Source organism: Narcine bancroftii, chromosome 2 (assembly GCF_036971445.1).
Source record: "Narcine bancroftii isolate sNarBan1 chromosome 2, sNarBan1.hap1, whole genome shotgun sequence".
Classification (NCBI taxonomy): domain Eukaryota; kingdom Metazoa; phylum Chordata; class Chondrichthyes; order Torpediniformes; family Narcinidae; genus Narcine; species Narcine bancroftii.
The window spans coordinates 176832942-176905030 of NC_091470.1; the positions used below are offsets into that span (position 1 = coordinate 176832942).

Consider the following 72089-nt stretch of genomic DNA (forward strand, 5'->3'; position numbering starts at 1 on the left):
TTAATTTTGCTCCTCTGTTTGTAATTTTGGTAGTTCAATTTTAGTTAGAAATTCATCTATTTTGTCTTCTTTCCCTTCGTTTTCAGTTTTGATATAGTTGCTCGTAGAATCCCCTGAAGTTTTCATTGATCTCCATATGTAATTTTTTTGTCTTTTTTCCTTCATGCCAATACCATTCTTTTAGTTTGTTCTGTCTTAAGCTGCCACGCTAGAATTTTGTGCGTTTTTTCTCCTAGCTCATAATATTTCTGTTTTGTCTTCCTTATGTTCTTCTCCACCTTGTATGTTTGTAGTGTTTCATACTTTTTTTTTGTTTGCCAATTCTCTTCTTTTAGTTGTATCTTCCTTTATTTCTAATTCTTTTTCTATATTTGTTATTTCCCTTTCCAACTGTTCTGTTTCCCGATTGTAGTCCTTCTTCATCTTAGTTACATAACTTATTATTTGCCCTCTGATGAACGCTTTCATTGCTTCCAATAGTATAAACTTATCTTTCACTGATTCCGTATTTATTTCAAAGTACATTTTAATTTGTCGTTCAAAGAATTCTCTAAAATCCTGTCTTTTAAGTATCATGAAGTTTAATCTCCATCTATATATTCTTGGTGGGATGTCCTCTAGCTCTATTGCCAATAACAGGGGTGAGTGGTCCGATAATAGTCTAGCTTTATATTCCATTTTCTTAACTCTCCCTTGAATATGGGTTGATAACAGGAATAGGTCTATCCTTGATTATGTTTTGTGTCTACCCGAATAATATGAATATTCCTTTTCCTTTGGGTGCAGTTTCCTCCATATATCCAAAAGTTGCATTTCTTGCATCAATTTAATATTTAATTTGGTTACTTTGTTCTTTCTGTTAGTTTTTTTTTCCAGTTTTATCCATGTTTGAGTCCAAATTAAGGTTAAAATCCCCTCCTATTAGTATGTTCCCTTGCGTATCTGCTATCTTCAAAAATATATCTTGCATAAATTCTTGATCTTCTTCATTAGGTGAGTATACATTGAGTAAATTCCAAAATTCTGAATATATCTGACATTTTATCATTACATATCTCCCTGCTGGATCTATTATTTCCTCTTCTATTTTAATTGGTACATTTTTATTGATTAATGTAGCTACTCCTCTGGATTTTGAATTATATGATACTGCTGTTACATATCCTATCCAATCTCTCTTTAATTTCTTGTGTTCCACTTCACTTAGATGTGTTTCTTGTACAAAAGCTATATCAATTTTTTTCTTTTTTCAGTAAATATAACAGTTTCCTCCTTTTGATTTGGTTATGTATTCCATTAATATTTAAAGTCATATAGTTCAACATAGTCATTTCATACTTTGTTTACCTTTCCTTTCCATTTCTTTATCACCACCTTCCCTTCTTATTTATTTCTGCTTTCTTTTTTTGAACACATTATAAGACAACATATCTAAAACATAAAATATTTCCACTATTCTCATTTCTAAAATTCCTTTAATCCCAATAGTCCCTCCCCTTTCTGAGTTGCCCTTTGTCCCTTGTCAGGCAACCACATCTTCCCTCTCCATTTGGATTTGCGAATCCGCTCGCAAGCGTCAACTGATTTCGCAGTCACTGTTATTCTTCCCCACCCAGCACCCCCAGAAAAGATTTTAATCTTCATATATAACAAAGGTCACACTCTTAATTCCCTCCTTACTTCCTTTCTTTCCCTTCTTAGTTCTTACTTATACTCTATTTTTTTATATATATACATATATAGTTTGTTGTCATTTTTGTTCTTGTTACATCTCTTCATCTCTTTGTCTGTTTTATAGTTGTTCTGCAAATTTTTATGCTTTTTCCGGATCCGAGAATAGTTTGCCTTGCTGCCCCGGATAACTATTTTAAGTTCCGCTGGGTATTTTAACATAAATTTATAACCTTTTTTCCATAGGGTTGTTTTTGCTGCATTAAACTCCTTCCTCTTCTTCAGGAGTTCAAAACTTATATCTGGATAGAAAAAAACTTCTTGACCCTTGATTTCCAGTGGTTTTTTTTGTCTTCTCTTATTTTTTTCATTGCCTTCTCCAATATATTTTCTCTTGTTGTATATCTTAGGAATTTTACTAGAATGGATCTTGGTTTTTGTTGTGGTTCTGGTTTAGGGGCTAATGTTCTGTGTGCCCTTTCTATTTCCATTTCTTCCTGTAGTTCTGGTCTTCCTAGGACCCTGGGGATCCATTCTTTTATAAATTCTTTCATAATTTTGCCTTCTTCATCTTCCTTAAGGCCCACTATCTTTATATTGTTTCTTCTATTATAATTTTCCATTATATCTATCTTCTGAGCTAACAGCTCCTGTGTTTCTTTAACTTTTTTTATCAGATTCTTCTAATTTCTTTTTTAAGTCGTCTACCTCCATTTCTATGGCTGTTTCTCGTTCTTCCACCTTGTCTACTCTTTTTCCTATATCTGTCATGATCATCTCTAATCTATTCACTTTTTCTTCTCTACTTTTTACTCTTTATTTCACTGAATTTTTGTGATTGCCATTCTTTTACTGATTCCATATATTCTTTAAAAAAAATGTATCCAAGTACTTGCCCTTCCCTTCATCTTCCATTTCTCTGTGTTCTTCCTCCTCTTCTTCTGAGTCCACTCCAGGATCTGTGTCCTTTACCTCTGTCTCTTCTGGTTTTCTTGTTAGGTTGTTTGTTTTATTTTGTTGGGTATTTTTGTTCTTCTTATTTTTATGAAAAGTGTCTTGGTGTTGGTCTTCTTCCTCTGGGTTGGTCATCTGTTGTTTCTTTGATTTCCTATTTTTATTCTCTTCCTTCTTGTTCTCGTTATTTTCTATGTTTTCCTGTTGAGAGTCTTGCTGTTGTGTTATACTTGTCTGTTTCAGCTGTGGAGATTTACTCCTCAGCTGGTCCCCCCTCCCGTCAGTGTTGTTTTTGTCTTGTGCATCGCGCATGCGCGAATCCTCGTGCAAGCACGGTTGCGCACTTTTGTTTGGCTCCGTGAGCCATTTTTGTAGTCCTGAGTTCGGGGTTTCCACTGACCTCAGGGAGTGGGCTTCTCTCTCCACAGCGGGCCTCCTCGTACCACCTTCCTCCTCCGACGTCCTTCCTTCTTCTTTTCTTCCCGTTGTTTTTGGTCTTTCTTTCTTTGCTGCCATTTTCTCCACACTTTCACTTTCAATTTGTTATGGTTTCTGTGTTAGTGCCTTTGTTTTTTCTCTACCTCTTTTTAAATTTTCTGGAGAGGGCTGGAGTTCCCCTACCGGCCACTACTCCATCACGTCAATAAACGTCTTTTCTGATGAACTTTTACCGTTGCATTGATTTAGTAGTGCTGTTGCAGCAGACCCCACACTTAATCCATAATTGATTGGAAACTAATGGCATTATGGTCATTGGACCCAAAATCTTCACATACATGTTTTACCTATATAACCATTACAGCACAGAAACAGGCCAACTTGGCCCTTCTAGTCCATGCCGAACACTTTGTCCCACCTAACCCCATTGACCTACACTTGACCCATGACTTCCATTCCTTTCCTGTCCACATACATATCCAACTTCTCCTTAAGTGTTAATATTGAGCCTGCTTCCACCACTTCATCTGGAAGGTTGTTCCACACACCCACCACTGAGTGAAAGTCCCCCTTCACATTTCCTAGTGACCTCTTGCATTTATCTCCCCACATCAATTCTATCTATACCCCAATAATTCTAAATACCTCAACCGAATCCAACTTCAACCTTTTATGCTCCATGGAATGAAAACCTTGCTTAACATTTCCCTGTAACTTTGACCAGTGGTTTTCAAACTGCCAGCAAACTCAAATTCCACCTGAAGCAATCCCTACAACAAAAGTGCTCTGTGAATTAATAAAGGATTGATTCAGGTGGCAAGAAAGGAACCATTTAAATCCTATGGGATGGAGCATCAGAATAGCGTGCATAGTTGAAGAAACTAAATTCCAAGACTTTGCTCTGCCAAGTATTTTAACTTCAAAAGTCCAGCCCCTTTTCCACTCACAGCCTGTCCTGGGAATTTACTGGGACAGGGTACAGTGGAAAAGGGACACTGTCTGAACGCCAGCGTCAAATTATGTCATTTCACACCACATCTACCCCTACTCTTATCCCTGGTGTTTGCTGATGTCGGCCTGCTGGTAAAACCAGTAGAACAGAGACAGCAGAGAATCACCTGTTTCCTGTTGAAGGCAGAACACTTCGATCCCTGGGAATGAGTTGTGTTCGGTGGAAAAGCAATCTTGTGGCCCAGTGGAAGTGGCACAAAGGGCCTCCTGACCTGGGACGCTGCATGGCCAATTAACTGGGATTCCTGTGGAAGAGGGGCTTCAGACTGCTTTGTAAAATCTGCATGCAGTGCTTAAACCGCAATACAGCAACACGAATATCAGGCTGCTTTGTGCTGTACTTGGCCAAATACAGGCGCAAAATTTTAAAACAGTGCACAGAAAGGCTACTTCTGAAATGTGAACGCAAATCAAAAACAAGCCGCTTTGTAATATGTGTGTGAAGTTTACAAAATAAAATCCAAGCTGACACTTGGCAAAATAAGTTTTTGAAAAATGAATAATAAAACATTTTTGTTTCACAAAAATGTGCTGCAGAGTTTCAAACATAAAACATTAACTGTCTGTTTTACAGATAGGATACATGAGTTTTTTTGAATTTTTTAAATGTAAATATACATCAAAATTTTCCATTTTTGAAATTATACCTTTTTTTAAACAGCAACTCCTTCCCAGTACAAACCCGTACATTGTCAGGCTTACAATTACAATTTTCATTGGCGAAGTCACTTATTTTATAATAATAGATATGGTCACCATATTTTTGTTATATTTTTTCTTTAGATTGTGATTTTTTTTCCATGGGTAAAAACTGTTCATCTGTCTAGTGTTTATGGCGTGCCTCGGTGCCACCCGGGGGCACGGCGTTGTAGTGTTGATGAGGTGCCGGCCAATGGCTGGTGCCGCGGGCCATCCGTGAGTATTGGGGTTTGACCCAGGCTACGACGGCACTACCTTAATGCAGACCCCGGGGCTGAAGTGAAACGCCAAAGCTGCACCAAGTTCCCTTCATAGCAGGAAGATTCCCCAACGTTTCGGGCCTGAACATGGCCAGAATGTCGGGTGGATGTGGAACAGGCAGAGTGCGGCCTAGGAGGCCCCGGTCCAGTCTGGCCTGGTCCAACCCATCAAGGTTCAGCCTAGAAGAGCTTGGCCCGGTCCAGTCTATGCCCTTCAGCCCTAAATGTTATACTGACCCATCTATTCTTACAAACGTACCAAACCCTCCCTACCCCATAACCCTCTATTTTTTTATGCCATCCATGGGCCTGTCTAAGAGCCTCTTAAATACCCCCAATGTTCCAGCCTCCACCACCATCCCTGGCAAGGCACTTGCAGGCACCCACCATTCTCTGACGTCTCCCCTTCATTGTGCTCATATGCACTACTGTACTCTGGTCCTGCCTTGGAAACAGGCGCTGGCTTGTCCATCCTGTCTATTATGGATTTTAGACTGAAGGCACATAACGGCACAATCAAGGAACTTTGCCACTACATGGGCAGTCTAAAACGGAAGGTGCAGGAATTTGGAGTTATTTCTGCACCGCAATTTATCCTGCAGGATCCCCTACAACTTTTTAGAGGAAGCCTGCAGTGTCAATTGTACCAGAAAAATTAATTGACTCTACTGCACATCCAACCTCCAGGACTGTTGCACTCACATACTTGCAGTCTAAAAAGGCACCCAGTGTGAATGACCACACAGGCAGCAATTGCGTTAATGTTTTCCGCAATTCTCCCAGCATTGCAGTCATACACCTCTCATAATCTTGTAGACCTCTAAGTCTCATTTCATCCTCCTTTTCTCCAAAGAGAAAAGACCCAGCTCTGCTAACCTTGGCTTCATAAGACATGTTCTCCAATCCAGGCAACATCCTGGTGAATCTCCTCTGCCCCCTCTCCACCGCTTCCACATCCTTTATATAATGAGGTGACCAGAACTGAACACAATCCTCTGAGTGCGATCTCACCCAAGATTAGTGGAGTTGCAACACGACCTCTCTACCCCTGAACTCCATCCCCCGACTAATGAGGCCCAGTGTCCCATAGGCCTGAGCTATCCTATCAACTTAAGTGACGTCCTGGAGGAATTTTCTTCAAAGATTGGAGAGAGAAAGGGGGAAGTCTGGCATGGGGAGGAGTCCAGACCAACAAAAAGTGTTAATTGGATACAATAAGATTGAAGGCTCCAATGAAAGGAGACAGAGAGGAGAGAAAGAGGCAGAGCTGGGGAAAGGCAACAGGGGGAAGAAGTGCGGGAGTGGGGGTTGAATGGAAACCCAAGTCAAGATTATAGCCATCTGCTTGGAGGGTGCCCAGAAGAAAGATGAGGTGTTTCTCCAATTTGCAGGTGGTCTTAGACTAGTAGTGCATGAGACTGTGGACAGTCATGCCAGCAAATCAGAGGGATGGGGTATTGAAATGGGTGGCCACTGGGAGATCCACACTATTGCAGTAGACAGAGCTGAGGTCTGCACCTGGTCACTCTGATGTAGAGGAGACCACAATGGGAGCACCGGATTCAGTAGATGACCCCTTCAGATTCTTGTGAAAGGTTGCTTCACTTGGAAGGACTTTGGGGCCCCAAATGGTAGAGGGAGGAGGTGTGGTGCAAGTGGAGCATCTCCTGCAGCCACAGGGATAGGTGCCAAGGGAGTCATGGAAGGACCAACCCTGCAGAAGGTAGAGAAGAGGGGAATATGTGTCTAGTGGTGGGATCACGTCGTAGGTGCCTGAAATGGCTGAGGAGGATGTGTTGGATGTGGAGGTTGGTGAGTGGTTGGTGAGGACAAGGGGAATCCAGTCCTTGTTGCATAATGGGGCCAGGGTAGATGTGTGGGTAATGGAGGATATGCAGGTGAGGGCCGAGTTGATGGTGGTAGAGTAAAAGCCACATTGTTTGAAGAAGGACATTTCTAATGAGCTGACATGGGAGCAGATGCGACCCACAAATTGGAGAAATAACTCCTTATCTTCCATCTGGGCACCCTCCAACCGGAGGGCATCAACATTGACCTCTCGTTTCTGTTCGACCATTCACCCACCCCATATTTCCCCACATTTCCTGCCCTCTCACTCTTCCCTTTTCCCTCTCTCTCAGAGACGCAATACTCAGTCCTCAGTCGAGGACTCACCTTCTGTCCCCTTTGCCCACACCTTAACGAATTCCATACATGCTAAATGCTGAACTCATCATTATTTGTTTATGTCTTCAATGGCAACTTCCACAACCAGGATTCTCCACCCACTTCCGCTTTAAGCCTTCTTTACCCCCAAACATTTGGGCACCTGTCTACATTTTGCTCCTAATTTGACGAAGGGCTCAACCCCAAAATGTTGGTTCTGTACCTTTATTTATGGTAAACTGTTTGACCTGCTGAGCTTCTCCACCCTCATATCCTTCCATCCGACCCTGAGTGAACTTCACAGTAGGTGGTGGGTCCACCATCAATGGAACTCACTGCACTCACCACCACCCCTCCCCACCAGGCCAATGCCAACCACTGGCCAAACCCACACCCATCACTGAAAAACCATCAGGCATAGGATCAGAGGGGACATTCAACCCATGAGGTCCGCCCCACCTTTCTATCATTCTCCCACTTAGCCCCAATCCTTGATACTCTGACCATTACTATATATATCAATCTGCCTTACATACACCCAATGACCTGGCCTCCACAGCCACCCATGGTAGGAAATTCTAAAAGTTCATCCTCTCATTTTAATTCATGAAGTTGTGCCCTCTTGTCCTGGACTCCCTACCATGGGAAACAACTTCCCACATCTACTTTTCCAGGCCTTTCAACATTCCAAATGCTTCAATGTCCCTTCTTATTTTTCTGAATTCCAAGGAATGCAGTCCAAGAGCCATCAAATGTTCCTCATCTGCTAATCCCTTTATTCCAGGAATCATTCTTGTGATTTTCTCTGAACCTGGTCCAATGCCAGCTCATCCTTTCTTAAATCATTTTTTATTTTTCTTTGACTTGGCTTCGCAGACGAAGATTTATGGAGGGGTAATGTCAACGTCAGCTGCAGGCTCGTTTGTGGCTGACAAGTCCGATGCGGGACAGGCAGACATGGTTGCAGCGGTTGCAAGGGAAAATTGGTTCCTTCTTCAAAGGAGGTTGCTGCCCGCCGAACTGTGAGACGCCAAGATGCACGGTTTGAGGCGATATCAGCCCACTGGCAGTGGTCAATGTGGCAGGCACCAAGAGATTTCTTTAGGCAGTCCTTGTACCTCTTCTTTGGTACACCTCTGGAGCCCAAAATTGTACCATGTACTCCAAGTGAGCTTCACCAGTGCCTTATAAAGCCTGAGCATCACATCCCTGCGCTTCTATCCTATTCCTCCAAGATATGTATGTCAACATTGCGTTCACCTTCTTCACCACTGACTCAAACTGGAAGCTAACCTTCAGAGTATCCTGCATGAGGATTCTCAAAACCCTTTGCATCAAAGTATATGTCCGTACACTTTCCAACATTATCTTTGTCCATTCTCCTCATCCAAGTCTCTGTGGCCTCTTCATTTCCTCATCAATACCTACCAACCATCTTTGCACCATCCACAAACTTTGCCTCAAAATTATCCAAATCATTTGCATACAACGTCGAAAGAAGTGGACCCCACACAGACCCCTGTGGAACATTATTGGTAACCAGTCACCAACCAGAATAGGATCCCTTTATTCCTACTCTGTTCATGGCTGAACAGCCAATACTAACATTTTCCCTGTCCTTCATGGGCCATCATCTTGATAAGTAGCCTTATGTGACACCTTATCAAAGGCCTTTTGTCAGTCCAAATACTCAACATCCACTGAACCCCTCCACCCTCTTGCCCCCAACTAAACTCTCTCCTGGAATCCTGCAACAGCCAACGCAAAGGTTTTTCAGGGAAGGACCACACTCCAGGAAATTCAGTGATCAGGGAGGAGGGGCTGAGACCAGAGAAACCCCTGAAACAACTGAAGCTAGGGAAATCTCAGTGTGACATCAATGACCATGGTGCCTCATAGTAAAATAAGTCATTAATACAGCAGAGTAAGACAAAATGCATATGTAAATACAACCCTACAAATGTGAAAAGACTTCGGACTGTTTTGCTTTGTACATATTTTTATTTGAATAATGTGTATTTTGGAAAACAAACTCTGAACTTTAGACCCTTTCAGCCCACAAGCCTATGCCACCCAATTAACATACAATACTGGTTTAAGTGTGGGAGGAAACCGGAGCCTTCAGGGAAAACCCACACAGACATGAGGACAACGTACCAATCCTTACAGACAGAGCAGAATTCGAACCCTAGTCCCCTGGCACTAGTGCTGTAAAAGCATTGCACTAACTGCAATGTTAAGCATGCTGCCAGCACACTGGGACCACCCTTACCAGAAGCACTGTCGTGTTTCACTCCACCCTCCCCCAACATCTTCTCAGGTGCAACTGGAGAGGGGCAATAAATGTTGGCTCTGCCACTACCCCATATCTTGATAAAGTTCACATCTGCCTGACACAGTCTAAATCAGTGGTTCTCAACCTTTTTCTTTCCATTCACAGATCACCTTAAGTAATCTGTGCCAGTGCTCTGTGATTAGTAAGAGATTGTTGAAGGTGGGATGTGGGTGAAAAAGGTTGAAAACCACTGTTTCAATCGTCCCTCATTGACTCGTTATGTGCACGGTTTCAGAACTCCAAAGGAAATGGGCCAATGACAATTTTTTCTCAAGCAAAATATTTTGGTAACAATTGGGCAGTGATTCTCAACCTTCCCTTCCCACTCACATCCCACCTGAAGTAACCCTTACTAATCACAGAGCCCCGATGGCATAAGGAGTACTTAAAGAAGGATGTGAGTGGAAAGAAAAAGGTTGAGAACCCCTGGTTTCAGCAGAGCTTCTTTTGCCTGACCCTTCCCACAACAAATGTCACCTCTAATCAAGAGGACAAAGTCCATACTGCAAGAGGTAACACAGGTCAGCAATCGACTTCACAAAGGGAAGAGGAGCATTGACACACTAAAGGAACACTGTCTCTGATGTGGGTGAAGAGGCTGAGGCTCTCCAGTTTAGCCTCAGTGGATTTCAGGGCAGATTTTCAGAGAGGCCACTTCCCCTGAGGAACAACTTGAGACCCCCAACAGTTCTGAAGAGAACATGACCTTTCCTGGTGGCTGCAGCCCAGCCCAAATTCTCAGCTCAGTTCCCTGGAGCAGGTTTTAATTTGAATCCCAGCAATTGACCAAGTCCCCCAGATTTACTAAAAGGGCGTTTCCTCTCTCCGTTCTGTGTCAACAAGAGATCATTGGGTTGGGGGGCTGGGGAGGGTAGAGAGAGAGAGAGAGAGAGAGATTGTGCTTCCTTGTGTTCCAGGGGATTCAAGGTGTCAAAAATCAAGCTACTTCAGCTGTCAGCTTGTTCCACACTCCCACCGCCCTCTGTGGAAAAAACCCAATTTGTCCCCTTAACTTTTCACCCTTAACCCATGTCCTCTACTTCTTGTCTCACCCAACCTCAGTGAAAAAAGCCTGATTACACTTACTGTCTGTCCCCCTCATCAAATCTCCAATGGTCCAGAAAATAAAGCTCTAACCTATTTAAAATCCGATGCCATCTGGTGGGAAATGGGCAACTGAGTCAGAATTGACGAAGGTACGGGTTAACGATGCCTCCATGCAGTCATAGGACCAAAGAGCAGTGCTCATCACTGACTGCAGCGCAGAAATATAAAGTCTGGGTGGGAAGGGATGGGTGACCTGAGGAGGGAGATTCCAAACTCCAATGGTGTTGTGAGTGAGGAAACAGGTTTGATAGGTCTGAAAGGCAAGGACTCTATACACAGTTTTGGTAGTGAAGGATTTAATTACAGAAGGCAAAACATGGGAGAATGGCAACATGCACACACACACACACACACACACACACACTTTACAGCAGCTGTGAGAAAATAACAGCAGCCATAGAACAGGGCACACAGTTTAATAGCAGTTGTGGGGAAAAATAATAGCGACACGGAAACACAAGCGTACAATTATTAACAAACATGGGAAAATTACACGGGTACAAAGCACACACACACGATGAACTGGGTACATACAATGATCAGGGGAAAATCACTACGATGTGCCACCACCCCTCGACTCAGTGCAGGCATGGCTCAATGCTACAAGGGACACTAATTAAACACTTCCAACCATTTTAAACAGCACCCTTCCACATTTCTAAGACTGGAATGAGCAGGGTGGTCCCAAACTGGTTAAAAGGAAAAATAAAGAACACGTGATGCCTTTTTCGTGCTGTGGGGCTGAGGGGTCTTGCCCAGGTCATTAGCAGGGACAATGGCTTGGTGCCAGGAGAGTTCATCCAATTTTAACAGCCAATGGCCCAAGGCCAAGTACAGGCAGGCTGGAGAGTCTCTACCAACCAGAAACGACCCAGCCAGTCAATGGATGATGCAGAAACCGACCAGAGAAGAAACGAGGCCAGCAGAGGCCAGAAACAGACACAGTGTAATGCCAGCAAAAAGTAGCAGTTCAGAGTGACACAGAACCCCAGAGAGGGAAAACAGGTGAACACAAGGGGGATGATTATCTCACTGCCTGCATATTGACAACCTAACCCTAACCCTAAAATAACCCCAAAATTAATCTCACAGGGGATCTAAGACCTTGCAACAAACTCCACCAGGCACTGCTTGAGGCAGACTCTGCATGCCAGGACACAATCACATATCACAGAGGAACCCTTACCCAGACTTAACCTTATAATAAACCCCACCAAATAACCCAAAATTAACACCTCACATGGGCCCTAAGGCCATGCGGCTTACTTTGCCAGACACAATATAAGGAAGACCCTCCATACCAGGACACAATCAGAGATCATAGAGGCACCCTTACCAGATTTAACCTTACAATAACCACCCCCCCCCCAAACAACCCAAATAGAAGCCCCACAACAATCCCAATCCCCACAATAGACTCGCTGGGCCAGAAACAGGCAAATAACCCAAACAAGAACCCCACACAAGCCCTTAAACCCCACCAAAGCAAACCCAGACACTGGGCAATGCAGTCTCCCCAGCCAGCACCCACAAGGGGGACCACAGGGACTCCCTAACCCAGACCCAACCTTACCCTAAACCCCCCCAATAACCCAAAAAGAAATCCCACACAAACTGTAAAACCCCACAGCGGACGCAGCCAGTCAATGGATGATGCAAAAGCCCACTGGAGAAGAAACGAGGCCAACAGTGGCTAGAAACAGACATTATACTGAAAACATGGGCCAGCATAAAGTGGCAGTTCAGAGTGACACAGAACCCCAGAGAGGGGAAAAAGTGAACACAAAGGGGATGATTATCCTGCTGCCCGCATATTGACACCCTAATCCTAACCTCAGCAAATCGAATCACAAAGTCAAAGCGCAAAGTGAACAAGTCAAAACCCAAAGTCGAATCGCAAAGTCGAAAACTCAAAGCGCAACATTTAATAGCTACGTTGAAAAGTCTAAATGCAAATTTGAATCGCAAAGTCGAATTGAAAACTCAAAATGCAAAGTCAACACGTCGAATCGCAAAATCAAAAAATAGAACAGCAAAGTCCAATCGAAAAGCTGAAAGGCAAAGATGAAAAGTCACAGGGTCACGTTGCATCGCAGAGCCAAAAGGCCAAGTCCCTGTACCCCAAGTCCCAATAACACATTACGTATGAAAGTCAAGTCGCAACAACCCAAGTCTGAACAAATTCTTGACAACCCAAGTCTCAACCCTTGAGTGTTAGAGGAGCAGGAAAGGAACAAGGACTGTCCCACACAACAGACATGGGCAGTGAAATCTGGGTCCCACATGCACCCTGGATTAGACATCTCTGCCTTGGAGGTCAGAAGGCAGCTCTAAGACACCTCAACTATCAGGTTGGAGGTTGGGAAATCACATAAAGTGATGAGATCTACAATTGAATGGGAGATAACCTCGTGGGATCCCCATCTGTGGGGGTGGGTGGGGGTGGAAAGCAAGATGTGTCAGAGAGCTTAGTTTTGTCCTCCAAGGATGAAATCAAAAACAGAGTGGACATTTTCCCCAGCTTTGCCCAATGCTTGTCCATCATGTGGGACAGTCACTGATCCAATTTGACTCCTGTGGCACTCCTAAACTCTTCCTCTGATGCATCCATTGTATCTGAACCCATAGTTAGTCAGAACAAGCACTGAGTCGGAACAAGTGCTGAGTCAAATCATTTATTGATCATCTCTATCTACGGACACTGCCTTACCTGCCGGGTTCCTCCAGCTTCATTCTTTATTCCTCATTCTGGTAATCCGTCACCTAAAGACAAAATGGGCTCACAGGACAAAAAACAGTCTCCTGCTCCCAATTTGTTCTGCGTTGGGGAAAACCTGTTCTAAAACACCACCCACCCCCCACAAGTCAATGCTTGATACCAGGAAGGCCGCCTCCAACTTTCAGGAACAATAAAAAAAATTAACCCCAAATTTCACATCAAATGGAAACTTAGCAGGAGGAAGAGTCACTGTCAATCAAACACTATTCGATAAAGTCAACAGTCGTGCCAAGGGCAGTACCAATACATGTCAATGCTCATCAAGTGAACAGGTGACTGTACTTCCAGTGAATTGATCCAAACACATTAACTGTAAGCAGCTGGAACATTGGACAACAACCCCAAATCCAAGTGGCCTCCCTCCCTGTCACTATAGATACTCACAGAAATTGGAGTCTGTGACAAACCTGAAGGAATTTCTGTACTGCTCCCACTATGTGTGTCGAGGTATGAAGATGGTGTATGGGCTGGCCCACCCCCCGAACCTTTGACTCCTCTCTCTCAGATATCCCCATCAAGGCTGTTACACCCAAACCCCTCCCTCAGTCTATGCCTTGGTACTGGGTTGGCAACATGCAAGCTGTGCTGACACTTTACGGTGATTAAAGCCTCTTAGTGACGATTCTCCATCTGATTAAGGTTGATCGGTCACACAATTTGATGGACTGAAGCATCACCATCCTCCAGACAATAGTTCCACACATGGAGGGAACTGCTTCCTGGACATTTTCACCTGGGACCGAGCATTGCCTTCAAAACCACACACCTCCTCTTGAATCCTACACATGACTTGTGCATCAGCACCAATGACACTTTTAAAATGAGGTCTTTTAAACCTTCACGTGGAACAAGGACTTATTGAGATCCAGCACAGGAAGAGGCCATTCTGTCCCTGAAAATGTGGAAGGAGATGGAGTTGTATTCTGGCCAGATTCATGGCTAAATGATGGACGTCATTGAAAGCTGAATGTCCAAGGATGTACATGATCAAAAGGATAGGCTGGTGTGGCTCCCCATTGGCAGGAATAACATGGAAATCATGAGAAAGAAGGGACTTGGCATTAGACAGGACATGCAATTATTGAGGGTTGAGACAGGAGATGTGAAATATAAAAGGACACAGTGTTAGGAGTTAGATACAAGCCTCCAAACCCGTAACTGGGATGTGCGCAACAAATTACATTGAAAGAGCACATGTCAGAAAGGCAATGTTTAGGCCAACACGGGGGATTTTAACATGGAAATAGAGAGAGATAAACCAAGTTTGAACATCGCATCAAGAGAGACAAGATGTTTCATGCCCACAGGATATACCTTCTTCGAGCAACTTGATGAATCATGATAATTCTTTTGTCCTGGATTGGACGTTGTGGCATGCATCCAAGGTGTTTAAAAAGGTGACGGGAAATGGAGACTTTTCATCCAGCAAGTCTTGTGCCAGTGGTTGGGCAACTATTGGAGAGGATTCTTTCTTACAGACACGATTTAGGAGCACTTTGTGAGGCCCTGCCCTCCTCTGAGATCGTCAGGGCGGCTTTGAGTCGTCGATCCTGCCTCGTCATGACATTAATGGTGTTATTTAGGGAAGGAAAAAAGATAATGATGAAGGATGGGCAGGAGGTGTGTGTATGATTTGACGAACACATTTGTCAAGTTTGACCAACAAAATGATTCAGGACAAGATGCCGATTTGAGTGCCAGATGGAGCTCATGGTGTGAGAGGGATGCATTTTGGAAATTCAAATTGGAACGTGGATTTCATACTTAATGGCAGGATTTTTAACAGTGGGGAGAAAGGGTGCGAGGCAAAAAAGGATGAGATTGACATTATAATTACTAAGGAGCGGACTGAAGGGAAGGACATCAATGTGAGCAACAGAGAACAAGCCAACTTAAACAACGACATTCCCAAGTGGATGTTGAGGTCCATGTGGTGACCCATGACATGGCTAGGAATGGTGCTGAGGTCCTGCTGAGATTTCGTGGAGCTCGGAGTGAAGTGGAAGTTCAGAACCCCACCCTCCCCCAGGGTTGCGACCTTGAGTTCGCTTCCTGTTGAACTGGAGAGGTTAGAAATAAGGACAATGCAGCTTAACTTGTGACTTCAGAGACTGGGCAGGAGGAAGGACCAGATTTCTGGATCATTGGGTTCATCCAGGGAAGATGGGACCTTGACCAGGATTTTTGATTTTTTTTACATAAATATACAGACCAAAGTTTTCCATTTTTAAAATTTTAATTTTTTAAACAAAACAGCAACTCCTTCCCGGTACAATCCCGTGTACTGTCAGGGGCTACAACTGGGTTTCTAACGAAAACTTTCATTGGCAAGGTCATTTTTTTTATAATAGTGGCACCTTTTTTATATTTGGGCCCATACATAGTCCAGATATGGTCACCATATTTTTATAAATTCGTTATATTTGTTCTTTAGATTGTGATTTTTTTTTCCATGGGTAAAAACTGTTCATCGGTCTTCCATCGTGCTAGCCGTCAAATGGAGTCCGACTTCCAACACATTACTTAGCAACAGCTAAAGCTATTTTAACAAATGAAATTTGGATTTAGTTTGTTTGTTACTTAATAAAGTTGCGCAAAAGATAAAGCTCCAGGTCGTCTGCAAAGGCCACCCCATTATCCTTGTTAATATTTCAGTAATATCCTGCCAGAAAAGTCTCACCTTCACACACGACCATGTAGCATGTAAGAACCTTTCTATTTCTGTCCCACATCTCAAACACATATCAGATATTTAAGATTTTGATTTAGGTAATTTCTGTGGTGTGAGGTATAATTGGTGTAGAAAATTATTACACTAATCTGTATTTTGCATTTATAATTGACGTCCTGCTGCCCAGTCACCAATCAGACCAGCATCTTTCTGTTATTGTAGCCGCTTTCAGGTAGCCAGAATACCTGACTGTAAAGCCACCTATTTTACCCCCAATGTGGCTGTCAGGTGGCCACCTGAAAGTGGAGAACCCGGCTCCGAGGAGCACTTACCTAACCCTCCTTGGGTAGGTATATTCTCTGGCTCAGAGCATCCCCCAGTGCACCTGGATACAGCATCGTGAATGTAGCCCAAGACTCAATCCTTCTAAGATATTCAATATAAGATTTAATATCCTATTAAATATTGTTTCTCTCACCATCAGGTAGGTAACAATTTAACAGCCCCCTTATGTTTAGTTAGTGACTTTAACATCGCAAAGTGTTTATTTGGTTAAAAAAAATTTGGGGGCATTAGATTGCATAACCAAATACTCGGTTTTAAAAAATAGTACATTGCTTCCAAAACTCAGAACCTTGACAACTGAAGGCAGGGCTGCCAAAGTTGGCACAATTAAATGCTGACATAAATAATAGGTCAAAAACAAAGGTCTGAAGAGATCTCAAGATAGGGGAAGGGAACACAGCAGTGACTATGGCCACAGTCCACAGGAGCCGCGTTCGCTCAGACCCAGCTCTCCTTCAGTCGGCACGTTGAGGTGAAAAAGGCATCTTCTCTGTGCCCACCTGAATGTCCCAGCTGCACTCCCCCAGCCGCGTCTGCCGGCACATTATCTGCGTCGGAGCACCTGAAAGTGGCTTGAGACTCCTAGATCTGACTCCCATCTCTCTCTCGATCTCTGTAAACCTGGCTTTGCACTTTAATTTTAGATATAAATTTAGGTGTGTTCTCTAAAATGTGGATACATGTTTAAAATGTAGAAGCCCTAATGACACCAGGTTGTGGTTTAAAAAGATTGCCTGCAGTGTTTCAAACCTGAAAAAGGCAGGGTTTTGCATAATGGTTTGAAGTCTTGGAGGTGTGATTCACAGCAAGAGACACCTGTCAGTCATTGTTTTCCAAAGATGGCCATGGCTGTGACTTCCAAATAAGTGTCTTGGCTATTTAAAAAAAATAAAACATGAGTGTTCTTTGTGAGTGGTCTGTTTGTAATAAACATCCTAAAATTATGGAAGAATTCAGATGGTCTTTACAGCATCTAGAGGAAATGCCTTTCTTCCACAAAAAACCTCAATTATTGGAAGCGCAAAAGAATGAGTCAATGTGCAGACAAATAAACGTGAACAAACTGGAATACCGAGAAAAAAAATCAATAAAGTCCAGTGGTAAAAGTCCTTAAATGAGTCCCAAGCCACTTTTACACAGCTGCAGTGTGACCATGTCGAGACAAGATTTTTTAATGTGAATTCCATCCCGTAATTTATCCATTGGGACCCCGACACATTTTTACAGAGCAGCTGCAGTGTGAAATAACCACAGCCACCCTGAAAGAAACAGGCCTAATGAATATGACGTTCCACCCTCTGACAAACTCTGCAACACTGGAAGGCTGTGTAAAAGTGCCCCTGTGTAAACAACCACAATGGGACACACCGGAGTTACGTATCCTAATTTCTTTCAGAATAATTCCAGTTTCTGTGTAAAAATGCCTTCTGATTAAGTTTGTCATTGAGGAGTCTGATGGTGGAGGGGTACCAGCTGTTCCTGATCTGGGGGGGTGTGAATCTTGTGGCCCCGAAACCTATTCCCTGATGGCAGCAGTGAGAAGAGAATGGGTGCTGGGTGATGTGGGTCTTTGACGATCGCTGCTGCTCTGACAGTAGCATTCCCTGTAGATGTTCTCCATGGTCCTGGGCTGTGTCCACTATATTTTGCAGGGATTTTTGTTCAGGGTATTAAACCAGGCCAGATGTCCAGTTTTAAGCCGGACAGTCCACTTTGGAGCCCTCTGTCCTCCATCTGGTGCCACCTCAAGACAGACATTAATTTTTACCTCCATTTGGGGGCATTGGCCCTACTAAGTTGTGCAGGCATCCAGGTGTCAGCTCGACACCCCCAAATGGAGGACAAATTAAGGGGCAAAAAGGGCACTTACCTGTGCACAGCCACGTTTCTTCTCACGTGCGAGAGTGATGAATGGGAAGTGTTACAGCAGCACCCCCTCCCCCGAGAGTTTCCTACGCTGACCCTGCATATCTTCTGTTTTGGTAAGTTGGAAATGGCTACCTGACCTCAAACCTACCCCACAAATTGAATCTTCCCCACCTCACAATTCATAACCCTCTATCTTCCTTGCATCCATAAACCAGAGGGTTGTTAACTCAGCCTGTGACATCATGGGCATTAGACTTTACTCCATCGAGGACGTTAACATGAGGTGATCTCTTAAAAAAACAGCCCAGCCTCTATCCTCAAAGACCCCACCACCAGGGCAAAACCCTCTTCACTCTGCTACCATCGGGGAAAAAGTACAGGAGCCTGAAGTTGAGCACTCAGCGGCACAAGGACAGCTTCTCCACCCCCCCCTCCCCTCCGCCATCAGATTCCTGAATGATCAGCAAACCCCAGACATGGCCTCACTTTTCATGCACTGTTATTTCACAGTAATGTAAGAAGGTTAGAATATGAATATTTACATTATGATGCCACCGCAAAACTCAGAATTTCATGACTTGAAACAGAGGTGTTGAAACAGAGGAGGTGGAAAGGGGGTTCTCTATGCATTTAGTCAGGGCCAACCCCTCCATTTTGTTAACTTTATCAAATATCCCCTCAACCTTCAACACCTCAGCAATTGACAGGTCAGTCCCTGAACAACATCGTTTCGTCTTCCAACACCAGGTGGCGGTATTGTACATCTATAAGCTCATGCAGTTTGCCAAGGTCGACACCAGATGACAGTAATGAACCTCCAACATGTGGGCACTTATACTTCACCGAAGCCGACACCAGGTGGCGGTAATGACCCCCAACATGTGCGTCCTTGTAGTTTGTCCAGGTCGACAGCAGGTGGCGGTAATGACCCCAACATGTGGGTCCTTGTAGTTTGCCCAGACCGACAGCAGGTGGCGGTAATGGCCCCAACATGTGGGTCCTTGTAGTTTGCCCAGATCGTCAGCAGGTGGCGGTATTGAACCAAAGAGGGTGGTTTGTGCAGCCTCCAATGAGCAGGGATGAGTTCGAGCGGGGAACAATCGCCAAATTCGGGGCGGAGCGGCTGACGTATGACATGTTGGACGTTCCCCTGGCAACGGGATGACGGAGCCTGACTGAGCACCATGTGGGCGGCGGCCATTCTCACACTCACTCTCATCGGTCAGGGATTTGGGGAGGGCATCCGGGGGTGGGAAGGGGTCCCAGGCTTTTGGGAGTGTCCCTGTTTGGGGAGTGGACCTGGAGGTGGGGAGGGGTCCCTGGGTTTGGGGAGGGACCCAGGGGTGGGGAGGGGTCCCGGGGGTTTGGGGAGGGGCTCTGTGGGTTTGGGGAGGGGTCCCGGGGGTTTTGGGGAGGGGACCCTGGGGTGGGGAAGGGTCCTGGGGTTTGGGCAGGGGTCCTGGGATTTGGGGAGGGGTCCCTGTGTTTGGGGAGGGGTCCCTGTGTTTGGGGAGGGGTCCCAGGGGTGGGTAGGGGTCCCGGGGGTGGGGAGATTTCTTGAACATTTCCTCAACTCTGATCAATTTCTGTTTTGCAGCTTGTGCCCAAACTATGGCTAATACAGCAAAATCAAGAAAATACATTTATGCAACTGTATTTGACTCAATTTTATTAACTGGAAATATCCAAGTTCAAAACAGGCAAATAATCCAGTGGTCATTTATTGACCGATTACATAAGTCATTGATATTATTTCATTCTGTTGGTGTCGATCTTCCGTCTTTTTCTCCTTATTATGAACACCGGTGCAAGTACAATGCTGCAAGTGGAAGCCTGGAGCTGCAACACTTGGAGCTAACTGACAGTGGAATTTATCAGCTCAGTGTGGAACGATATTACACAGATTCACCAGACAAGATGTTCATTTACTCCATATTCCTGACTGTTGAAGGTAAGTGGTCCAGTTTGGCTGGGTTGTGTTAAATCAGGAATTCACAGGGCAACAAGCAACCTGCCAGTGATGTTTGTCATTCAGAGCCATACCCCGACTGACACTAAAAGAAACTTGCACACACCCTCACTAATTCACATATACAATGCCACTCACATTCATAGAAATAGAAAGAAGCAGATGACAGAACCAAAAAATGGAGGACGCCAAACAGTAGAATAAATCAGAGTACTACGGCATGGAAAGAAGCCCTTCAGCCCAGCCCAACCTGTCTACACCAGTTCAGCCCATATCTCTCAAACCTTTCCTATCAATGTACCTGCCTCAATGGGTTAAAGTGAACCTGAGCTGTAATAAACAAAACAGCAGAACCAATTAAGCTGACAACAGTTTCTTTATTTAACCTTGATAACTCTTGCAGAAGTGAGGGGCGATAAAAGAAAGTTTACTAACTCGTTCTCTTCACTGAATCCCACTCAAAACATCAGAGTGTTCATCGTATTTTTATACACCTTTGGGCAGGTGGGACCCTTACAAGTTTCACTCACCTGGCAATTCTTTGTTTACTATAAGGATCCTTAAGAAGACCGTAGAGCCCACCTCACTGACAAAAGACAAAGAAGGAAAAACCCAACACCCAACCCCAACCAACCAATTTTCCCTTGCAACCGCTGCAACCGTACCTGCCTGTCCCGCATCGGACTTGTCAGTCACCATCGAGCCTGCAGCAGACGTGGACATACTCTTGCGGAAGTGAGGGGCGATAAAAGAAAGTTTACTAACTCGTTCTCTTCACTGAATCCCACTCAAAACATCAGAGTGTTCATCGTATTTTTATACACCTTCGGGCAGGTGGGACCCTTACAAGTTTCACACATCTGGCAATTCTTTGTTTACTATAAGGATCCTTAAGAAACCGTAGAGCCCACCTCACTGACAAAAGACAAAGGAGGAAAAACCCAACACCCAACCCCAACCAACCAATTTTCCCTTGCAATCGCTGCAACTGTGCCTGCCTGTCCCGCATCGGACTTGTCAGTCACCAACGAGCCTGCAGCAGACGTGGACATACCCCTCCATAAATCTTCGTCCGCGAAGCCAAGCCAAAGAAAGAAAAGAAGAATAAGGATCCCCTGTGGTGTCTGTAAACACTTTGGAACTGTCAGGGAGTCCTTCACTCAAGGTGAATGGACATTCTTGTGGACTTACATCTCACTCTTCTTCTCTTTGGCTTGGCTTCACGGACGAAGATTTATGGAGGGGTAATGTCCACGTCAGCTGCAGGCTCGTTTGTGGCTGACAAATCCGATGTGGGACAGGCAGACACGGTTGAAGCGGTTGCAGGGGAAAATTGGTTGGTTGGGGTTGGGTGTTGGGTATTTCCTCCTTTGTCTTTTGTCAGTGAGGTGGGCTCTGCGGTCTTCTTCAAAGGAGGTTGCTGCCCACCGAACTGTGAGGCGCCAAGATGCACGGTTTGAGGCAATATCAGCCCACTGCCGGTGGTCAATGTGGCAGGCACCAAGAGATTTCTTTAGGCAGTCCTTGTACCTCTTCTTTGGTGCACCTCTGTCACGGTGGCCAGTGGAGAGCTCGCCATATAACATGATCTTGGGAAGGCAATGGTCCTCCATTCTGGAGACATGACCTACCCAGCGCAGTTGGATCTTCAGCAGCGTGGATTCGATGCTGTCGGCCTCTGCCATCTCGAGTACTTCGATGTTAGGGATGAAGTCGCTCCAATGAATGTTGAGGATGGAGCGGAGATAACGCTGGTGGAAGCGTTCTCGGAGCCGTAGGTGATGCCGGTAGAGGACCCATGATTTGGAGCCGAACAGGAGTGTGGGTATGACAACGGCTCTGTTTACGCCAATCTTTGTGAGGTTTTTCAGTTGGTTGTTTTTCCAGACTCTTTTGTGTAGTCTTCCAAAGGCGCTATTTGCCTTGGCGAGTCTGTTGTCTCTCTCGTTGTCGATCCTTGCATCCGATGAAATGGTGCAGCCGAGATAGGTAAACTGGATGACCGTTTTGAGTTTTGTGTGCCCGATGGAGATGTGGGGGGGCGGGGGGGGGGGCCTGGTAGTCATGGTGGGGAGCTGGCTGATGGAGGACCTCAGTTTTCTTCAGGCTGACTTCCAGGCCAAACATTTTGGCAGTTTCCACAAAAGAGGATGTCAAGCGCTGAAGATCTGGCTCTAAATGGGCAACTAAAGCGGCATCATCTGCAAAGAGTAGTTCACGGACAAGTTGCTCTTGTGTCTTGGTGTGAGCTTGCAGGCACCTCAGATTGAAGAGACTGCCATCCGTGCGGTACCGGATGTAAACACCGTCTTCATTGTTGAGGTCTTTATTGGCTTGTTTCAGCATCATGCTGAAGAAGATAGTAAAGAGGGTTGGTCCGAGAACGCAGCTTGCTTCACGCCATTGTTAATGGAGAAGGGTTCGGAGAGCTCATTGCTGTATCTGACCTGACCTTGTTGGTTTTCGTGCAGTTGGATAACCATGTTGAAGAACTTTGGGGGGCATCTGAGGCGCTCTAGTATTTGCCAAAGCCCTTTCCTGCTCACGCTGTCGAAGGCTTTGGTGAGGTCAACAAAGATGATGTAGAGTCCTTTGTTTTGTTCTCTGCACTTTTCTTGGAGCTGTCTGAGGGCAAAGACCATGTCAGTAGTTCCTCTGTTTGCACGAAAGCCGCACTGTGATTCTGGGAGAACATTCTCGGCGACACTAGGTATTATTCTATTTAGGAGAATCCTAGCAAAGATTTTGCCTGCAATGGAGAGCTGCGTGATTCCCCTGTAGTTTGAGCAGTCTGATTTCTCGCCTTTGTTTTTGTACAGGGTGATGATGATGGCATCACGAAGGTCCTGAGGCAACTTTCCTTGGTCCCAGCAGAGCTTCAAAAACTCATGCAGTTTGGCATGTAGAGTTTTGCCGCCAGCTCTGGGGGCATTCCATCCATACCTGCTGCTTTGCCACTTTTCAGTTGTTCAGTTGCCTTATATGTCTCTTCCCAGGTGAGGACCTCGTCCAGCTCTAGCCTTAGGGGCTGTTGAGGGAGCTGGTGCAGGGCGGATTCTTGGGCTGAGCGGTTGGCACTGAAAAGAGATTGGAAGTGTTCTGACCATCGGTTGAGGATGGAGATCTTGTCGCTGAGGAGGACTTTGCCGTCCGAGCTGCGCAGCGGGCTTTGGACTTGGGGTGAGGGGCCGTACACAGCCTTTAGAGCCTCGTAAAAACCCCTGAAGTCGCCAATGTCCGCGCTGAGCTGGGTTCGTTTGGCAAGGCAGAGGGACAGCCTGAAGACTACCTGGATGCATCCCCGATCCAAACACGGACACCTCCTGGACTACGTCCTGGTGTGAGAAAGAGACAAACGAGATGTGCTCCACACCAGGGTCATGCCCAGCGCGGAATGCCACACTGACCACCGGCTGGTTCGCTGCAAGCTCAACCTTCACTTCAAGCCAAAGTCCAGGAACAGTAAAGCCCCCATAAAGTGGTTTAATATTGGAAACCTGCAGTCAGACGAAGTGAGAGGAAACTTCCAGGCAAACCTCAAAGCAAACCTCGAGGATGCAATCCACCTCACGGACTTGTCCCCTGAAACCCTCTGGGATCAGCTGAAGACTACCATACTGCAATCCACTGAAGAGGTACTGGGCTTCTCCTCCAGGAAAAACAAGGACTGGTTTCACGAAAACAACCAGGAAATCCAGCAGCTGCTGGCAAAGATGCGAGCTGCCCACCAGGCTCACCTTGCAAAGCCATTCTGGCCAGAAAAGAAACACATCTCACTACAGCAGTTATATTCCCATCATCTTACAGGGAGCTACCTACTGTATTTTCGCACCTAATTCATTAACCCTTTGTTAAGCATATTCATTCAACGTTTTCTTTCACAAACGTCTTTTGAAAGTTAGCTTTGATCCCACTTCTATCATTTCCTCTAGTAGATCGGTCCATACACCCACTACTCTCTGAATGAAACGAGGCCCCTCAGGTCCATTTTAAATCTTGCCAATCTCACTGTAACTCTATGCGCTCTAGATTTAGAAAGCCCTACTCTTCCTATTCTCTGCCCATCAGGATTTTACAACTTTCTGTAAGGGCCCTCCTTAACACCCAAAGCTGCAGGGAGAAAAATACCAACCGATCCCATCTCTCCTTGTAATTCAAGCCTTCCGATTCCAGTAACGTTCTCATGGATTTTTTTTGCACCCTTTTCGACCTCATAATATCCTTCCCGTAGTTGTGTGCCCGAAATTCCACACAATACACCATGCAGTTTCATCCGTCTTTTACAGTTTTAACATAACATCAGTTGAGTAAGCGAAGAATAAATTTAATGTGCCTAATAATAATTTCTTTTGCTATTATCAAGTTAATATTTGATTGATAAAATAGGTCGGAGTCTAATAATACTGAGCAAGTCAATTTATCTCTGTAATGTATAGTTTACTTCAACAGAAAGCCCCCAAAATAGGGTTGCATAAATCAAGATTAAGATGAGTAGTGGATCTAAACAGACAAATATATCAGAAAGATTGGATGGAACTATGTAAGGATAATATGACAAAAATTATAGACATTAGGTGTAGGTTAGTTTAATATAATTTTTGCATCAGTTTGACACCACAAATATTAAACAGACCGAATCCCACTCTATCAGATTTATGTTTAAGATGTGGACGTGAGATTGGAACTTTTTTTTGCATTCTACTTGGCAGTGTCCTAATATTGAATATTTCTGGTTGGAAGTTTGTAACTTTATGGGACTAATTACAGCGGTCAAGTTCCCACAGGATCCAATGTTATTTTTATTGAATAATATTGAGGTTTAAAGACCTAAATTGAAATTAACTCTGTATCAAATCGAATTTGTACAAATTGCTTTAGCAGTTTCTAGGAAATGTATAGCAGATACAGATTTATGTATGGAAAGATGGTGTGTTGAACTTTGTAGCTGAAAAACACTTGAGAAGATTACTTACAGTTTACAAAACAAATATCATGTATTTTGGAAAATCTGGTGCCCATATTTACAAAATGTTTAATAGACTCTGAAGATCTCACTTCTTGGTAACCTCCAATATTAGACTTTATGATATAAGTGCTCTATTCCCTCTGCATTCTCTAGTCCTTCTCTCTCTATTTTCTATTTTCTTTTTTGGGGTGTTGTGGGAAGGGGAGGTGGGGGGTTCATATACCACATGTATAACTTTTTGAAATAATTTTGGAATTGAATGTAATGTAATTATTGTAAATAATATATTTAAAAAAACATAGCATCACTTTCTGTACTCAGTGTCCTGGCTGGCGAAGGCAAGCATGCCAGATGTCTTCTTCACTACCTACCTATCTGCTTTGCCCCTTTCATGAAACCATGCATTTCATCCCCGACTGTTTGTTGTACAATATTCCCTGAGGGCCCAACATTTTCGATGAAAATCCTGCCTTAATTTAACTGCAACTCGGGGGTCTCCACCTTTTCACGGCAGTTCAGAATGGGCAACAAATGGTGGCATTGTAGCAACCGCCAGATCCTAAAAATGAATTTTAAAAAAATTAATAACTACTATTGAACTAAACTTCTGAACTAAAGCTGTAGCATAAAATAGAGGCCACCACTCATTTGATGTGTTTTAGCTCTTGCACATAATGTTGGAGACCAGCAAGATCCTGAATAACCATAAGTTTGCAGCTTGAAGTCGTTGGCTCCAAATCAATAAACGAGATTCTGAGCCTCGGGAATTGTAAACCATGCTTGGCCAGTCTCTTTTCTCTAATCATATGAATTAAGGTTTTTTTTTTAATCTTGGTAAATCCTGATTTTAGGCATTGAATACTGTTAATGAGGGCAATGCCTTTATAAAGATCATTGGTTACCGCTCAGGAAAGTTCTTATTGGTTTCAGAGAGAGAGATTTGTTGCTCATTGGACACAAACTGATTCCCTCCAATTAGCCACTTCAGTGTCCTGCTGAAGAAACTTGCCCCATCAGGGTTTTCCAAATGATGAAGAGGTTTTGCAAACGAGACTCTTGGAGTTTGCCAAGGTGGAATAATGGAAGCCACTGAAGTTGGAATTCGAGGGCCAAACCCATCGGGACCATTGCCTGAAGAGGGCGCACAAAATCAGTGAACCGGTGCGGACTTGAAAGGACAGCATGGCCTGTTTCCGTTCCGTAAATGGTTATATGGTTATAGCGTCAACGATTGGGTGTGGACCAGGTTTTGAATCCCTCGGTGTCTGTAAGAAGTTTGTATGTTCTCCCAGTATCTGTGTGGGTTTTCTCTGGGGGCTCTGGTTTCCTCCCACTGTTCAAAACGTAGTTGGGGTGTAAATTGGCCTGTTAGAGTGCTGTATGTCTAAAATCTTTTTAAATTTAAAATGTATTTGAGGGAACTATGATATATTGTGAATCAAAGTTCACATCACAATTTGACATCGTTTGAGTGGACATGGAGATTTCAATTGAAAGAACCTGGCAAGAAAATAATTGAAATGATGGAGAAAGTTTAGGAATAGTAAGGGATAAGGCAGAAAGACGTGTTGATTTTGGAGAAACTCAGCAGGTCAGGCAACATCTGTGGAGGTATGTTTCAGATGACCAAGTCTGTCCCGATGAAAGGTTTCAGCCTGGTTCCTACGGCAGTTTGTTTCTTGCTCCTGATACCACCATTTGCTTTCCCTTAAGTCTGCATGTGAATTTTGATCAAGGGATGAATGGCTTTATTAATCTGTATTTAATAATCAGTTGGCAGCAAATTTGGATGCTTGTTTTGCTTAGGTTAGGATGGAAATTTTTGGAGAAATGTAATGGTAGTTAGAATGTTATGCCATCAATAAGAACTCATGGTATATGGAGGAGGCAGCACTCAAGAGAGAAGGAATATTCATATTATTCGAGTAGGCACAAAACTTACTCAAGGATTGATATGTTTTTGTTGTCAGCCCATATGCAAGGGAGAGTGAGGAAAACTGAGTATAAAGCTAGATTACTATCTGATCATTCACTCATGTTATTAGCAATAGAACTGGAGGACATCCCACCAAGAACATATAGATGGAAGTTAAACTCCATGCTACTTAAAAGGCAGGAATTTAGGGAGTTTATTGAACACCAAATTAAAACATTTTGGAATAAACACAGGATTAGTGAAAGATAAATTTATATTATGGGATGCAATGAAAGCCTTCGTTAGAGGGCAGATAATAAGTTATGTGACTAAGATGATGTGACTAAGATGAAAAAGGATTACATTCGGGAAATAGAGCAGTTGGAAAGGGAGATAGTAAGTACAGAAAAGGAACTAGTAAAAAGGGACGATGTAACGAAAAGGAGAGAATTGGCAGACAAAAAAAAATACGAAACATTACAAACGTACAAGGTGGAGAAGAACATAATGAAAACAAAGCAAAAGTATTACAAACTGGGAGAAAAAAAACACAAAATATGAGCCTGGCAACTTAAAACAGAACAAGCTAAAAGAACTGTATTGGCATCAAGGAAAAAGGACAAACAAATTACAAATAACCCAAAAGATTAATGAAAATTTTAAGGAATTTTATGAACAATTATACCAAATAGAACAAGGGAAAAGATGACAAAATAGAGGAATTTTTAGCTAAAATTGAACTGCTGAAATTGCAAGAAGAGGAACAAAACAAACTAATAAAACCATTTGAAATAGAGGATATATTAAAAAAAAAGCTTCCAAAAAATAAAACACCAGGAGAGGATGGATTTCCAATAGAATTTTATAAAACATTTAAAGAGTTATTAATTCCTCCTCTCCTGGAAGTAATGAACCAGGTAAAAAGAAAATCAAAACTTGGCAGGTTCATGTAAGACAGCAATAATTACAGTAATACCAAAGACAGGGAAGGATCCATTAACACCAGCATCATATAGACCAATATCTCTACTTAACTCAGATTATAAGATAATAGCAAAATTATTAGCAAACAGATTGGCCGACTGTGTACCAAAAATAGTAAAACAAGGTCAAACTGGATTTATTAAGAAAAGACGAACAGCGGACAATTTCTGTAAATTTATTAATCTAATTCATGCAGTTCAAGGAAATAAGAAACCAACAGTGGCTTGTTGCTTTAGATGCAGAAAAAGCTTTTGACAGAGTAGAGTGGAACTACTTATTTAAAGTATTACAGAACTTCAGTCTACCTGAAAAATATATAGATTGGATTAAAGCATTATATAATGGACCATTGGAGAAGGTGACAGTAAATGAATATTAATTCAAATTAAGTAGATCAATTAGGCAGGGAGGTCCATTATCTCCCTCATTGTTCACCTTAGCAATAGAACCATTGGCAGAGCTGATAAGAATAGAAAATAAAATAAAAGGGATAAAAATAAAGGAGAAGGAGTATAAAATCAGTTTATTTGCAGATGACATCATAGTATACCTAACAGAACCAGAGATATCAATAAAAGAATTACATAAGAAATTGAAGGAATATGGAGAAATATCAATGCAAATAAAAGTGAAGTGATGCCCATGAGTAACACAGATTATACAGAATTTAAAAAAAGAATTACCATTTAAATGGCAAGCACAAGCAATCCGATACCTAGGGACCAGGTTAGATAATAACTTAAGCCACTGGTACAAACTAAATTATTAGCCACTAATAAATAAAGTGCAGGAAGTCTTAGAACATTAGAAAGAACTACCGCTAATGTTGATAGGGAGGGTAAACTGCATTAAAATGAACATGTTTCCAAGGATACAATGCTTATTTCAAACATTACCAATTCCCTTAACAGAGAAATTCTTTAATGAACTAAAGAGAATAATAAAGAAATTCTTGTGGAAAGGGAGGAATCCAAGGGTAGCTTTAGATAAATTAACAGAGAGGTATAATCAAGATGGTTTGCAGTTACCAAATTTTAGAAATTACTAGAGAGCCGCACAATTAAGGTATTTATCAGATTTTTACCAGACAAGGGAAAAACCAAACTGGACTAAGATTGAACTAGATAAAATAGGGGAGAAGGTACCGGAACATACACTTTATAAGTGGGATGAAAAGCTGGTGCAATATAAAAGCTCACCAGTACTGCACCATTTACTCAATATATGGAAGAAGATCCACTTAGAAAGGAAAAAAAACGAATCACCAAAAACCAAAATTATTATTGACGCAAAATCCTCTAATCCCTTTTACAATAGATAACCTTTCCTTTAGAGAATGGGAGAGAAAAGGAATCAAAAGAATAGAAAATTGTTTTTTGGGAAATAATTGATTAACATTTGAACAGTTGAAGTACAAATATAGAATAACTCATGGTACAATGTTTGCATACCATCAACTGAAAGCTTATTTAAAGGATAAATTGGGAAACAGCTTGAAGGAAGCAGCTTTGAATATGTGATTACAAACACAATGATAATTAAAAGATTTATCACAAACATGTACATTAAGCTGCAAGATAAGGAAAATGAAATAAATTATAAACCTAAGCTGAAGTGGGAAAAAGATTTAAACATAAAGGTAAAAAATGAAGTATGGGAAAAGTTATGTTCTGGAACTATGAAGAATATAATAAACACAAGGTTATGCATGATACAGTATAATTGGTTACACAGGGTATTTAATACTCCTCAAAAATTAAAAAAATGGGACTCAACATTATCGGATAGATGTTTTCGGTGAGGGAAGGAAATGGGAACAACATGACATGCAACTTGGACATGTACGAAAGTGAATACATTTTGGGAAAAACTAATTCAGATACTAAATAAAATTACAAAAAATAGCATACCAAAATAACCAGAGATATTTCTTTTAAATAACATAAGAAGTAAAGAATTAGGCCTCAAACTGGATAAAGCACCAAAAAAAATTCACTATGATAACCTTAGCTGCAACAAAAAAATGTATAATGTCAACTTTGAAAATGGAAGAGAACCTGAGAATACAGCAATGGTACAAGGAAATTAATAAATGTATTCCATTGGAAAAAAATAGCATATAATAAAAAAAATAAAGTCACAATGTTTGAAAAAATTTTGGAACCATACATGGAACATATCAGAGAAAGCTTGCCTACGACCTCCATCCCCTAAAATGAGAATGAAAATTATAAGAAGACAAAACGACTAGATTCAGTCTGTAATTAATAGATGACACAATTTTTTTGTTTATTTTCCTTTGTGTGAAGATATTGTTTTATGGTTTTATTGTATTGTATATGTTGACTACCAATGGGTTTTGGGGGGCGGGGGTAGAGGGGAGGGAGGGAAAGAGGGAGAAAAGTTCACTGTGTAAATTTAATGAGAAACATTTGTACATATTTTGGTTGACATGATTCACAGTGTGAAAATTTTTTTTTAAAAACAAGTACTTATGGGACTATTTTTTCCCAACAGAACCATTGTCCACACCTTTGATTATTCAAGAACCAGTCTACATAGCCAACAATGTTCAACTCACCTGCCTTGTTAAAAAAGGAAATCCAAAACAACTCTTGTGGCTGAAGGGGAATGAGAAAATTACAAACAGTTCACTGTATACCTTGGGAGAAAAAAACAGAACGCTGTCGATTGAAAGTGCAGAAAGGAGACACTGTGGCTTTTACACGTGTGTAGCTGTTGACAGCACAAGTGAGCAGAGTATTTCCCACTTTCTCCTTATTGATGGTAGGTTTCAGAACAGGATGACCAAATTGATGTTATCAATTGCAAACCATGTCTTCTTTTAGCCCTCCTGGTTTCCTTCATAAGTTTTTTTGTCTTGCATTTTTTTAACACTCCCAAGTACCTCATTAGCTCCTTGTTGCTTATATCTGAACTACACATCTTCTTAACCAGATCCCCAATATCCCGCAAAAACAAAGGTTCTTCAATCCTGTTAACTCTGCCTTTAATTCTGACAGGAACATACAAACTCTGTGCACTCAAAATGTTGCCTTTAAAGACCTTCCATTTACCTGAGCACTTCTTTGCCAGAAAACAATCTATTCCAATTCACGCTTTCTAGATAATTTCCATTTTCTCAAAACTTGCCTTTCTCCAATTCAGAATCTCAACTCACCAGACCATCAGAGAGGAACAGAAGAAGGCCACTCGGTCCATTGAGTCCACTCCACCATCATGAGCTGATCCACTCTCCCACTCAGCCCCATTCTCCTGCCTTCACCAGATAGCCCTTTTCTATCCTGACGATTTAGATCAGTCTCTGCCTTAAGTACACCCATTTACATGGCATTCACAACCTGCAAAGGTAGCAAATTCCATAGGTTCATCACTCTCTAGCTGAAGAAATTACTCAGCATCTGTTTGAAGTGGATGCCCTTCAATCCTGAAGTTGTGCCCTCTTGTCCTAGACTCCCCTACCATGGAAAACAACTTTTCTATATCTATTCTGTCCTGGCATTTCAAAATGCTTCTGAGGTCCCCCTCATTCATCTGAACTCCAAGGAAATCCAGTCCAAGAGCCATCAAATGTTGTTTGCCTGCTAATCCCTTCATTCCAGGAATCATTCTTATAAATCTTCTCTGGACCCTCTCCAATGCCAAATGAGGAGCCTAAAACTATACCCCATACACCAGGGTCTTATAAAGCTTCAACATTACATCCCTGCTCTTATATCCTATCCCTCTGGATATGAATGCCAACATTGAGTTCGCCTTCTTCATCACCGACTCAACCTGGAGGTCAACCTTTAGGGTATCCTGCACGATGGCTCCCAAGTCCCTTTGCACCTGAGTTTTGAATATTCTCCCCATCCAAATAGTAGCCTGCCCTTTTATTCTTTCGACTAAAATGCATGATGATATACTTTCCAATATTGTATTTCATCTGCAACTTTTTTGCCCATTCTCTTAATCTAAGAGTCTCTGCAGCCTCTCCATTTTCTCAATGCCACCCATCTTTGTATCTGCAAACTTAGCCACAAATCCATTTATTCTGTAATCTAAATTATTAACACACTGTAACTATTATATTGTGGTTTAAAATATATAAATAAAGTATTCAATAAAAAACACAACATAAAAAGTGGCCCCAACACCGACCCCTGCGGAACACCACTGATAACTAGTAGCCATTCATATTAGTTGTCAGACTACATACATGACATCACATGCAGCCCTGTGGGCCAGGCAGAATTTCTACTTATCAGAATGGGATGCAAAAGTCCTTAAATGAGTCTGACTGAGTTTGTCGTTGAGGAGTCTGGTGGTGGAGGTGGGGGGGGGGGGGAGCTGTTCCTGAACCTGGGGGCAAACAGAGTGAGTGCTGGGGTGGGGGTATGAATCCTTGGTGATTGCGCCTGCTCTCCGACGGCAGCGTTCCCCGTAGATGAATGTATATGGATATATATGGATTTTAAAACCCTTGTATTTACCATCATATTTTAGAATTTCATTGAATTTAAGTACATTTACTGCAGATCTCTGTTTCAGGAATTCAATTTCTCCACAAACGCATCCTTGTCACCTCCATCATTGCTTTCATCAGTACATCATTGTGTCTCGGTGCAACTGCCTTTATCACCTTTTATGCCTTGCAGAAATACAAGGGTAATGTATGCATTTTCTCTTCTTGTTCGTGGCTATATATTTACTAAAATTTCAAGATGTTCCAATGAACCTGCCTGATTTCTTTGTATCCATAGCTCAGAAGCATCAAATACGACTTACCATTGCATTTATTGTTATTAAAATGAAGTCCTGCATGTGTTTACTGATTTCTTCAATACTCTGTACCTTAGACACAGGTAAGACTTTTGTCCACGTTCCTGATTTTTGTGTCTTGAAGCCCCTGAACTCTGCCCCTTCAAAGGATATTTATGAATTGATTGCTGTGTCTAAGTCACATTGAAACTAGGCCAAATATGGAAGGCAGATTTCTTTATTCAAAAAGTGTTCAGGAAGCAAATTCTTTGTTGTCCAGTTTAATGAGCACAGTGAATATGCTACTGGAACACTTGGTGTGGTCACATCCCAAGCTGCTGTTAGTCTTGCAGCATTACCGCACAGAAACAGGCCTTTTGGCCCTTCTAGTCTATGCTAGACCATATTTCTGCCTTTAGTCCCACTGACTTGCACCCAGTCCATAGCCTTTCACACTTCTTTCATCCATGTATGTGTCCAAATTCTTCTTAAATATTAAAATTGAGCCCCCATTCACCATCTCAGCTGACACCTCGTTCCACACTCCCACCATTCTCTGTGTGAAGTTCCCCCTAAACATTTCCCCTTTCACCCTTAACCCCATGTCCTCTAGTTTGTATCTCACCTACCCTCAGTGGAAAAAGCCGACATATATTTACTCTGTCTTTTCCCCTCATTTTAAATACCTCTATCAATCACCTCTCAATGTTCTACGTTCCTGAAGTCCTGGCAAAATCTTCTCTGCACTCTTTCAATCTTATTGATAACTTTCCTGTAGTTCAGTGACCAAAACTGCACTCTAAATTTGGCCTCTCCAATGTCTTATATAACTTTACCATAACATCTCAACTCCTGTACTCAGGACTTAGATTTATAAAGGCCAATCTGCCAAAAGCTTTCTTTACAACCCTGTCCACCTGCGACGACACTTTCAGAGAATGATGTCTCTGTATTCCCAGATCCCTCACCATCTCCCACCTGCACTAGTATTCCCAGATCCCTGATCACACCTTCATTCCATCCCTGCAGATCCTGCCATTCTTCCCTTCGTCTCTCTGTGCCACATTTCCTAAATCCCATCATCACCCCATCTAGCGGGTGCTAAATATCACTGTATCCTACCATCCATTTCTTTTCTATAGTCCACCCCAACCTACTACATCTTGGCTCCTGTGTGGAAAAATGCATTTTCAAATTCAAAATTGCTCTTGTTTCAACCCTACTGCTGCACTCAACCAGCCTCATCTCTTTGGACACAAAACATACCACACAGGCCCTTCCAGTTCACGAGCCTGTGCCCCCAAGTGACCTCCAACCCCCCCTAGATTCTTGAAACGTGGGAGGAGCACCCAGAGGAAACCCACACGGATGAAGGGAGAACATGCAAACTCCTTACAGACAGCACTGGATTTGAACCCGGACCATTGGTGCTGTAACAGGTGATGCATTGACTGCGACACCTACTGTGCCCCCTGCCATGTCCAACCCAGTTTTGCAGTGTCATTTCCTTCTTTAGCATTAGAAGCAGAGTCCTACATCACAGAACAGGCCCTTCGGCTGCTCTCATCCATGCCAGCCAGGTTGGCCTTCTGGGGTAGTACCACGTGTCTGCATTTGGTCCATTTCCATCTAAACTCTTCCTTGTAAAATATCTGTCAAAATGTCTTTTGAATTTTGCAATTATACATATTTCTACAGCTTCCTCTGCAAGCTCATTCCTGATACAGACGATCGTCTGGCTGTAAAGATTGCCCCTCAAGCCCATCATATACCTTAGACCTTTGCCCTGTAGTAGTGGAATTATCTACCCTGGAAGGAAAACCTGAGTATTCCCTTTATCGATGCCCCTCATGATTGTATAAACATCTATAAGATCACCCCTCCAAACCCCTGCACTGTAGTGCAGGGAAGGCTAAACTATGGCCCCCAGGGCAACTGCGCTCCAGTGTCCATTTTTAAGTTTTCTTTGGCTTGGCTTCGTGGACGAAGATTTATGGAAGGGTATATGTGCACATCAACTGCAGGCTCATTTGTGGCTGACAAGTCCGATGCGGGACAGGCAGACACGGTTGCAGCGGTTGCAAGGGAGAATTGGTTGGTTGGGGTTGGGTGTTGGGTATTTCCTCCTTTGTCTTTTGTCAGTGAGGTGGGCTCTGCGGCCTTCTTCAAAGGAGGTTGCTGCCCGCCGAACTGTGAGGTGCCAAGATACACGGTTTGAGGCAATATCAGCCCACTGGCGGTGGTCAATGTGGCAGGCACCAAGAGATTTCTTTAGGCAGTCCTTGTACCTCTTCTTTGGTGCACCTCTGACACGATGGCCAGTGGAGAGCTCGCCATATAACACGATCTTGGGAAGACGATGGTCCTCCATTCTGGAGACGTGATCTACCCAGCGCAGTTGGATCTTCAACAGCGTGGATTCGATGCTGTCGGCCTCTGCCATCTCGAGTACTTCGATGTTAGGGATGAAGTCGCTCCAATGAATGTTGAGGATGGAGCGGAGACAATGCTGGTGGAAGCGTTCTAGGAGCCGTAGGTGATGCCAGTAGAGGACCCATGATTCAGAGCCGAACAGGAGTGTGGGTATGACAACGGCTCTGTATACGCTTATCTTTGTGAGGTTTTTCAGTTGGTTGTTTTTCCAGAATCTTTTGTGTAGTCTTCCAAAGGTGCTACTTGCCTTGGCGAGTCTGTTGTCTATCTCGTTGTCGATCCTTGCATCTGATGAAATGGTGCAGCCGAGATAGGTAAACTGGTTGACCGTTTTGAGTTTTGTGTGCCCGATGGAGATGTGGGGGGGGCTGGTAGTCATGGTGGGGAGCTGGCTGATGGAGGACCTCAGTTTTCTTCAGGCTGACTTCCAGGCCAAACATTTTGGAAGTTTCCGCAAAACAGGACATCAAGCGCTGAAGAGCTGGCTCTGAATGGGCAACTAAAGCAGCATCGTCTGCAAAGAGTAGTTCACGGACAAGTTGCTCTTGTGTCTTGGTGTGAGCTTGCAGGCACCTCAGATTGAAGAGACTGCCATCCGTGCGGTACCGGATGTAAACATGGTCTTTGCCCTCAGACAGCTCCAAGAAAAGTGCAGAGAACAAAACAAAGGACTCTACATCACCTTTGTTGACCTCACCAAAGCCTTCGACACCGTGAGCAGGAAAGGGCTTTTGCAAATACTAGAGCGCCTCGGATGCCCCCCCAAAGTTCCTCAACATGGTTATCCAACTGCACGAAAATCAACAAGGTCGGGCCATTTTTAAGTGAGCTATTAGAATATCGCACATTTGTGCATTGCACTTCCTAGTTTCAACACTAGATGTTGCTGCCTGGGTTTCAGAGTTTTATTGTTCATTTAAATTAAAGAGCAGTAGATACAGAAATCCCTACTGTAATAGGTGAGCACATCAATAAATTACTGTGATGTCAACAATTGAACTGTTCTGTAGTGTCAAAATATTATTTTAATAGAAATGAATTTTTGATCGCACAGGGATTTTCTGGTCTAAAAGCACCAATTTTCTTGTTGTATAACTCGTTGAAAACTGCCGAACTTGTTGGCCTGTGACTCCTTAGATTTTTTTGTATGTGACCCACAGCCAAAAAAGGTTTGGCCGTTCCTGTTCTTGTGAATAAAGACTCAACCTATTCAACTTCTCCCTATAATTCAAGCACACCTGTCCCAGCAACATCCGAGTGAATCTCCTCTGCATTCTTTCCAGTCTATGCCTCTCGTGAACCTATTTGTTGCTTCTCTTCATCGCTCCAAAGAGGAAAGCCCTTGCTCGCTCAGTCTTTCTTCATAAAACATATTCTCCAATCTGGCCAGCGTCCAGGTGAATCTCCTCTGCCCCCTCTCCGAATCTTCCTAATGAGGCGACCAGAATTGAACCCAATAAATGTGGTCTAATCAGAGTCGTATAGATCTACAATATCACATCATGATTCTTGAATTGAGATTTTAGATTTATTGTCAGAGTACGATTCTTTTTCCTGCAGGCAAGGCAGAATTATTGGTAGTACAAAAATAAATCTGTACACAACATAACACATGTAAACCAATGAAGAAATGCAAACAAACTGTGCATTTCAGAGGGAAAAAGCAATAAAGGACCAAAGTAAGGGTCCTTAAATGAGTTCCTGACTAATGAAGCCCAGCTCATAATATGCCTTCATAACTATTCAACCCACTGTTCCTCCACTCTTGTCAGAATCCTGTACTCATCATGTAACTCTGCCGTCAAGTTTCATGTACACTTTTCCAAATTGAACTCCATCTGCCATTTTTCTGCCCAATTCTGCATTCTATCCATATCCCTTTGTAACCTATGACAACCTTTCACACCTCCAATCTTCATCTGCAAACCTACTAACCTACCCCTCCATTTCCTTGTCCATGTCATTCATAAAAATCACCAACACCAGTGGTACACCACTGGTCACAGGCCTCCAATCAGAAAAACATCCCTTCACTTTTTGACTCCTTCCATTAAACTAGCCTTGAATCCAAGGCTGGTGTGGTCTCCCCTATATCAGAGAGACTGGGAGATAATTGAGCACCTCAGCTCTGTTCACCACAATAGTGGAGATCTTCCAATAGCCACCCATTTCAATTCCCTGCTGCATTCCCTTGCTGTCCACCGTCTCATGCACTGCTGCCAGACTGAGACCACCTGCAGTCAGTTTTTCACTGAATTAATGTGTCTTTTGCCAGCCATGTGTGTATCAAGATTTCCATGGAACCCTGATTTCTCAATGAACATAGATTCATTATTATGAAATATTCTTTAAATTCTGCCAGAGTTCAACCCGCCTCCCTTCATGAACTTACTTTTCTGGCCTTTATTTGAGTACGATTCCAGTACCCAACTTGTTTGACTCCCTCAACCTGATTGTGAAATTCTGCTGTGTTTTCTTATCCTCGGAATGCGCAACCAACGAAAATGCTTTTTTATGTAAATCAATTGTTGAAAATATATCTGTACCTGATTTTGTTCAAATTTCCTTTCATTGTTTCTTTTCTCCTTTCTAAGATTTTTTTGTACTGTACAGAGTTATCTCAGGAATTGTAATTGGCCTACTGCTAGGAATGACGGGTTATATTGCCTTCATTTACCTCCATATTTACAACGAAGATATCGGTTCGTTTTTGCTATATAAACGTAAGTTTAAACTTTGTAATGATTATCCCTTCATTTGATTCTCAGTCATTTGTCATAACTGTAAATTAAGTAGATTCATAACTAACTGCTGGGAAATCTTAATATGAAACACTTCTGTCCTGTGCAATCATGTTTTCCCTCACCAAACTCATTCTGTATTAATAATGCCTCTTTCCTTTTACTTTCACCAATGTCAATATTTTGAATAAACTTCTTATTTTTCAAATACCTTCCTAAATGTTATATGTTCATCTACTGAAGTACGTTGAATATGCCTGTTAATTTCCTTAAATAATTGCATTTAACCAATTAGTATTGTCTCCACTTTATTAAGTCACTTTTCGAAATGTGATTTAATTACATTCTCAATAATTGTTTCCTGTAACCTATTCACCAAGCTGATTGCCCAATAGTTTCCTGACTTATTCCCCTGATTCCTGAATAGCAACACTTCCAATTTGAGCCTCTCCAGATTTTAATTCCATCAGCATTGACATTCATGCCTTTTGTTCCACTGGCTCCAACCTGTGGATTTCTTTCCTTAAACTCGCTGCCTGTCAGTTAGCTCTGTGCCCCGGTTTTTGGTCAGCTACTCAAATATGTTTGGTGGATCAGTGTAACATTTATATTACTGCTTTTGTGAAGCCCATGGGACAGATCACTCGATTTAAACATACTTTTAAATCCAAGTTGTCCGCGGGGAACTCCAAGCATCGACAATTCTAAAATCATATTAAGGAATCTCCATTCATGGCGATCTAGTTTACATTTTATGTCAACTGCTCATTCTACAAATACCAACCTAGTTAATGTGCTGATTTCAAAAGTCCTCAAAAAAAAACTCAAGATAATCAGGCCTGTGCCGTTGAAAATTGGCTTCCACTGCAAGAGAGCAATACTTTGATCATTTCTGGAAGGGGGTCTCCTGACATTTCCATGACCCTAACCCTCCTTAATACCATCTTTAAAACATAATAAATGTAATATTCACCATTCCTGTTGACATAAAATGAGATTATTTGATGGATCATCAAACTGACTCTCACAGCAGTTCCATCAATCTCATTCCCTACTCATTCTTCCACAATATTGTCTCTCCTCCACGTCCATTGAAATTTCTCTGATTATCCTGTAACCCACGACACCCTCAGCGGCCATTTAAGCTTCCAGCAGCACATTAACGTGATGTGGAAGGAACCCAAAGCCTCCAGAGGAAACTTGCCCAATCGGGAGAATAGACAACCCTCGAGGCCAGAATAAAACATCGAAGGCTGGACCTGTGAACGATAACACCACCTCGGGACCATCTGCCACCTAAACTAGCAGCCTTCAGATCTACTCCATCATTCAATAAGCTCACAACCGATCTTTTATCCCAGAACCACCTTCCAGCATTAATGCCTTGAAAATACTGAACAGCTCCTCAGCGGATGAGCAGAGAGAATTCCAAAAATTCACCAACTTTCTTCTCATTTATCACAAGTGAATCCTTCCTTATCTGGGACCTACTGAATTAGAGCCCAACATCTATATTCACACTTGAATCCTCTTGTGAAAGAGATGAACACACTCTTTGCCTTCCTAACTACAATGTCCTCATGTTAATTATCAATAACTTGTGCACAATGACACCCAGGCCCTTTTCATCTCCAATCACCTTCAGGCTTTTACCATTTAATTTCACTTTCTTTCTGCCTAAGTGGATAACCTTCAATTTTTACCACTTTATTTTGGAACAGCCATGTTGTAACTTATTCTGTCTGTTCATATCCTATGAAGCTTTCCTGTTTCCTCCTTCATAGCCTGCACTTCTGTCTCAGATATATTCCATAGTTTACTCATCAAATCAGTGATACAGATGGTGAACAACAACCAAAGTGGACTCACTTATTGCAACTGTACATAACCCGCAATGGTTCACAAAGGCCTCCTGAAGTTCTGTTTTTACAAGAGAGGATACAAATAACCTCCCAAGGATGCTGGGAAACATAGAGACTAATGCAAGGGAGGAACTGAAAGAAATCAGTATCTCTAAGGACATGGTCTTGGGGAAATTGATGGGATTGAAGGCAAATAAATCCCAAGGGCCTGATAATCTACATCCTAGGGTACTTAAGGAAGTGGCCATTCAGATAGCAGATGCTTTAAGAATTATTTTCCAGAACTCGATAGACTCAGGATCAGTACCCATGGATTGGAGGGTAGCTAATGTTACCCCACTATTTAAAAAGGGGGGTAGAGAAAAAGCGGGGAATTATAGGCCGGTGAGCCTTACATCAGTAGTGGGCAAAATGATGGAATCCATTATTAAGGATGTAATAGCGGAGCATATGACTAGCAGAGAAGGGATCAGACGGAGTCAACATGGATTTACAAAAGGTAAATCATGCTTGACAAATCTATTGGAATTCTTTGAGATGGTGACAGGTAAAATAGATGGGAGAGAGCCAGTGGATGTGGTGTACCTGGACTTCCAAAAGGCCTTCGATAAGGTCCCGCATAAACGACTGGCTTCCAAAATCAAGGCTCATGGGATTGGGGGCAAAATATTGATGTGGATTGAGAACTGGCTGGCAGGTAGAAGACAGAGAGTTGGGATAAATGGCTCGTTTTCTGAGTGGCAGGCGGTGACCAGTGGGGTACCACAGGGATCTGTACTGGGACCCCAGCTGTTCACAATTTACATTAATGATCTGGATGAGGGGATTGGATGTAATATCTCCAAATTTGCAGATGACACTAAGCTAGGAGGGGTTGTGTGCACGGAAGAGGGGAGTCAGGAAGCTCCAGTGTGATTTGGATAAATTGAGGGACTGGGCAGATACATGGCAAATGCACTACAATGTGGATAAATGTGTGGTTATCCACTTTGGTAATACAAACCGGAGGGCAGATTACTATTTGAATGGCAATAGATTAAGAGATGGGGAAGTGCAGAGAGACCTAGGGGTACTTGTACATCAGTCTCTGAAGGCGAGCATGCAGGTACAGTAGGCGGTTAAAAAAGGCAAATGTATGTTGGCCTTCATATCAAGAGGGTTTGAGTATAGGAACAAGGATACCTTACTGCAGCTCTACAGGGCCTTGGTGAGACCCCACCTGGAGTATTGTGTGCAGTTTTGGTCACTTTATCTGATGAAGGATGTTCTTGCAATGGAGGGAGTGCAGAGGCGATTCACCAGGCTGATACCTGGAATTGCAGGAATGACTTATGAGGAAAGATTGCGCAAATTGGGATTGTACTCGCTGGAGTTTAGAAGATTGAGAGGGGATCTCATAGAGACATATAAAATTCTGGCAGGACTGGACAGAACGGATGCAGATGGGATGTTTCCAATGATGGGAAAATCCAGAACCCGGGGCCATGGTTTGAGGATAATAGGCAAACCATTTAGGACCGAGATGAGGAGGAATTTCTTGACCCAGAGGGTGGTGAATCTGTGGAATTCATTGCCACAGAGGGCAGTGGAGGCAGGTTCATTAAATATATTTAAGAGGGAATTTGATATATTTCTTCAGTATAAGGGTATTAAAGGTTACGGAGAGAAGGCGGGGACGGGGTACTGAACTTTAAGATCATCCATGATCTCGTTGAATGGCGGAGCAGGCTCGAAGGGTCGAATGACCTACTCCTGCTCCTATCTTCTATGTTTCTATGTAATTTCATGAACATGAATCTGTTGTTTTATGACACCATCACAGTGTAAAAATGACATAAACATTTATATTATACTACAAAATAAATTTTTTAAAGTTCAAGAAAAAGTCAGTGAGGCCGCATCTGGGGTTCGCTGATTATTCATGAATCTGATGGCCGCGGGGTGGTGGGGGGGAGTGGGAAGAAGTTGTCCTTGTTCTGCTGGGTGCTTGTTTTCAGGCTCCTGTACCTTTTCCCCGATGGTAGCAGAGTGAAGGGGGCCTGGCTGCTGGAAGGTCCTTGAGTGTAGAGGCTGCTTTTTTAAGACTGCCTCATATAGATGTCCTCAATGGAGTGAAGACTGTTGCCTGTGATATTGCAGGCTGAGTTAACAACCATCTGGAGTTTCTTCTTGTCCTGAGTGTTGGCACCTCCACACCAGATAGTGATGCAACCAGCCAGAATGCTCTCCACAGTACACCTGTAGAAGTTTTCGAGAGTCTTCAATGACAGACCAAATCTCCTCAGACTCCTCACAAAGTATAGCTGCTGGCGAGCCTTCTTGTGATTGCATCGATATGGAGGCTCCAGGACAGGTCCTTGGAGATGCTGACAACCAGGAATTTGAAGTTCTTGACCCTCTCCACTGCTGACCCCCTTGATGTGATCTGGTTTGTGTTCTCCTGATTTCCTTCTGGAGTCCACAATCTTCTCCTTGGTTTTGCTAACATTCAGTGCAAGAAGCTGTAAGAACATGTGACAGTGCAACACTGCAATTCCGAAATGCACATTGCAGTTTCAGTACACGAAAAAAGCCAAAATGACTACAAATCTTGAAATTAAAGATGTAATTCTTATGTAACCATCACAAACAGCCTTGGGGTGACTCATGATGCTTTATAAATGTAATTAAAGCACAGGTGGTCAAACTATGGCCCCCCCAGGCCAACTGCACCCTGTTGCTGATGTTTAAGTGGCCCATTAGAACATTGTCTCCAACAGTAAATTGCACATTTGTTCATTGTACTTCTTGGTTTGTACACTAGATGTCGCCGTTGTAGTTAGTGTTAATGTATTCATTTAAATCAAATTTAAAAGGTGCAGATACAGAAATGTCTACTGTAATATTTGAGCATGTCTATAAGCTATTGCGATGTTAACAGTTAAAGTGTTCAGTAGTGTTGCACAGTTATTTTGATAGGAAATTATTTTTTGATGGCACAGGAGTTTTCTGGTCTAAAAACCATTTTTCTTGCAGTGTAACTGGATGAAAACTACCAGGATTAATATTGTTTGATCTGTGACTCCTTATATTTTTTTTCTGTATGTGGCCACAAACTTTGGCCACCCTTGCATTAAGTGGTGGTAAGGTGATACTTAAACCAATTCATTGAACTTCTCAAAGTACCATAAAATATTGGAAGTGCAACAATTCTGAGATCCTTGAATTTCAGTAGCACCTTTTATAATGGCAGTACTTCCCAAAGTGCTTCACAAACAATGTAGGATTTTTGTTGCATTGTTGATGTTGTCAACTTGGAAGCCAGGCAAAGTTCTTGCAGCAAGCTCTCGCAAAGCAAAACATTTCAGTGGCCAGAAAAAAAAGCTTTTATGTTAGTTGAGAGATGCTTAGAGTTGGAGAGATTTGCAGCAACCCTTCTTAGCTATATGAGCTGATAAGATTTGGATTTAACATCTAAATGGCGGCACTGCTGTAATGGCGATGTTACTACTGATGCAGAACCAGGAGAATGGAGACACAGCACTGATTGGAAGGGTTCAACTCCCTTGTCCCAAAGCTCCACACAGGTTTTAAGTGGCTTGTTAACGGATCCGATAGTGTTTTTATTTAAAACCCTGCAATCTGCGGGGTCTGTGCCCAAGATGGCGGAGCCTGTGCATGGCATTGGCCATGAAGGGGTGCAGACTCCAGGAACCAGCGGATCAGAAACGGGGTGAAGGAGAAGTAGTAGAGGAGATGTCCAGCACAACATTATGGGCCAAAGGGCCTGTACTGTTCTATGTTATAACCCAAAAGCATGGCTCTATTGATAGTTTTGGCTTGGATTGTTGGACATGAAGTCATTCCAAATCGCTGCCCCTCTGATTCCAAAGGGCCAAGTCGATCCGTTCGATTGTATATGATGCTTTGTCTACACAGCTCGATCTAACAAATTTTGAAACATTGATATTCTGACAGGTGAACGTTACATTATGCTGGGATCTGGAATATTCAATGTAATAATTTCACCTCTTCCTATTTTTGAAGCATCCCAAAATGGTGAGTGATGCAACAGAGCTGAGAACACATTTTCAACCTTCCCATATTTGCTCGATCATCTTATATTGCCCCGTGAATGATTCATTAAGATCAGACAAGTTCCGTGATCTGACTTCATTAGGACTACATCGTACTACGATGCTAGTTTGCCAGAAAGAATCAACGCCATGATAAAATCTTGACTCACATCTGAAAGGAAAACATTTAATACAACTTCAAGATGATGCAGAAATATGCAGCTATATGGCACCTGCTGGAAAGAATAAAGACGGTGTTGATGCGAACCCTTCATCAGCATTGGAATGTCATTAAGCTCTTTTCTCCAGCTTCTTAACTGGCCTGCGGTTTCTGCATTTTCTGTTTTCAGCCTTAGCCGTCCTATGGGTGCTAAGGTCAAGGCCTGACAGTGGCAAGAGGGTGGTTACTGTAATGCTGAAGCAGTGAGGCCTGGGTTTTTTCTTCAGCCCCCTGAAGTGCTTTCCCTCAGTGTGATTTCCCCCAAGCCTCCTGCAACTGCCCTGGGTAAGTCAGCCATTCACCATAGTTGCTTCAGTTGCTGGGATTCTTTTCCTTCAAATGCAGCCTCATCTCCCATTCATTTCAACTCGTCCAGCATAACCAAGGTCCTTCAAAGCCATGCTGACTAACTTGGGATTCTGGGCTAATCCCACTTGTCGATATTTGTTCAATATCCCTGCAAGCCCCTCCTATCCAAAAATCTGTTCAAATATCTTTTGAATATTGTTACAGTTTCTTTGGCACCTCATTCAGGATACAGATCACCTTCTTAATTAAAACATTCCTTCTTTGATCTTTTCCCTCTCACCTTAATCTATGCCCTGTTGTTTTAGAATTCTCTACCCTGGTAAAAGGATTGTGAACATCCACTTTATCCATGCCCCTCATGATTGATGTAAATCTTTGCACAGTCATAGTCTGAGAATCAGGATACCACCAGAGAATGTGGACTTCCCGACAACTCTGAGATGTATTGCCCAAGAATCCGGAAAATCCAAAAATCTGAACCAACCCAATCCCCGAGCTGCCCAAATTATAGGTCTTTGATTTTCAGATCACCCTTTAGGGAATAAAAACCCAATCTCTCCAACCTCTTGAATCCATGAGGGCTGCACCAATGTGGTCATCAATGAGGAAGTGTTGCGGGGCCTTGCCTGTGTAGGCTTGTAGAATGGATTGCTCCAAATAGCCAACAAAAAGGCAGGCATAGCTAGGGTCCATGCAGGTACACATGGCTACCCCCTTGACTTGGAATAAGTGGGAGGAGAAAGTGGGAAGAGTCAAAGGAAAAGTTATTGAGGGTGAGGATACGTTCTGCCGGCTGGAGGAGGGTGGTAGTGGGAGGACGGGAAACCATTGGGTCTGTGAGGCCAACGGTTTGGGGCCATCGGTTTGGGGGATGGAGGTGAATAGTGATTGGATGTCCATGGTCAAAATGAGGAGGATAAGTTCTGCCAGCTGGAGGAGGGTGGTAGTGGGAGGGCAGAAAGCCGTTGGGTCTGTGAGGCCAACGGTTTTGGGCCATCGGTTTGGGGGATGGAGGTGAATAGTGATTGGATGTCCATGGTCAAGATGAGACCAAGGAGCAGGAAGTTGTTGAAATGGAGGGCATGTGAAGTCTCGTGGATGAAGCTGAGGAGAAGGGCCATCTCAGAACCATACAACAACTATTTCATTTTATATAAAGTTTTAAACCTCTGGCTCTCAACACAATGCTTCTGTTGAAGTTGCAATAACTGGTTAAGGGAGCCTTTGTAAACATTATTTTGTCTGGCCCCCTTAGGACTCTGGTCAACATTTATGGCCCCCCTTCCTGGTCAGGCAGTCAGGTTTAGTTGATTTCTTCCATACTTCTCTCCTGCAGACCACATTAAAAAAAAATTTTGAGTTCAGTCTGTGGCCCCCAGTGGATGGGGGGGCATACGCCCTCCCTGTTGAGAATGGGTTAAGGTTTCGTAAGCCTTGCTTTTCTGCCCTCAACTCATGTTTTTCAAGTTCTGAGTGGCTTTTAATTATCAGTCCTGCAGTAATTTCCCAATAATACTTCAGACTAGGTCCCTCAAATGCACTTCTGATACGTTACCTGGTGCCATGTCTCCATCTCTGTTTTCTATCGCCTGACACCATTAGCTACTAAATAAATCCATTTCCGATTTGAAATGATCAATTTAGATTGCTACAACTGATTATTTTGAGTCATGGAAATCACACTTTTGCCTTGTATTCCTTCTGAAATGCCTGGCTCTGAATTTACAGATTCAGTAACAGTTGGAAACTCTTCTCTCTTTATTTTGAAAATTAAACAGTGAAGGTGACAGAAAGAAAAGCTTCCATTTATATTATCAGTTACTGTCAAGCTCCAAAACAAGTTTATTCATCATCTGACTATCCAGGTACAACCTGACAAAATCACGTTCTCCAGTCCTTGATGCAGAAAATGCAAATGCACACCCAGGCATTACACACATACAGACAAACAATGCATACACAGAACAACTATACGTATATAAAAATAAATATTGTTCAATGTAGCAAAGTCTTGGGGGGGGAGGGTGGTGTCAGTGTGGGCGGTTCCTTTCGTCATTCAGCGTCCTCACTTTCCGTGGGAAGAAGCTGTTCCTCAGCCTGGTGGGGCTGGCTCTGATCCTCCTGGATCTCTTCCCCAAAGAAAGCAGGTATAAGATGCTGTGTGCAGGGTGGAAGGCATCCTCAATGATTTTGCACTCCCTCTTCAGAGAGTGAGTCTGGTATATCACGTTGATGGAGAGGGAGACCCCAGGTATTGTGAGAATGGCTAGTTAATCTGCTTATGACGTTGATTGAGGCATAATTATCCGGCCATTTTTAGCATCTTTTTCTAAAGCTCATCCCTCTGGCTGAATAATCCTTCCTAAGAACTGGGTATTAAAGCATCCACCTCAGTACCTGTTTTCAGACAGGGCTTTCTCAGCACTTCCCCTGTCAGTTTAATGGTGACTTAGCATTGGTGGTCTACAAACAATGCACTACACACTCAGTACTGTCTTAACCACCCATGCAGCATGCTACATCAGTGCAATACTTTCTCAATACTACCCTTCAACAATCCAGTACTCAACCCAGTTTAACTTCAGTCATTCTGAAAACTGAGTATTCTGGCCTTGAAATCTATGACGTTATAACTTGGGCTGTTCTATTTTTATCTACAGTTAAATTTTGCACTTATCCGTACGGGGATATTGCAGTAACAGTCGTCTCTTCATTGATGGTTTACATATCTATTGTGGGACTGTGTTTTATCTTCGCAATAAAGAACAGTAAGTGATGTTACACAAATAAGTGAAATTTCAAGAATTGTTTGTCTTGATAAGAGGTGTAATTTTCTCTCTTCAATAATAATATACAGTATGTAGGTCTTCCTCAGAAATAGAAATAATCTTGGACTGCATTCATCCCATACTGGGATGATCAACATTTTATCCACAATCTTGTGTGTTTCGTGATGACTCTTTGAATAACCAACTGTTCAATTGTTCCAAACCCCATCCGACTGCACCCTCTCTGCAATTTAAAACTAACTCATTTTCTCTCAACTTCTCTGGTTTATGTTAGGCCCCTCTCTCTCTCTCTCTCTCACTCTCTCTCTCTCTCACTCTCTCTCTCTCTCTCTCTCTCTCTCTCTCTCTCTTTCCCCATCCCTCTGTCTCCTTCCCTCTCCCTCCCTCTATCAATTCCCCACTGTTTTCTCTTCTTCCCTCCCACCCATATCCACCTCTTGCCTGTTCTGGTCTTCTTTCCCTCCCACCCTTTTCCCCCACCCACCATTTTATTCAGATGCCTTTTTTGCTCGCACCTTGTCAAAGGGCTCAGGCCCAAAACGTTGCTTACTCAAGGAACGCTGCGTGACTTGCTGAGTTTCTCCAGAACTTTTGTGCTTTGACCTACAACCACAGCGTCTGCAGACTTTCTTATTTAACTTGCTTTCTCACCCACCTGGTCCTGCTGTCGGGACTTCATCTTGGAGCATCCATTCTGTTTAATGATACGTTGAGTATTTTCACCATTTTATCATTTCATTTTCGGTTTCCAATGCCACTTTGTTTTTCATTTGTCACTAAAACTGTGTGACTCTTGTTATAAATTTTTAATTTTAAATTTAAATTTAGACATGCAGCACGGTAACAGGCCTTTTGGCCCATGAGCCTGTGACGCCCAATTACACCCAATTAACCTACAATCCCCCCGGTATGTTTTGAAGGAGGGGAGGAAACCGGAGTCCCCGGGGAAATCCCACGCAGACACGGGGAGAACATACAAACTCCTTACAGGCAGCGCAGGATTCAAAGTGGGGTCTTGATTGCTGGTGCTGTAAGGGCGCTACACTGACTGCTACGCCAACGTGCCGCCCAGTTCCCTTGGGAAGAAGGTACAGATGCTCGAAGACCAGCACCTGTCAGATCAAGAACAGTTTCTTAACCATGGCTATCAGGTCCTTGAACCTCTCCTTGTCACACTAATTATAGTCTGCTCCAACACCACAAAAAAGCTTGTCTGGACTATTACCTCATCATTCTTCTTCTTGCACTGTGGTAACTTTGAATAATTATTATTTGTCTTTTATATTTCCTTTTTAAGTGTATACTTAATTTTTTTTCTCAAAGTACCTGTTCAGATATAGCAAGTTAGAATATTGATACAGATGAATCAGAATTTATCGTCATGAACATGTCACAGAATCTATGGTTTTGCGGCAGCGTCACAGAGCAAACATTTATGTACACCACTGTACAAAATACATAAAAATAATGCACAGAAGTCAAAGTGAGGCAGTGTTTGTGGTTCATTGATCATTCAGGAATCTGGTGGTTGGGGGAAAGAAGCTGTCCTTGTGCTCGCCTTCAGGTTTCTGAACCTCCTTCTCGATGGTAGCAAGGTGAAGAGGCTGTGACCTGGGTGGTGGGGGTCCTTGAGGATAGAGGCTGCTTTCTTAAGACACTGCCCCTTGTAGATGTCCTCAATGGAGTGAAGTCTGGTGCCTGTGATGTCGCAGGATGAGTTAATAACCCTCTGGAGTTTTTTCTTATTTTTTTTCTCCCAACTCTCTTGAGTTTCATATGCATATACCATAATTTCTATATGAATAATTATAATTAAGGTGACAACGTATCTTCAAATTCATAATTAGGACAAAACCAGACTTTGCTTTTTTAATTGAATGTTTTATCTTTTATTTTAGTGCAGACATGGAACCTTAGAAAGAGAACAAGTCGACCTTGGTTAAGATGAGAGATTTTTTGCTTCAGAAGTTTACCGTTTTCAGGTAATGTTTCACCATGATCTAAAGAGTCCTGTGCGAACAATGCACTTTGAGTACAATTATCCATCAGCTCATGATGAATGTCTCTCTCCCTCACACACACTTCTGACTCACCCTTGTCTGCCTGCATCATGTCCCATTTGCTCTCTTTTATAGAACACAGAACATTACACCACAGTACAGGTCACATGCAGACCTTTGTAAACCTACTTTACAACAATCTAATCTGCCTTGCACCAACTGAGAGGCCTTGATTTTTTTTACATCCATGTGCCTATTGTACCAGCCTTCCCCACACACCCCCAGCAATGCATCCCAGTCACCCACCTCTCTCTGGAAAACACTTACCCCTGACATCTCCCCTGAACCTTCCTGCACTCAATGACCTCTGGTATTGACTATTGTCACTGAGAGTAAAAGGTGCTGGCTGTTCACCCTATCCAAGCCTCTCAGAATCTTGTACATGTCTATTATATTCCTCTTTGCTCCAAACAGAAAAGCCCTAGCTCTGTCAACCTTGCACCATCAGACATGTTCTCCAATCCAGATAGCTGCGTAAGAAATCTCCTCTGCACCCTCTCTAAAGCATCTACATCCTTCCTGCAATGAAATGACCAGAAATGAATACAAGTGATGTTAAATGTCCAGGATTGTGATCACTGTTGTATGCTCACCCACTAAGACCTGACCTGGTTCATTTTCCCAGTACAAGATGCAGGTCTTTGGCTTGTTATATTTACACCTTTCTAAAGTCTGCTGACATAGCTGCACTTTAGTGACTTGCTGCCTATTTGCGGGGGGGGGGGGGGGGGAGGGGGCCTATAGAATACTCCCCAGTAGAGTGATTGCTCTCTTCCTCTTTCTAACGTCCACACACAATGACTCAGTAGATGATCTCTCTCCAATGTCCTCCCTTTCTGCACCTGTTAGACAATCCAAGTCAGGTTTATTGTCATCTGATTGTACAAGTACAATCTGACCAAACCGCACTCTCCGGTCCTCCGTGCGAAACACACAGACACACAGCCAGACATAATACTCAGACAGACAAACAATACATATACAGGACAAATATTTATATATTTAAATAAATAATTAGATTTTGTTTCAGGAATTTGAGAGTCTCGTAGAGTGGGTGTGAGCAGTTCCTTTGGTTGTTCAGTGTCTTCACTGCCCGTGGGAAGAAGCTGTTCCTCAGCCTGGTGGGGGTGGCTCTGATCCTCCTGTATCTCTTCCCCAATTGGAGTTGCTGAAAGATATCGTGTATGGGGTGGAAGGGGACTCCTCTTCAGACAACAATCCAAGTAGATCACGTCCTGTGGATTGACCTCCAATCCATTTCTCTGCAGCAAACATATTGTGATGCAGCCGGCCAGGACACTCTTGATAGAGCTCCTGTAGAAAGTTGACATGATGGTGGCTGGTAACCTCCCTCCCTGATCAGTAGTGCCATCTCCCACCCTTCTTTTGATGGTGGCCTGTAGCCTGCCTCCCTGATCAGTAGTGCCATCTCCCACCCTTCTTTTGATGGTGGCCGGTAGCCTCCCTCCCTGATCAGTAGTGCCATCTCCCCACCCTTCTTTTGATGGTGGGCAGTAACCTCCCTCCCTGATCAGTAGTGCCATCTCCCACCCTTCTTTTGATGGTGGGCGGTAACCTCCCTCCCTTATCAGTAGTGCCATCTCCCACCCTTCTTTTGATGGTGGGCGGTAACCTCCCTCCCTTATCAGTAGTGCCATCTCCCACCCTTCTTTTGATGGTGGCCAGTAGCCTTCCTCCCTGATCAGTAGTGCCATCTCCCACCCATCTTTTGATGGTGGCTGGTAGCCTGCCTTCCTGATCAGTAGTGCCATCTCCCCACCCTTCTTTTGATGGTGGCTGGTAGCCTCCCTCCCTGATCAGTAGTGCCATCTCCCACCCTTCTTTTGATGGTGGCCGGTAGCCTCCCTCCCTGATCAGTAGTGCCATCTCCCCACCCTTCTTTTGATGGTGGCTGGTAGCCTGCCTCCCTGATCAGTAGTGCCATCTCCCACCCTTCTTTTGATGGTGGCTGATAGCCTCCTTCCCTGATCAGTAGTGCCATCTCCCCACCCTTCTTTTGATGGTGGCTGGTAGCCTGCCTCCCTGATCAGTAGTGCCATCTCCCCACCCTTCTTTTGATGGTGGCCGGTAGCCTCCCTCCCTGATCAGTAGTGCCATCTCCCACCCTTCTCTTTTTTAACCTCCCTCCTTTTCTGAAATATCTAAACCCCAAAACTTGCATCAGTCATTCCTTATTTCGATTGAATGGAAACATGGTGCATATGCTGAAGATGTTAAAAGTAAATGTATTGGCCAAAAAGATGTAGAATGTTGCTGTCTGCCTGGGCAAGTTGTTGTTTCCTGTAAGAATATTAAATCTTCAAATCTGGAACCAGTGTTTGGCGTGTTCCATAATGAGGATAAAGGCGTTGTGTTGCTCAACTATAGTTTGAATTTGCCATGTAATTGGATATTCAGCTTCCAAGACCTGATTCAATGAGAATAGACTCTAGCACACAATGAGATGCTGTAGGAAGTCAGTGGGTCAGGCAGCATCAAAGGTAGAAATGGCCAATCATCAGATTGAGTCAGAATCAGAATTTTTTGTCATGAACACGGTACAAAATGTGCTGTTTTGCAGCAGTAATCACAGTCCAAATGTTGCTGTAAATGACATTTTAATAATAAATTAGTGCAAAAGGGAGGTTGTGACTGAGGGTCATTGTCCATTCAGGAATTTGATGGTGGAGGGGAAGAAGCTGTTATTGTACCACTGGGTGTCGCTCCTTGATTGTGGCAGTGAGAAGAGGGCATGGCCTGGGTAGTGGGGGTCCTTTGTCGAGACCTTGAGAAAGAGAAATATCCCTGCAGAACCCCACTGGTCATAGACCTCCAGTCAGAGTTACACCCCTCTCCTACCACCCTGTGCCTTCTGTGACCAAGCCAATTTGAGAATGAGAATTAATACTCGACCATGAGGGACCTTGTCAGATGTCTCAATAATGTTCACGTAGTTAACATCCACTGTCCTAGCCTCATCTCAATATAAAGCAATCACATTTGTAAGATATGACTATTCCTGCACAAAAGTCACTTTGACTGTCCTTCAGGCCCATGTTGTTCTCCATGCTATTACATTCTGTCCCTAAAATCATCTTCATAGCTTCCATACCACTGAAGTAACATTCTTGTTTAGAACACTTGCCCTTTCATGTCTTTATTAGCACACAAGTCATATGAGAAGAAGAAAAATTTCAGGTCACGAACACATTGCTGACCTCCATAAGTTTGGCGTCTAAAGCTCTTGGAAGATGGACCTGTATTTTAGGCACATGGCCCTTGAATTGTGAGTTTGCCAGTCCACTAAGTGGTCTGGGAAGCTGGCTGATGTATATATGTAGTGTGTTCATTCAGTTTTGAACTCGAACAATGTTAATGTTCCATTGTTTTCAACAGTGCCTGCTGCTGTGGTGTTCGAGACCTGCAATGAACAAACTTTCATTTAGCGACGAGAGAAGAGAAGTGGAAAGGAGGGAGCCGAAAGACGGTGGTAGCAACGGGAGTGAATTCCTGCAGGTCCCCTGTCAAGTCTGAGTGATGAGAAAGAAGAGTATGAAGGTGTTATTGAATGTCAACCCCCCCCCCCCCACCGAGTGTGAACAGTGACATGTACTTTTGTCAATATTGATCTCCGTTTAAGATTTTCCTCAATTAGATTAACTTATTATCTTAAAAAAAAATAAAATACTCCAGACAGGAACTGATAACGAAAACAAACACCATGTTAAAGGCTTTTTTTTGCATTTCATCATTGTCGAATTGTTTTGATTTTCAATGAATTGTTAAATAAATATTAACTGTTACGGACTGAAGTTCTGTTTGTGTCACATCCAGTGAACACCAGTCACCACTCAACCAGATCGAGCTATCTAATAATTGCTTTCGCTCTACTTTCCTGCAGGGTCAGTGGCAAGGTGGGGGGCATCTGCAGGCATGGACCCCCTTAACGAGGTGCTCTGCCCCCTGTTCGCGGCTATCGCACACTGCCAGCCCGCCCCGGTTGCGTCATTACCGTGCGTCAAGTGTCACTAACGTCTAGATTGATACATGCTAGCAACTCTGCACCCACCCCCAGCCGTGCCCATCAGGACAGGTAGGTCCCATGCATCCGACAGCGCCCCCTGTGCCTCCCACTGTCAGCACATTTGTAGTTGACAGCATCACCTCCCTCTCCGCCGAGTGAGTTCTCGAGTGCAGGAATGTGCCCACCTCTAACATTCCAATGACCCCCTCCAACATTCGTTCTACCACTGACCCTGCTTTCCTGCCAGGTCCTTGTGAATCCAAAATTCTCTTGCTCTCAGCCTTCAGTTCATTCAATGACTATATCAGGTAGAAAATCTAAAAGATTCACCACACTCTGGTGGAAGAAATTTATCATCATAACCTGCTATGGATTATCCTGGGGCTGTACTTCCTGGTTCCAGATTCTATGATCGGGAAACATTTAACATTGATTTGACATAGAACTTTACAGCACAATGTAGGCCCTTGGCCCACAATATTGTGCCAAGCTATATCAGCTAATACAAGAATCCTGCCGTTAACCACATGCAGCCAGTCTTGGGTTACAAACGAGATCCAATCCTACATCTGTCTTTGTCAAACTTGTAAGCAAATTGGAATGGGTACACAGCGTCAGTTAGTCAAATGTTTGTCGTAGTATATAGGATATATTCCACCTCTCTATGCATATAAAACTACATTTTTTGAAGTTGGCTCAAGGGAGGCAACGTGATCAGACTTAAAATGGCAGGTGCCATTCTCCTTCCTCGAGCTGACAAACAGCTGAAGTCGCGTGTCGTCCGTTCGTAACTACAAGTTGTCCGTAAGTCGGACGTTCATAACAGGCACTTACCTGTACTCCACCTTCAGGTTCGACCTTCCAAAGTGCATCACCTCATACTTATCCAAATTGAACTCCATATCCATCCTTATATCAGTAGAAACCAGTGTACACAATACTCGAGCTGTAGTCTCACCAAATTCAATGATCTCACACTAATTAATTATCTCCTTTTAAGCAAACCAGAATAACCACAAGTTTGTCTATTTGATTGCTCATCCACCAATGTTTTCCCATGTATTTAATCGCACTACAAACACCTGCTGACCAGGAGTCTTTCCCGTTTTCCAGCAACATCCCGAATCCCTTCGTCTAATCACGTGCATGGATTGCAAATGCTTGCAGAACCAGTGTCGTAGTGAAACTCAAGGGAAAAGAATAATGTGCAATAATGGGAATGGGGGCAGGAGGAAAATTGAGGTGATGGCTTGATTGGAATTGATAGCAGAAAGAGCTCATGTGCAAGAACACACAGGCAATGGGCGGTTGGTGACTCAAGGAGAGGAACCCATGCAGGCTGTGGGCTGCTGGAGACTGCTGTCAAGGGACTCACACTGGTGTTGCAGACTGTGGGAAACTGGCCGAAAGGGCTACCAGGTTTCAGGACTGGGATGTGAGAGGGTGCTGAAGGGCTCCTCATGTGGGAGGTTTGGACTGGACTCTGTGTGGCTGCAGAGGCTGCAGGAGCACAAGAGATGAATCCCCGGACACTCGGTGACTCTGGGGAGACTCGCTTCTCTTTCTCTGACTGTAAGAGGCACAAAAGGGCATTGCTGCGGATGGCAAATCTGTCTGCCTTACATCAGGCAAAAGGTAATTTTGTGTAAGATGACCCTGTTTTTATTACCTGACAACAATAGAATCCTGAATTTGGAGAGTGGATGTGTTTGACATGGTCCACGCTGCGTGGACAGCAAGTGAGAGTTCCAGAGATGAAATGTCATCTTGTGATGCTGGGAAATTTTGAAGTTGATGGATAAGGAGAGTCAGGGAGTTGGGAAGATGGGTGAGTGCTTGGAAAATGGATGAGTTGTTAGGGGATGGGTATTGGGAATTGGATGGAAGGAGATTGGGATAATGGATGGTGTGGTGGTACTTGGGAATACATGGGGTGATCCGCAGGGAAGAAGGGTAGTTGAATGGTCAGGAGTGGCTGGGAATTTGGGGTTGGGTGAGGTGTTGAGAGTTTGAGAATGGGTGGTAGGTGTGGGAACTAGAGGTGGTGTAATCTGGTGAATATATGGGGATTGGGTGTGTGGTTTAGGGTGTTGAATGGTTAGGATGTTGGTCAATGGCCCTAACACTGATTCTCCAAGTTCAGTTGGAACCCATCGAGTGAGATGTAGAGTATTTTCTAAACAGGTCACAAGTTCAGAAATCAGAGGTGCAGATTCTTGAAGGATAACTTGAAGATAGAGTCAATGAGGAGGAAGGCAAATGCAATGCAATATTAAAAGTCGAGATGTGATGTTGAGGCATTACAAGACATTGGTCAGACAGACCACATGGAGTGTTGTGATCAGTTTTGGAAAGATGTGTTGGCATTGGAGATGTTCACCAGGATGATCCCAGGAACGAAAGGATTATTAATGGCTCTGGGACTGTCTTTGCTGGAGTTTTGAGTCTCATTGAATTATATTGAATATTGAAAGGACTGGATAGAGTGGATGTGGAGAGGATTTTCCTCTGGTGGGGGAGTCTAGGACAGCGGGCACAGCTTCAGAATACAAAATCATTCCTTCAGAACAGATGATAAGGAATTTCTTTCCCCAGCGAGTGGTGAATGTATGGAATTCATTGCTGCGGATGGCTGTGGAGGCCAAATCATTGGGTACATTTTAGACAGAGGTAGATAGAAAGGTTCTTGATTTGGAAGGGAATCTAGATTTACTAGAAGAAGGTAGGAGAGTCGGGTTGAAAAGTTTATTAAAATTATGCAAACACTACAATTAGTGTAACATTGGGCATTTTGAATAAAAAGTAAATATTAGCAGAAGTACTAAAAGGGATGATTCAACTCATAAATGTTGCACACTGCAATGCCCTTAGTACTGTCATGATCTTAGATCAACTGTAAATGCAGCACACGGCATCTGTCAGCTGTTCCCGTCGGGGAAGAGATCCAGGAGGATCAGAGGCAGCCCCACCAGGATGAGGAACAGCTTCTTCCCACGGGCAGTGAGAATACAGAACAAACAAAGGAACCGCTCACACTAACCCTCCGAGGCTCTCGTATGTACAAAACAAAATCTTTATTTATTTATTTGTTTTTTTGCTTGTATCGATAAAATACTGGTCCTGCAGGTGTATCGTTTCTCTGTGTGTGTCTGCGTATTTTTCACCCAGGACCGGAGAACGTGGTTTCGTCAGGTTGTACTTGGACAATCAGATGACAATGAACTTGACTTGAGCTGTAATTGCTGATCAAAAGCGACTCTGAAGAATCTCATCCACACAGATGATCAATTCTGATTATTCGCCCTTGAAGCTTCCCCAAATCTGCATCAAAAACACCTTGGAACAATACTGCAGAATCAGAAGTGAAACACGAATGCACAGACACCGTGGTTGAAGGAAAAACACAACGCTGGAGAAACTGAGTTTGTCCAGCAAGGTGTTTTCACAGCAGAGCCATACCCGTTCCAAATGATTCTGGCCATCTCCTTCCTCTTTGATTGGATTTGTTCTGTTCAGAAGTGTGTGTATTGTTGAATTTTATTCCTCATGTTTTCATGGGAAGTGTGTTTGACAAGGAATCAGAATTTATTGTCATAAACATGTAATGAAATTAATTATTTTGTGGCAGCGTTGCAGTGCAAAGATTGCTATCAATAATATTAAAAACAAATTAGTGCAAAAGGTGAGGTAGTCTGCAGGTTCATTCAGGAATCTGATGGCAGAGGGGAAGAAGCTGTTTTTGTGCTTGTCTTCGGGCTCCTGTCCCTCCTTCCCGATGGTAGCGGCAAGAAGGAGCTTATCGGCTTCTTGAAAGTTTCTGGTGAACTTTTGCAAGTAGTCTAACTGCAGAGGCTTTCTGGTGAAAGCAAATTATGTTAATTGTGGCCGTGGTTTAGTCTTGTTTAAAAAAAAATCTTGCAGATGGTTTGTATAACCATATAACAATTACAGTACGGAAACAGGCCATATCCGCCCCTCTAGCCCGCACCAATTTAAGTGAAACTCCACTAGTTCCACTTTCCCACTCCCTTGCCCATAACCCTCCAACCCCCTCACATCCATGTACTCATCCAACCTCCTCTTAAATGACAAAATTGACCCTGCTGCAACCACCTCTTCCGGAAGTTCATTCTACTCAGCCACCACTCTCTGAGTGAAGAAGCTTATATTACTCCTAAAGTTTTGCCCCCTAACCCTTTACTTGTGACCCTTCATTCCAATCTCTCCTACCCTCAAGGGGAAGAGCCTATTCACATCTACTCTTATCTATTCACCTCATAATTTTATATACCTCTATCAAATCCCCTCTTAACGTTCTATGCTCCAATGAATAAAGACCCAGTCTACTCACTCTTTCTCTGTATTCTAGATACTGCAATCCAGGGAATATGTATCACCTTTCCAATCCTGGTGGTCAACGACGGAGATGCGTGGGGAGGGCACGGGTGTCGGAGGGGTGGCAGGAGGTATGCAGGAAGCCTGGAGGGAGGGGGGAAAGGGGTTCATTTTAGGGGCTCTAGGTGTGTGTCAACCCTCTCTCATCCCAGCACCCTCCATTACTCCAATCATTCCTCCCTCATCCCAGCACCCTCCATCACCGATCATGTCCTAAAATCTACATCTTATAGTTTGAGAATCGTCTACCTGGTAAAAAGACTCCATCCGTGCCTCTCTTGATTTTGTTAACCTCTTTAAGAGCATCTCTCTGTCTCCTTCCCTGTGGGGAATAAAAACCTTCCTTACTCCAGCTCGCCATGCCGCTCAATGGTCTCAACCCCCTCAAAATCTGAGAGAACCTTTCTGTTCCTTTTCCAGTTTATTGGTGTCCTTCCTGTAGCGGTGTAGTCTCACCAATACATTTTACAGTTGAATCATTAGTTCCCATCTTTTCTGCACGAAACCTCATCGCTGAAAGCCTACGTTCCAAACACATTTTTATCCACCTCAGTTGCTATTTTGCTCAGTCCCTGATGAAGGGCTCAAGCCCGAAACATTGGAGATGTGTGGTGTACTGACAATAACCACACCAGCAGTGCGAGTATAAGACAGCTTTAATATGTACACTAAGAGGTCTAGTCTCTCTGCAAGATGAACCTGGAAGGCTAGACTATAGCTCTGGACTGCTTTATAAACTAGGTCACCAGGATGCCCCCTGGTGCCCTCGTCTTTGGCTTGGCTTCGCGGACGAAGATTTATGGAGGGGGTAAATGTCCACGTCAGCTGCAGGCTCGTTTGTGGCTGACAAGTCCGATGCGGGACAGGCAGACACGGTTGCAGCGGTTGCAGGGGAAAATTGGTTGGTTGGGGTTGGGTGTTGGGTTTTTCCTCCTTTGTCTTTTGTCAGTGAGGTGGGCTCTGTGGTCTTCTTCAAAGGAGGTTGCTGCCCGCCGAACTGTGAGGCACCAAGATGTACGGTTTGAGGTGATATCAGCCCACTGGCGGTGGTCAATGTGGCAGGCACCAAGAGATTTCTTTAGGCAGTCCTTGTACCTCTTCTTTGGTGCACCTCTGTCACGGTGGCCAGTGGAGAGCTCGCCATATAACACAATCTTGGGAAGGCAATGGTCCTCCATTCTGGAGACGTGACCCACCCAGCGCAGCTGGATCTTCAGCAGCGTAGACTCGATGCTGTCGACCTCTGCCATCTCGAGTACTTCGATGTTAGGGATGAAGTCGCTCCAATTAATGTTGAGGATGGAGCGGAGACAACACTGGTGGAAGCGTTCTAGGAGCCGTAGATGATGCCGGTAGAGGACCCATGATTCGGAGCCGAAAAAGAGTGTGGGTATGACAACGGCTCTGTATATGCTTATCTTTGTGAGGTTTTTCAGTTGGTTGTTTTTCCAGACTCTTTTGTGTAGTCTTCCAAAGGCGCTATTTGCCTTAGCGAGTCTGTTATCTATCTCGTTGTCGATCCTTGCATCTGATGAAATGGTGCAGCTGAGATAGGTAAACTGGTTGACTGTTTTTAGTTTTGTGTGCCCGATGGAGATGTGGGGGGGGGGGGGCTGGTAGTCATGATGGGGAGTTGGCTGATGGAGGACCTCAGTTTTCTTCAGGCTGACTTCCAGACCAAACATTTTGGCAGTTTCCGCAAAACAGGATGTCAAGCGCTGAAGAGCTGGCTCTGAATGGGCAACTAAAGCGGCATCGTCTGCAAAGAGTAGTTCACGGACAAGTTGCTCTTGTGTCTTGGTGTGAGCTTGCAGGCGCCTCAGATTGAAGAGACTGCCATCCGTGCGGTACCGGATGTAAACAGCGTCTTCATTGTTGAGGTCTTTCATGGCTTGGTTCAGCATCATGCTGAAGAAGATTGAAAAGAGGGTTGGTGCGAGAACGCAGCCTTGCTTCACGCCATTGTTAATGGAGAAGGGTTCAGAGAGCTCATTGCTGTATCTGACCCGACCTTGTTGGTTTTCGTGCAGTTGGATAACCATGTTGAGGGACTTTGGGGGGCATCCGAGGCGCTCTAGTATTTGCCAAAGCCCTTTCCTGCTCACGGTGTCGAAGGCTTTGGTGAGGTCAACAAATGTGATATAGAGTCCTTTGTTTTGTTCTCTGCACTTTTCTTGGAGCTGTCTGAGGGCAAAGACCATGTCAGTAGTTCCTCTGTTTGTGCGAAAGCCGCACCGTGATTCTGGGAGAATATTCTCGGCGACACTAGGTATTAATCTATTTAGGAGAATCCTAGCGAAGATTTTGCCTGCAATGGAGAGCAGCGTGATTCCCCTGTAGTTTGAGCAGTCTGATTTCTCGCCTTTGTTTTTGTACAGGGTGATGATGATGGCATCACGAAGGTCCTGAGGCAGTTTTCCTTGGTCCCAACAAAGCTTGAAAAACTCATGCAGTTTGACATGCAGAGTTTTGCCGCCAGCCTTCCAGACCTCTGGGGGCATTCCATCCATACCTGCTGCTTTGCCACTTTTCAGTTGTTCAATTGCCTTATATGTCTCATCCCGGGTGAGGACCTCATCCAGCTCTAGCCTTAGGGGCTGTTGAGGGAGCTGGAGCAGGGCAGAATCTTGGACTGAGCGGTTGGCACTGAAAAGAGATTGGAAGTGTTCTGACCATCGGTTGAGGATGGAGATCTTGCTGAGGAGGACTTTACCGTCTGAGCTGCGCAGCGGGCTTTGGACTTGGGGTGAGGGGCCGTACACAGCCTTTAGAGCTTCGTAAAAACCCCTGAAGTCGCCAATGTCCGCGCTGAGCTGGGTTCGCTTGGCGAGGCTAGTCCACCACTCATTTTGGATCTCCCGGAGTTTGCGCTGAAGATGGCTGCATGCGCGACAGAAGGCTCGTTTCTTCTCTGGCCAGGACAGCTTTGTAAGGTGAGCCTGGTGGGCAGCTTGCTTCTTTGCCATCAGCTCCTGGATTTCCTGGTTGTTATCGTCGAACCAGTCCTTGTTTTTCCTGGAGGAGAAGCCCAGTACCTCTTCAGTGGATTGCAGTATGGTAGTCTTCAGCTGATCCCTGATGGTTTCAGGGGACGGGTCCGTGAGGCGGGTTGCATCGTCGAGCTTTGCTTTGAGGTTTGCCTGGAAGTTTCCTCTCACTTCGTCTGACTGCAGGTTTCCAACATTGAACCTCTTTCTGGGGGCTTTACTGTTCCTGGGCTTTGGCTTGAAGTGAAGGTTGAGCTTGCAGCGAACCAGCCGGTGGTCAGTGTGGCATTCCGCGCTGGGCATGACCCTGGTGTGGAGCACATCTCGTTTGTCTCTTTCTCGCACCAGGACGTAGTCCAGGAGGTGCCAGTGTTTGGATCGGGGATTCATCCAGGTAGTCTTCAGGCTGTCCCTCTGCTGAAAAAGGGTGTTTGTAATGACAAGCTGCTGTTCTGCGCAGAGCTCCAACAGGAGGCGCCCATTGTCGTTGCACTTGCTGACACCATGCTTGCCCAGGATTCCTGGCCAGGTTTCTGAGTCTTTGCCGACGCGAGCGTTGAAGTCGCCAAGGATGACAACCTTGTCAGCTGTAGGGGTGCATTGAATGAGGTTGCGCAAGTCAGTGTAGAACTTGTCCTTTTCTGTTGGTTCCGCCTGGAGGGTTGGAGCATAGACGCTGATGAGGGTGATGCGACGTTTGTTTTGAAGGGGGAGTCACATGGACATGATCCGGTCCGAGTGGCCTGTCGGGAGGTTTTCGAGTTTGGAGGCAATGGAGTTCTTGACCATGAAGCCTACACCAGATAGGTGTCTTCCAAAGGCTTGCCAAACCAGTAGAGTGTGTAGCCCGCGCCGCGTTCTTGGAGGCTGCCTACATCTGCCAGGCGGACTTCACTGAGAACGGCTATGTTGATGTCATCTCACCACATGTTGTACTGAAAGGTTTGCCTCCATTGTCTAGCCCCAACCAGTTATTGTATATGTGAGGCGGCCCCGCCACTAATGATTCATCCCTTGTCTCCGCCCCCGTTGCCCTGGACCTGGATCTGAGGCAGCCAAGGCCTTGTGTGCATTGCAGCCTATTGTTGGTGCAGTCCAGGTTTGTACGGTCTATCATGTATCCTTATCAAGCTGAGACCTAAAGGTCGCTGTTTGACCTGACCTCGTGTCATGTTCTTACTAGCTCCAAGTGTTTTCCAAGCCCCTACCCCCAGCAGCCCCAGCAGCCCCATTCATGCCGGTCCAGACGCTCAGCCTTTCCCCCAGGTCCTAGCCGGGGGTAGTTTCCAGGGACCATCAAGCGGCCAGAGCCCGCGGGCAGCACCCGCTGCCTCTCGACGGCCCCTTGAGTGAGCATTGCCCCGAGGTCAGCGCCGTGGGAGAGGAGGTGCTGAAAGCCATCCTGATCTGGCCTCTGAGGGCGGAGAGCGAAAGGAGGAGAGGAGGAGTGAGGACCTGTTCTGGCCAGGACGATGGCGTCCTCCGTGAACCACTTCCTCGATTTGACCAAAGATATTTCCTGCTCCATTTGCCTGGAGTTTTTCCAGGACCCCGTGTTTCTGGACTTTGCAAAGAGTGCATCGCCTCCTTTTGGGGGAGCTGCGACTGTTCGTGCCCGGAATGCCGGCTCTTCGTTCCAGAGAAGATGATGAAGGTGAACAGGAAGCTGGCGAGTATCGTGGAGAAGGTCCGCTGGCTCCGAGACCCCTCGGGGCACGGACGTGGGGCAGAGACCTCACCGACTCACCGCTGGCCCACACCGCTCAAGGTGCGGTCAATGTCCCATAGAAGCCCCCCCCCCCCTCGAGACAGGCCCTTCAGCCCATCTAGTCTCTCACCCTACCTGGATCCAGTGGCCTTGACCCGCTCCGTGGAGGTTTGCACACCTTCGCATGTCTTTGACTCTTTCTATAGCTCGGGCAAGGGAGAGACAAAGTGTTGGAGGAACTCAGTGGGCCAGAGTTGGTTACTCTCTGTGGAAGGACAAGGATAATGGCTGAGTCCGGAGCAGACGCTCATGATGGCTCATGTCCCCATACCCTGGGCACCGCGCCCCCCAAGCCCTTCACGTTAAGAACAGTCTGCAGATGTACAATGCCCTTCCGCCCTTGAAGTTGTGCTGTCCCCGTAACCTTTTGCTTTCCATATGCCTGTCTGAGTCTATTAAATGCCCCTAATGTTCCAGCGAGGCATTCCAGGCCCCCACAACTCTAACCCCTTGCCTCAAAAGACTTTTTCCAATCCAGACAACACCCTTGGAAATCTCCTCTGCACCCTCTCCTTGTGTTGGAGAAACTCAGCAGGTCTGGGATCCCAGCCATACCTTTCTTTCTTTGGATGCTGTCTGACCTGCTAAGTTGAAGTCTATTAGAACCATAGAACATCACTGCCCAGAAACAGGCCCTTTGGCCCTTCTAATCTGTGCAAAACTATTATTCTGCCTAGTCCCACAGACCTGCACCCAGTCCTTAGCCTTCCATGCCCCTCCAATTCACGTGACTGTCCACATTCTTCTTAAATATTAAAATTGAGCCCACATTCCCCACCCCAGCTCGTTCCACACTCCCACCACTCTCCCTCTGTGAAGAGGTTCTCCCTAAATGTGCCCCTTTCACCCTTAACCCATGTCCTCTGGTTTGTACCTCATCTCCCCTCAGTGGAGAAAGCCTCATTATTTTAAATTCCTCGATCAAATCTCCCCTCATTCTTCTACTCTCCAGGGAATAAAGGCCTAGCCTGTTTAACCTTTACCTGGAACTCAGTTCCTGAAGTCCTGGCAACATCCTAGTAAATCTCTACACTCTTTCTATCGTATTGATATCTTTCCTTTAGTTTGGTGACCACAGCTGCTCACAGTTCTGTCCAGACATGGGTTAATAAAGCATGTGAGTCAATAGGTCAGGGTATAGATTATAAAAGCAGGGCACAAACCTTGGTAAATGGTTGGAATCTTTTATCAGGGATTTAGAGGCTTTGGGGGGGGGTGGGCTTTTGGCAGAAGCTGAGGATGTGCTACAGGTACAGGTAAGGTCAAGTAAGATCTTTTCATAGTAACCCACGGGTGGTGGGGCAGATGGCAGCTGGGGCAGTGGGATGCTCCAATTGCAGTACGTGAGAAATCTGGAACAGTGCAATTGTCCCTGATGACTGCACCTTCAAGAGGAGTATCTAGCCGTGGCTCCTTGGAGACAGGAACTGGAGCTGGGTGAACTCCGGTCATTCCGGGAGGCAGAGGGGTGAAGGGAAGGACCTATATGGAGACAGTCACACCAAAGAGACAAGTAACTGTTCAAAGGAAGGGAAGGAAGCAGTCAGTGCATGGCACCTCTGTGGCAGTCCCAAATAAGTATTCTGTTTTGAATACTGTTGAGTGGGGGGGGGGGGGGGGGGGGATCTACTAGGGACAAGCCGTAGTGGTCCAACCTCTGGGTGGAAGAAGAGAACTGTTGTGATGGGGGATTGAACAGGGGACATGATGAAGACTCCTTGGCAGAATGTTGCCTCCCATATGCCAGGCCCATCTCAGATCATGTCCATTCTCAAGTGGGAGGGTGCACAGCCTGAGGTCGTGGTCCATGTTGATATCAATGACATAGATAGGAAAAGAGATGAAGTCCTGAAGAGTGAATATCGGAAGGAAGCTGAAAAGCTGGACCTCAAAGGGGGTCATCTTAGGATTGCTGCCTGTGCCACGCGCCAGTAAGGGCAGGGTAAATGAGTGGCTGAGGAGTTCGTATAGGGGGCAGGGGTTCAGATTCATGGATCATTGGGAAATTTTGGGAAGGTATGTAAAAGGTGAGTTGCACTGAACTGAAGGGGTGGTGGGGGCATGGAATGAACTTCCAGCAGAGGTGGATGTTAATATTCAAGGAAAAGTTGGATAGGTATATGGACGGGAGAGGTGTGGAGGGCTGAATGTGGGCCAGTGGGACTAGGTGAATAATGTTTAGCTGGACTAGTAGGACCGAACTGGCCTGTTCCTGTGCTGTAAATGGTTAGATGGGAACCAATATCCTGGCTAGAACTTTTGGTGTTGGGGGTGTTTAAACTAACTTGGCAGGCAGATGGGAACCAGCATGAGAGAGCAGTGAATAGGGCAGCGGATACACAAGTAGTTACATGGTGTAGCGAGATTGTGAGGAAGGACAGGTACTCAATAGGGCAAAAGTGCAGGGGTAGAATAAGAATTTAACCTGTGGTACTTGGGAAGCAAAATTGAAAAGGGTGATAAACTCAGCACTGAAGGCCGTGTGTTTAAATATATATATTTTTATATATCACTGATTTTCGGGCCTGAGCCCCTCCTCAAGGTAGAAGTGAAGAAAGGCAGGTGTCTGAATCATTGCTCAGGTTCTTTGTGGACGGGCGGAGGGGAGGGGTAGTCTTTTGTCTGGTGTTCACTTTAAAGTTCGACCACACCTCGTTAAAACACAGAGACCCTGGAGGAACTCGGCCGGTCTCGCAGGGTCCACAGGAGGTAAAGATACATCACCGACATTTCGGGCCTGTAGTAGAAAGGTCTGGAGCCGGCAGAAAGCCGGTCTGGTGTGCAGCTTTGAGGTGAACCTGAAGGACGTGGTGTTTCCTTGTGATTGTGCCTTTTGAAATTTGTGGTGATAGAGGTTAATGAGTTTTGAAGGTGTTGCCGAGGTGAGTACTGCAGCCCACTTTCACCTGGTGTACACTGTGACTCTTCTGCAGGAAGGTGAAGGAAGAAGTGGTAAATGGGTATTTAATACAAACTCAATTTGTTCTCCCTTAGTCTCCCTCTGATCAGAAACATTCCATTGTTCTCTTCATCTTTCCCCTGCTCCGCCATTCATGGCTGATCGGCTCATCCCCACCCACCTGCCTTTTCCCCATACCCTACTATGTAAAAATCTACCCAACAATGTATTCAGTATATTTACTGAGGTCGCCTCCACTGCTTCCATGGGCAGAGAATTCCAGATTCCCCACCCTCTGGGAAAAGCAGTTCCTCCTCATCTCCGTCCATACTTAAAACGTGTTTGAATTTAAACTTTTATCCCCGACCCATTGCTATGCGCTTGGCACAGTTTGATTCAGTTTAAAGTGGTGTATAGAGAACATTTTTCTAAAGTTAAGCTCACTCAAATCTACCCAATTATCAACTCATTGTGTGACAAATGTAAAAGATACATATGTTTTGGTTTTGTCCCAATTTAGCAGAATATTGGACGGCTATGTTCAGAACAGTTTTGGCCATTTTTTTGGATTGATCTAGAATCATGTCCGTTGATGCAATGTTTGGCTTGTCCAGTGATGTAAACGTCTAATTAAAAACAGGTCTTAGCATTTTCCACATTACTGGCTAGAAGAGGAATATTGCTCAAATGGAAAGAGGACTTTCCACCCACCCATAGGCAATGGTTACTCGATATTATGTCCTTTCTAAGTTTGGAAAGAATCAGACATAAATGTGAGGAAGATTACGATCTCTTTCGATGAGACTTGGGGTCCATTTGCAGCTATTTTTATAATTGGAACGATCAAGGTGCGGAGATCTCCGAAGATCGATTTGAATACCAACTTCAACCTTGGTTGGTGGATTGGGTTAGATCTTTGTAAACATTTTTTTTTTCCCTTTTTATTATTCACTATTTGCTAAGATTGGAACACGAGTCTGAGGATGATTATTTCTATATACCAATGATTGAAGAGGGGAAAAGTTTAGGGGAATCAGAGGGTTGTGGGGTGACATGATAGGGTTAAGGTTAAATATATTATATTTAATTTATATGGACGTAATGTATGGTTGTATCATAAAACTCAATAAAAATAATTTTAACCAACTTTTCCTACTTCTGATACAAGGTCAGAACTTGTTCTGATTTCCAGATTCTGCTTAAATTGTTGAATGTCCACTTTGTGTTTTACGTGACACTAAAGGGGAGTATATTTGCTATTCTCAAGATTCAATTTATTGTCATGTGATAGAAGTGTCATATTGCGTGAAATTCCTTTTGCCTGCTGTAAGGCAGATTCGCTATCAGCAGAAATTGCCTGAAGCACCTCTTACAGTCAGAGAAAGAGAAGCAAAAGAGAGTTTCCCCCCAGAGTCACCGAGTGTCCGTGGATTCACCTCCAGCACTTCTCCCCGGAGCCAGAGTCCATTCCAAACCATCGGTGAACGAACTCCAGATCTGAACCTCTGACATGATCAGGAAGTCTTCAGCACATCCTGGTATCCCGGTTCTGATACCTGGTATGCCTACAGCCAGTTTTGAGCCAGTCTGCAGCATGGCGCGAGTTCCCCGACAGCAGTCTCCAGCAGCCCGCAGCCTCCGTGGGTTCCTTGCCATGAGTCTCCAGCAGCCCGCAGCCTCCGTGGGTTCCTTGCCTTGAGTCTCCAGCAGCCCGCAGCCTCCGTGGGTTCCTTGCCTTGAGTCTCCAGCAGCCCGCAGCCTCCGTGGGTTCCTTGCCTTGAGTCTCCATCAGCCCGCAGCCTCCGTGGGTTCCTCGCCATGACTCTCCAGCAGCCCGCAGCATGCACGGGTCTTTCAGCTGCAGAGCCCCCTCACTGGTCCGCCGCTGTGGTCACCATCTCGTGGGTTGTCTCCTCTCCTTCTCAGATGGGAGCGGGGGAAATGTATTCCCCGTTTTCTGGTGCCCTGCGCCAGTCCACCGTTCCCCTGTAGTCTGCAGCCCCTCGTGGCCGCTGCCAATCAGAGGTCCCACCATCTTGAGCGCAGACCCCATGGTCGTGGGATTTTTAAGGGTTTGGGACCCCTGCTCTGTGATTTCTATAAATGGCCTAGATGAAGAGGAGGAAGAATAGGTCTATAGTTTGCAGATGATATGAAGATTGGAGGAGGCGTGGATGATGTTGTAGGTTATAAAAGGATATAGTCAGGATGCACTGTTGGGCGGAGAAGTGGCAGATGGAGTTAAATCTGGAAAAGGTGGAAGTGATGCATTTTGGGAGGTCAAACCTGAAGGCTGAGTACAGGGTTAATGGTTGGATACTTAAAAAGTGTGGAGGAACAGAGGAACCCTGGGGTCCAAATCCATACATCCCTCAAGGTTGCCACACAAGTTGATAGGATAGTTAAAAAGACCAATGAGATACTGAGCTTCATTATTTGGAGGATTGAATTCAAGAGTCAAGATGTCATGTTGAACCTCGAAAAATCTCTGAAGAGACCACACAGAGTATTGTATTCAGAGACAGGCATATGGATGAAAGAAAATAGATGGTTAAGAGGTAGGGAGGGTTTATTTATTTTTATGCACAACATTGAGGGCCAAAAGGCCTTTACTGTGTTCTAAATAGTAGCCCACTGCACATGCTCACAAAATAACTCTAACCTGGCCAGTAAATTACTCGAAAAGGAATTCTAACTCCATCTACAAAAGCAGAGTGCTGTAAATACTGGCAATCAGACACTGATTACACAGAATACCCTGAAATGTTCCAAGGAAGGCAGTGCCCTTAGCATATGTGGAACATATGTTCCACATAGATGAACAATGTTTTCAAAAATATACAACTTCATGAAGGCAATTTCACCAGAAACCTGAAAGTTTATTTCAGAACGTTGCTTGGACATGACATGGAATCACAGTTGCAGTCATGGTGTCCAAATAAACTTCTTTACCCAAGGCAGAAACGTACATAAACAACAGGCAATATGTAAACACCAGTTACACCAGTACAGCCCTAGTGATTAACCAGACCACTTACAGCAGTGCAGCAACTGAGAAACAATTCCATTGAGCAGCTAGATTTTATCACAGTGCTTCAAGCTGCAACCAATCGACAATGAAAACCTCAGCAGATTAAGTTCGTTGCTTTACTTGATAATTAACAATTTTCCATCAAAATTTATGAACAAATATTATAGTTATGAGCCAAGGGATTTTGTGCAAAGCAGTCTGATAGTGGTTCGAACCCCACAGTAAACAACATCCTTTGTAAACACATACATACTGATCCAAAAACATCAAATCTTCCTGTATTCAGGAACTAATGGTTCCAGCCAATGGACCATTGAGCAAATGCTTTGTGGTCCTAACTGAACAGCTTACTCATTGCTTTGCCCAGTTTTTCATTTTGGGCTCTGACCTGCTTGGTGACCATTCTCAGTTGGTGCACCGCAGCTGTGTTTCCTGGCTCCAATTTCAGCACCCTCTTCAAATCCCACTTGGCTTTGTCCCCTTCATTAATGGAGGCATGGGCCTGGCCCCGACGGTACAGACACTTCACTGAGTTGGGCTCTATCTCCAGCGCCTTTGAGCAGTTCCGGATGACGTTTCCAAACTGGTTTTGTTTGAGCTGACAGGCAGCCAGGTTGGAGTACAAGGTGCACCTGACCTTATCGTACTCCTCTCCTTTCTCAAGAGGGACTTCGTATTTCACGGATACAACCAGCTTCAGTGACTTTGCATAACGTCGAGCGGCTCCAAAGTGATTCCCGTTTTTAAACTGCTCGTTGCCTTTGGTTTTGTGATGTATTGCTGCTTGCCACTTTTCATCGAATGTCATCTGCCAAGAGTCCTTGTGGACAGTCAACTCTTCCAGTTTCACAGTGAATCTCAGTCCACCGGCGAGGTCTGTGCCTGCCTCCGTTAAACCTGGAGCCAGGAGAACTTCACACTGCTCTCCCAGCAACATTGTCTCAATACACTTATCAATGAGATCTGCAAACCATGTATCACTTTCGCCGAGAATAATTTCCACTGACTGATTGATCCCAATTGGAAAATGATGCTTTGACTCAAAGTTATTTGAAGGTTCCACCTGCACAAGTACACGGCACCTGGATCCTTCTTTAGGTTTATCAAGCCCACTACCGACCTGCAGAATCTTTTTCACAAACGAACCGTCTGGGCACGTCCAGGTGAAAAGTGATGGATGAGTATGATAATCCAACAGACTTTCCTGCCCATCGCTGTTATCCGTGGCCTCGAAGGTCTCAGTCAATTGGCTCATTGCCATTATCCTTCCGATTGAATGACTATGCCCATCACACCAGGAACAACCTAGTGCCATGAATCTGGCCACATTGGCAGAGGGGAAATGGTTGGGTCATTGTGTTCAGCTTTTGGAAGGTCGCCTTCAAATATCAAATGGTGACAATGAGCATTCAGAAAAACATTCGTATTTTCCTGTCCCCCATGCCATGCCACCATTCCTCAGCCCCACACCCATCTCCCTCACCCAACACCCTCCACCTCCTCTCTGCCCAATCCATACTCACCCTCCATCCAACCCAAAATCACACTCCACAACCCCACCAACATGACAATCACACAACCCCAACCCTCCACTCACCCTTCTTGCACCCTCCCTCCCTACCCTTGCCTCTCTTGCACCCTCCCTCCCCATCCCTCCTGTACCCTCCCTCTTCCTGCCCCTCCTCTCTTGCAACCTCCCTCCCTTGCACCCTCCCTCCCTTGCACCCTCCCTTCCTTCCCTGCCCCTCCTGCACTCTCCCTCCTTGCTCCTCTTGCACCCTCCCTCCTTATCCTCACCCCTCTTGCACCCTCCCTCCCTACCTTTGCCCCTCTTGCACCCCCTCCCTCCCTCCCCTCTTGCACCCCCTCCCTCCCTCCCCTCGCCCCTCTTGCACCCCCTCCCTCCCTCCCCTCGCCCCTCTTGCACCCCCTCCCTCCCTCCCCTCGCCCCTCTTGCACCCCCTCCCTCCCTCCCCTCGCCCCTCTTGCACCCTCCCTCCCTCCCCTTGCCCCCTCCCTCCCCTTGCACCCTCCTTCCCCTTGCACCCTCCCTCCCCTCGCCCCTCTTGCACCCTCCCTCCCCTCGCCCCTCTTGCACCCTCCCTCCCCTCGCCCCTCTTGCACCCTCCCTCCCCTCGCCCCTCTTGCACCCTCCCTCCCCTCGCCCCTCTTGCACCCTCCCTCCCCTCGCCCCTCTTGCACCCTCCCTCCCCTCGCCCCTCTTGCACCCTCGCCCCTCCTGCACCCTCCCTCCCCTCGCCCCTCCTGCACCCTCGCCCCTCCTGCACCCTCGCCCCTCCTGCACCCTCGCCCCTCCTGCACCCTCGCCCCTCCTGCACCCTCCTCTCCTTTACCCTCCCTACTAAAGATCCCACCTACCCAGACCCCGTCCCACCCCATTTCTTCCCCACCTTCGCCGCTCCACACGCCAGGCGCGAGACACCACCGACACCGTGCCCGACATCCTGTGAGGTGACGTCACTTCCTTGGCAACGGTTGCCCTCGGCACAGCCGGCGAGACGGACGATGAACGTTAGTGTGAGTGAGGGGTAGGGAGAGAGAAGGGGATCGGGAGAGAGGGTTTTGGGGAGAGATGGGGCTAGGGAGAGAGGGGGAAGGGGTGGGGAGAGGGAGATTGGAGAGAGAAGGGGTGGGAAGAGAGGAGGGTGGGGAGTGAGGGAGAAGGGTTGGGGAGAAACGGGGGTGGGGAGAGAGGGTGGAGAGGGATTGGGTGGGGATGGGGAGATGGAGGGTGTTGGGGAGAGGTGAAGTGAGGTTGGGGCTGACAATGTGAAAGGAGTTCAATTGCTGGTGTCAGGTGACTGAGAAACATTTTGTGCATCTCAGTATTGAAGTGACAGAGTGGTGGATGTCAGAAATAAAACTTCTCACACATGAGTCTCTTTAAAACTGATGACACGACAAGCTTTATTTACAAGTCTTCTACCCCACGATCACGGTCATAAATTAGGCGTGAAGGTCTTTGATACATTACATCGTCAACCCCGCTCTACCACGGTACATTTGGGACAATGGAGAGATGATTGGCCTCCAGAACGCATAATTCAATATTATGGTCCCGCTACATGGGCTCAAGATGGATCCTGGGGTTATCGTACTCCTATATATATGTTAAATCGTATAATTCGCTTACAAGCAGTCCTTGAAATTGTTACAAATCAAACAGCTATAGCCCTGCAATTACTTGCATCCCAGCAAGGTCAAATGCGCTCTGCTATATATCAGAACCGTCTAGCCCTAGACTATCTCCTAGCCACGGAAGGAGGTGTATGTGGCAAGCTTAATTTGACTAACTGCTGCTTACAGATTGATGATAATGGAAAAGCCGTTCGTAAAATCGCTGATAATATTCGTACATTGTCCCATGTACCGGTTCAAACCTGGCATCCTTTCCCACAATTTAATTGGATGGACAAATGGTTTGGAGGAACCTGGTGGCGTACCTTCTTGTGGGTCATCGGAGGTATTTTATTCCTCCTACTTATTTTGCCCTGTATTATTCCCTGTCTACGCAGCCTGGTGATTTCCATGGTCGAACAAGCTATGCAACCAGGGGGGATGGGAGACCCTGTAAGACTTTTATTTCAGCGTG

General features: G+C 44.5%; 2 protein-coding genes across 6 annotated transcripts; one reads left to right on the forward strand and one right to left on the reverse strand.

Moving 5' to 3' along the window:
• The first annotated feature begins 19448 nt into the window (after positions 1 to 19448).
• LOC138752528 (vascular endothelial growth factor receptor 1-like) lies at positions 19449 to 53175 on the forward strand. Of its 5 annotated transcripts, none has more exons than XM_069915330.1 (10): positions 19449 to 19526; positions 19903 to 20256; positions 30657 to 30926; positions 32694 to 32810; positions 32906 to 33007; positions 37931 to 38059; positions 43897 to 43977; positions 47184 to 47291; positions 49211 to 49294; positions 52769 to 53175. In XM_069915330.1, the coding sequence occupies exons 1-9, from the start codon at positions 19490 to 19492 to the stop codon at positions 49258 to 49260; spliced, it is 1248 nt and encodes a 415-aa protein (XP_069771431.1). In that variant the 5' UTR covers positions 19449 to 19489; the 3' UTR covers positions 49261 to 49294; positions 52769 to 53175. The 5 variants fall into 5 exon arrangements, with proteins under 5 accessions (XP_069771431.1, XP_069771432.1, XP_069771433.1 ...); XM_069915331.1 differs by having other exon boundaries at positions 30657 to 30890; XM_069915332.1 differs by lacking the exon at positions 43897 to 43977.
• A 15128-nt stretch (positions 53176 to 68303) lies between these two features.
• LOC138754644 (FK506-binding protein-like) lies at positions 68304 to 70941 on the reverse strand. Its single transcript, XM_069919193.1, has 2 exons — positions 70888 to 70941; positions 68304 to 69855 (listed from the first exon to the last, which is right to left on the reverse strand). The coding sequence occupies exon 2, from the start codon at positions 69789 to 69791 to the stop codon at positions 68811 to 68813; it is 981 nt and encodes a 326-aa protein (XP_069775294.1). The 5' UTR covers positions 69792 to 69855; positions 70888 to 70941; the 3' UTR covers positions 68304 to 68810.
• Positions 70942 to 72089: the final 1148 nt, after the last annotated feature.

Excerpts from the sequence above, each read along its gene's own strand:
- LOC138754644 (XM_069919193.1), bottom strand. The coding sequence starts at position 69,791 with ATGGCACTAGGTTGTTCCTGGTGTGATGGGCATAGTCATTCAATCGGA.
- LOC138752528 (XM_069915330.1), top strand. The coding sequence starts at position 19,490 with ATGTGGGCGGCGGCCATTCTCACACTCACTCTCATCG. Across the intron at positions 19,527-19,902 it reads TCTCACACTCACTCTCATCG|CTTGTGCCCAAACTATGGCT; the intron begins GTCAGGGATTTG and ends TCTGTTTTGCAG. Across the intron at positions 33,008-37,930 it reads ACTCTGTACCTTAGACACAG|ATTTTTTTGTACTGTACAGA; the intron begins GTAAGACTTTTG and ends CTCCTTTCTAAG.